A 72,089-nucleotide genomic window follows, 5' to 3' on the forward strand; every position below is an offset into this window, starting at 1 on the left:
GGGGGTGCTTTGTTGGTGACACTGTTGGGGATTTATTCAAAATTGAAGGCATACTGAACCAGCATGGCTACCACAGCATCTTGCAGCGGCATGCTATTCCATCCGGTTTGCGTTTAGTTGGACCATCATTTATTTTGACCATGAAGGAGAGTGATGGGGTGCTGCGCCAGATGACCTGGCCTCCACAGTCACCGGACCTGAACCCAATCAAGATGGTTTGGGGTGAGCTGGACCGCGGAGTGAAGGCAAAAGGGCCAACAAGTGCTAAGCATCTCTGGGAACTCCTTCAAGACTGTTGGAAGACCATTTCAGGTGACTACCTCTTGAAGCTCATCAAGAGAATGCCAAGAGTGTGCAAAGCAGTAATCAAAGCAAAAGGTGGCTCCTTTGAAGAACCTAGAATATGACATATTTTCAGTTGTTTCACACTTTTTTGTTATGTATATAATTCCACATGTGTTAATTCATAGTTTGGATGCCTTCAGTGTGAATCTACAATTTTCATAGTCATAACAATTAAAGAAAACTCTTTGAATGAGAAGGTGTGTCCAAACTTTTGGTCTGTACTGTATATCTGAGGTCTAACTAATAGTTCACTTGCTGAATTTGGTCACAATTTGCAGTATGCAGTTAGCAGTAACTATTTGTAGATTGGTTGAGAATGATCTGGTATGGTTGTATGCAATTTGGATTGCAATATGGAATTTGAATTTGGATTGTTAACTTTGTAGTTTGCAATTGGTGGAACTGTAAGCAAACACACATATAACTGGTTCAGTATACAGTTCTAATCACTATAGTAACAGTAGGAACATTATATATATGTTTTAAATACCTATTTTGGCCTCTCTGCTTCCATAAAACACAGCTCTTAGTGGAGTGAATGTCTGTTCAGCTTATCTCCTCTGGTGTAATGATTTTAGCAGCTACTGCTAGGGGAATTTCCCACACAGGCTGTGTGTGAGGATGGCTGTGATTGGTCAAAACTCCTGCTGTGTGTGAGGCTGGCTGTGATTGGTCAAGACTCCTGCCCAGCAACAACAGTTTAACTCTATGCTTTCTGTTGTTTCTGCTGTGTCATTGAGCTTCCCTTACATTATATAATGAATCTTAAAGGCACACTATCTTTTCTGCTTCTGTGAACACAATATATCTAATAGTTATATGACATCCAAACATGAAGTCACTGTAAATAACTCTGCTTTTGTCTTTAACACACAAACATAGGAACTGTATTAAAGTTATTGGCAGGTTTAGCTGTATAAACATATAAGCTATATTAGCAACCTAGGACAGGTTTTAGCTGTCCAGCTACACCGTACCCCCTGCAGCTCCATCTCGAGTGGCCGCTCAATTCTTTTCTAAGGGAGTTTCGAAAAAAAAAAAAAAAACTTCAGTTTTGTCCCTATTCATTGTCAATGGGGACAAAACTGAACAGAACAGAACAGAATGCTCCAAAATGAATTCCGTTCCGTTAAGTTGCATTCCCATACCAGAGAACAAACAGCAACATGTAATTTGCTTTCCGTCCTGGGATGCGGATCAAGACCGATCCGGCATGACCCCCAACGCAAGTCAATGGGGACAGATCCTTTTTCTCTGACACTTCATGATGGATCTGTCTTGGCTATGTTAAAGGGAACCTGTCATGTGGATATTTGATTATAATCTAACTAATTATATACAATCATTAACTACTAAAAAGTACTTTAGATGTATTCACTTACAGGTGTGACAGATGGTTACCTCATAATATACACACAAAGATGCTGCATGCAAATGAGCTGATTTGAGTCCAGCGTGATGTCATTGAGTCCAGCGTATATTTAATTCAGAGCTATAGCCACTCCCCCGCCCACCCGCTGCTGATTCATATGGAAAAAAACTGTCATTCAGCAGCAGGTGGGCGGGGAGAGTCAGGAGCTCATGAATATTCATGACTTATCATTATCAGCTGGAGCTTTTCAATACAAGATGTTGGCAGATTGACTGGGTCAATTAAAGAAAGTGACCCTGCATTTTGCTAAGAGAATCAGTCACTTATTTATGTTGCCCTTAGTTAGGACACCATAAAACTGGTGACAGGTTTCCTTTAAAGATAATACAACCGGATCCATTCATAACAGATGCAGATGGTTGTATTATCAGTAACGGAAGCGTTTTTGCTGAACCCTGCCGGATCCAGCAAAAGCGCTAGTGTGAAAGTAGCCTTAGCCTGCAATAGAAGCTGATGGCTGAGACGATAAATACCTGAATGCCATGTGCTCAGAGTAAGGCCTCATGCACACAACAGTGTCTGATTCTCAAGAGAGAATGCAGAGTACCTGTAACACCTATACTTTGGCTACAGACTTTGTTGCACCTGGAATCTTCAGTTAGTCCGGCTGAAATCTTGCGCAGGCGCAGTACCGCCTACTGCCTGCGCCTGTGCGATCCGACCGCTCCTGAGGGCAACAGCCTCAAAAGTGTCACTGGGCATGCGTCGAGCCCAGTGACGTCTTCTTATTGCTGTTGCCCTCAGGAGCAGTTGGATCGCACAGGCGCAGGCAGTAGGCGGTACTGCGCCTGCGCAAGATTTGAGCCGGACTATCTGAAGATTCCAGGTGCATTTATTTAAATGAATTAGCTGACATAGCAGAGGGTGCAGCGCCATTAAACTAGGCTGTTGGACGATACTACATAGCGAGGAGCTTGGGCTCTAATTAAAGGCGGGCTAGGCACTGCAGGGGGGCGTTACTGGGCTCAGAGGGTGAAGAATAACGCCTCTGAGCGTTTTTAGCAAAATGAAAGCATGAATATAAGAAAGAAAACCACTGCAGGAGATAAGGTATTTTATTAAACATGGCAATGGTGAGAGCTTAATATGGTCAAGAGACTACTATTTGAACCCCAATACACAGCCTTGGGAAAACTGCCTGCGCACGTGTATTATAGGAACTGTGCCATCACATCTATTTGTGAACTGCTGACATTTCCAGTAAAAGAGTCCTCCGAAACCGGACTCTTTATTGCATGCACCGACATCTGCATTTCGACCATATAGTGTTGTGTGCCCACCATTTGGGACCCCTGCCTTGCACCCAAAACCCACCTATCCCAAGGGAACCCCACCTAACACCTGGCAAGAGCCCCAAAACCAAAGGAAGAATGGATGTTTTCCTCCCATTATTGCACAGCCCAGGGAGCGATAAAGTGAGGACTACCACCTTGAGAGCTACCAACCCCATCATTACTACAACCACTCCCATCCTCCTGCTTTCCCTTACCGGGCTCTCTTTCTTGTGGAGCTCAGTGACTGCTGTAACAACCAGAAACAGCGCTTCCAGCCTGGCCAGGATTGGCGCCAACTTGCACCTCTGATCAGGGAGCAACACCATCTCCTCCTGCAGAGCATCTCCTTCCAGCAAACTCAATGCCAGGTCCACATTGTGCTTATAGGGGAACCTGGGACAAGCGGCAGCAGCCGTCAGATGTTCAGCCCACTTTGACAGCTGGATATCCTTTCCACTGTATTTTGGCACATTCATCATGGCCACCCTCAAGGGGTGAAACAGGGTGAATGGGGGACTGGGGCTGCATCAGAGGCCTTGTCCTCCATCTCGCTCATCCTAAGCCTGATTCTGCCAATTACACCAAGATATAAGGGAGGAGTAGTAGTCATGGGGCCCTTACAGAAAATAGAGGATCTGTTTGGCCCTGAGTGGTATGTGCGGCTCTCCACTCTAGGATGGCAGAAGGAATTCAACTGTAGACACTCACGTACTAAGAATTGAGGACTCCTCTTTTCAAGCAAATGTCAGCTCTTGCTATCTATATATATAAAGGACGTATATATGTTTGGATGTTCCGCGATCACTCAAAAATGCAACCATCGATTTCAACTAAACTTGGTATACACATCCCTTTACTACCTGGAAAGAAATCTTGTGGCGTCACAGCTCTCTAGGATGTACCGTTCCTGGGATATTCCCAAAAAATGAACTGCATTAGCCAATACAAGCCTGCAAGTCTTTCTCTTCATATCCAAACTGCCATACACATGGTCACTTGTCCCTTATCAGCCAATACAAGATCACAGGCCCTTAGCCTCCACATACACACAGTTTTACTCCAGGTTTCGATAACAACCCAGCCATTTTTCTTCACTGCTGTAGGTCGGCTTTAGGCTAGGGCTACACGACGACATGTGTTGAGCCACAATAAGTCAACTACACTGCTACATTTGTTGCGCGACATTGATGTCGCACCAATGTCGCGCGACAATTTTTAAAATGATAGTCTAAGGTGTTGGTGCGATGGATTTTTTGCAACTGTCGTGTCACAGTTGCAGCATGTCACATGTGGCAGTGTGACACCATAGCCTATCATTATAAAAATTGTTGAGACAAAATGTCACACGACACGTCGTCGTGTAGCCCTAGCATGAAAGGGGCAGGGCGCTGTGGAGATCTCTGTTAAAGGGGAGGGCACTGTGGAGGTCACTGTTAAAGAGGCGTTCACTGTAGGTGTTACTGTTAAGGGGGCAGGCCGCTGTGGAGGTCACTGTTAAAGGGGCGGACACTGTGGAGGTCACTTTTAAGGGGGCAGTGGCCACTATTAAAGGTGCAACTGCTGTGGAGGTCACTGTTAGGGGGGTGGGCCCCTGAGGAGGTCACTGTCAAGGGAGTGGGGTACTGTGAAACTCACTGTTAAAGGGGCGGGCTGCTGTGAAGGTCAATGTTAAGGGGATGGGCTGCTGTGGAGGTCCCATTTTAAAGTGGTGGCGCACTGTAGAGGTCACTGTTATGGAGGATACTGTCAATATCTTTTAACGACACACACAAACATTGAATTAAATTATCATTCAAAAGAGTGTTTCTTCAGGGAGGAAGAAAAACACCAAACTTCAAAAAAGCGAAATTTAGCCAACTAAGAGAGGCCATAGGCCTAACTAACTGGGACAAAGTCCTCCAAAAATAAAAATACAGCCAAAAAATTTGATATTTTTAAAAGCATCCTAAATTCTAATTGTGAGAGGTACATACCTTATGGGAATAAAAAGTTAAGGATCAAGAAAAAAAACTGTGGATAAATAGAACTGTAAAGAAAGCAATAAATGACAAAAAGAAAGCAAAACTAACCCTAAAATGTTTTTCAATTATATAAATGGTAAAAGTATAAATCTGAAGGTGTCGGCCCTCTACAGAGTAATGAGGGGGGAGTTGCAGAGAGCGATGAGGAGAAAGCTAGTAAATATTTTTTTCTCCAATGTATTCACTGAAGAAAATAAACTGAAAAGCAGAATGTAAAAGTTAATACCCCATTAAAAGTGCCCTGTCTGACCCAGGAAGAAGTACAGCGGCGTCTTAAAAATATTAAAATAGACAAATCACCAGGACCAGATGACATACACCCCCGTATCATAAGATAATTAAGTAATGTCATAGCCAGACCCCTATTTCTGATATTTGCAGACTCTATACTGACAAGGAATGTTCCACAGGATTGGCGCATAGCAAATGTGGTGCCAATATTCAAAAAGGCCTGAGAAACAGAGCCCGGAAACTATAGACCGGTAAGTTTAATATCTGTCGTGGGTAAACAATTTGAATGTTTTCTAAGAGATGCTATCTTGGAGCACCTCAATGAAAAAAATGCCATATCAGCATGGTTTTATGAGGGATCGGTCATGTAAAACGAATTTAATCCGTTTCTACGAGGAGGAAAGTTCTAGACTTGACAGCGGCGAATCAATGGATGTCATATATCTAGACTTCTCCAAAGCATTTGACACTGTACCACATAAAAAGGTTAGTATATAAAATGAGAATGCTCGGACTGGGAGAAAACGTCTGTATGTGGGTAAGTAACTGGCTCAATGATAGAAAACAGAGAGTGGGTATTAATGGTACACACTCAGATTGGGTCACTGTCACTAGTGGAGTACCTCAGGGGTCAGTATTGGACCCTATTCTCTTTAATATATTTATTAAAGGGGTATTCCCATCTCAGACAATGGGGGCATATCGCTAGGATATGCCCCCATTGTCTGATAGGTGCGGGTCCCACTGCTGGGACCGGCACCTATAACGAGAACACAGCTGTGGCTGGAGGACCCCAGATTTCCCGGGGTCCGTCCACCACCAAGCGCTGCTCCCATAGAAGTGAATGGAGGGCTCGGCTATTTTCGGCAGCCCCATAGAAATGAATGGAGGGAGGCTGCGCATGCGCTGTGCACCTTCCTTTACTTGCGGGGCTCCGTGTGGGTGTGGGTCTCAGCGGTGGGACCCGCACCTATCAGACAATAGGGGCATATCCTAGTGATATTCCCACATTGTCTGAGATGGGACAACCCCTTTAATGATCTTGTAGAAGGCTTGCACAGTAAAATATAAATTTTTGCAGATGACACTAAACTGTATAAAGCAATTGACAGGGAAGAGGACAGTATACTGTATATATACTACAGAGAACAGTATACTACCTCAGAGGGATCTGGATAGATTGGAGGCTTGGGCAGAGAAGTGGCAGAAGGTTTAACACTGACAAATGTAAGGTTATACACATGGGAAGGAATAATGCAAGTCACCGGTACATACTAAATGGTAAAACACTGGGTAACACTGACATGGAAAAGGACCTAGGAATTTTAGTGAACAGCAAACTGAGCTGTAGAAACCAGTGTCAGGCAGCTGCTGCCAAGGCCAATAAGATAATGGGTTGCATCAAAAGGGGCATAGATGCCCGTGATGAGAACATAGTCCTACCACTTTACAAATCATTAGTCAGACCACACATGGAGTAATGTGTACAGTTCTGGGCTCCTGTGAACAAGGCAGACATAGCAGAGCTGGAGAGGGTTCAGAGGAGGGCAACAATAGTAATAATTAGAATAGGTGGACTACAGGTTGTGACGAAACCAACCTCGCCACTGTGTTTTGGAGGGGGCTGTTTGCCAGCCTCCTGCCTCAGGATTATGGCCCATACTAACTTTAAAGAAGACAGGCCGGCCGCACAGCTTAAATCTGTCTTTGGAATTGTATTTTGTTATGTGAGGGTACCCAGATGGCTAGTTTAATTGTATTCGTGTGTTCTGAGTGCCATTCGCCTAATGATATGCACTCAGACTTGAGCTATCTGGGAATATGTTAAATGTCTGTGTTTGCTGGGAGGGTGTGACATTGTGTGTTTAAATGGTGATTTCTGTCCTGTTGTCCCCACATGTGTATTGGCGATTTCCCTTTGTCCTGAGAGATAATTGGATTATTCCTCGGTTGTCTCTGGGGCAGAGAGGAGGAAACCATGATGCATTGTGGGGATGTGTTGTATCTGTTCTGTGTGTCGCAGTCTCCATTCTGGTCCCCTGGGGGCGTGTCCACCAGATGAGGACCTGCATAAATACGGGCGGGTAGCCCTCAATAAAGTGTTCCTGTTTTATCCTTCATCATGTTGAGACTGGTGTTTGGATAACCGATCAAAACTGGGGGATTGTTATACGCTGACGATTTGCTATACTCCCCTGGCATAACTACTAAGCTCTTGTAAGAGCTGTTCCTGCTCTCTGGCGGTAGGAGAGGTTCACCCACTGGAGCCTGGAGCCTTGTCGTAGGTCCAGCGTGGGTGGAGGACGGTGAGACCCCAACCAAGCTGCGGCGGTTCATGTGGGGTCTGCAGTGCGTACGGTGTCAAGTGGAGTGCTTGGAGTCCTCGGAAAGCACTAGGAGCATCTAGCAACGGAGGTACTCAGTCGGGGTGCCAGGTGATCCGTTACACAGGTCCCTCAAAGATGATCAAAATTAGGGTTATTCACTTTAGAAAAAAGACGACTAAGGGGAGATCTAATAACTATGTATAAATATATCAGGGGTCAGTACAGAGATCTCTCCCATGATCTATTTATCCCCAGGACGGTGACTGTGACGAGGGGACAGCCTCTGCGCCTGGAGGAAAGAAGGTTTGTACACAAACATAGAAGAGGATTCTTTACGGTAAGAGCAGTGAGACTATGGAACTCTCTGCCTGAGGAGGTGGTGATGGTGAGTACAATAAAGGAATTCAAGAGGGGCCTGGATGTATTTCTGGAGTGTAATAATATTACAGGCTATAGCTACTAGAGAAGGGTCGCTGATCCAGGGAGTTATTCTGATTGCCTGATTGGAGTCAGGAAGGAATTGTTTTCCCCTTAAAGGGAACTTGTCACCTCCAAAAACCACCCCAAGACCCCAGCAGTACCTGAGAGTAGCCCGCAGTGTGTTTCTAATGATCATTTTCGTTCAGCAGTCAGATGTGGTAAAAGCTCTGAAAACGTTCTTTTATCCCCTGACCGGCGCGCTTCTCTAGTCATGCTTGAAGTCAGGGGGGCAGCGGCCTCCATGCTTCAAGTCAAGCTAACCATGCCCCCTTCCCTGCCCCTTCGCTGTGACTATAAAAAAGAAAAAAGCTGCACACCATTATACATACGAACAATAGAGCTAAGAAATGGGGATCATTCTAAATAAAAGTGGTACAATACCTACTATAAATGAGTCATAGTAGGTATTGTAGGTTATAGTAGGTATTGTACCACTTTTATTTAGAATGACTAGCTTTATTGTTTGTATGTATAATGGTGTGCAGCCATTTTCTTTTTTAAAATCATATAATAAAGGGATACAGCGGCTCACTGCTATTTCGTATGGAAAGGTGCTCACCCTCCGGCCTTACCCTCAAGACCAAAAAATTGATATACCGTAAATAAATAGATGAGGGGGCACTCTCAAAAGGAAAACACTGTTGGATGATGTAAATTTAATTTAATAAAAACAAACCCCTAAAATACACATAAAACATATACATCAAAATGTCTGAATATGAAATATGCAGCAACCAAATGCATGAAAATATAACAAAAACACCAGTGTCCCGCTTGAATTTGTAGATATAAATATAGCGATCACTGCAGTATAGTTGAATATCTACCACATAAGGCAATCTAATTGGAAATTGATGGAAACAGCACTGTGGCCCTTTAAGATTGATGTTAGAAGGCCCGCACTATGCTGCAGCTATAGTGCTGTGATTTTAAACAGTGTTCCAATTAGGAATAGAATGTAGGTGCCTTTTTCCTTGATTATCAGGATTCAGTGTCCTTAGATATATGTATCCACTTAGGCTGCTAGTGGTGGCTCGGATTGAAGATCAAAGTCCGATACTTCGTTTTATACAGAGCTGTGTATATACCCTCCAAGTTACTTACTGGTTCTTGCCGCTGTGACTTCTTATCCTTACCCCTTCTTGCTGCGAGACTGCAGCGCTGGTATCCCAGGTGGCCGTACACGGCCGGCTGTGGCGTCCCACGTGACCTGGTCTCTGGGGTTCCGGGTAGACGCTTGTCTATGACGTCACTGTTTATGCGGCTGTAACTTTGATATTGGAGGTGAACCGATGATGTTTGTAGACCGCTAGTATTTTTCGATGATGTTTGGCGATCTAGCTGATGTTAGGGTTCCTTTCTTTGTTGGTTAGAATCCGCGCTCACTCTGATATGCCAGACGCGTTTCGAGGTATTGCACCTCTTCCTCAGTGGCCACCGAGTGAGTGGATTCTCACTCCTTAAATACCGTATTGTCCCACCCATCAATCAACTCTCGTATGTATAATCTAATGGGTGGGATGGATTTGATTGCTGTTTTTCTTCCATCATGATATAAAATAGCAAAATTTAAATTCACATTGAATAATAACAGTATAAATATAATTTAAAACATATTAAACAATTGTATGAGTGGTCTGCATAATCAAGACCTGATTTTCGAAAAAACCGCATTGAAACCGCATCAGTGTGAATTGTGTCTTACATGCGGTTTTTGTATTTTTATATTCAGCAGGATATAATGGTCCCTTTTAGGGTCAATGGACACAAAAACGCATCCACCAATGTTGTCATTTGGTGCGTCTTTGTGCTTCCTCGTTATCAGTACCTATTTTTGAGGGGTAGCATGTGGGGGAAGCTGCCTGGTGGGGAGGGGAGACCACAGTGTCTGTAACTGACTAATCTGTGGTGTCTCATCCCCACCAAGCAGCCCACCCCCATTCACAGGAATCCGAATACTTCCATCTCCGCATTTAGCCCCCTTGGGACGATGGTATCGTACTCAAAAATTCTGCGGGATTCCTGTCTCGACATGTGAGCAATGTGGTTTCCTCCTCTCCACAATTTTTTGACCCTTTCTATGGCTGTAAATTTGAGGCTGGTTGGATCACAATTGTGTTGGATCTTAAAATGTTTCGATAGGGAGTGTGTTTCTAAACCTTTCTTTATATTTGCCACATGTTCAGCTACCCTCTTTTTGAGTGTCCTTTTAGTTCTCCCTATATATTGTTTTTTACATCCACATTCCAGCAGGTATATCACGTCTGTAGAGTCGCAGGTCAAACATTCTTGTATTTCTACACTGAATGTATTTACTGTGGATGTTACCCTACTTGTTTTTTTGGGGAAGCTGGTGATTTTGCAGTTGGAGCATCTCCCACACTTGAAGAATCCATTGGTTGTCAGCCAATTCTTTTGTTTATGTTGTTGTTGACTATCCATTTTAATTTTGACAGTTGGTGCTACTTTGCCTGCTAGGTTATTCGCTCTTGTATATGTTATTTTTGGCACATCACTTAACAGTGGGCCAATTAATTTATCATTTAGCAGGTGTTCCCAATGTTTTCGGATGCTTCTTTCTATCATTTTATGTTGGGAACTAAACGGGAGAATGATTCTTATTTCTTCATCTCGTATTTGTGATGGACCTATCTCAAAGAAGCTCTTCCTTTCCATCTTTTTTACTTTCTCTAGAGATTTTTCTATAATCTGGATTGGATAGTCTCTTTCCACAAATTGTTGTTTCAAGCCAGTGGCCTCTTCATCAAACTTGCTATCAACCGTGCAGTGCTTGCGATCAACCGTGACACTGAATCCTGATAATCAAGGAAAAAGGCACCTACATTCTATTCCTAATTGGAACACTGTTTAAAATCACAGCACTATAGCTGCAGCATAGTGCGGGCCTTCTAACATCAATCTTAAAGGGCCACAGTGCTGTTTCCATCAATTTCCAATTAGATTGCCTTATGTGGTAGATATTCAACTATACTGCAGTGATCGCTATATTTATATCTACAAATTCAAGCGGGACACTGGTGTTTTTGTTATATTTTCATGCATTTGGTTGCTGCATATTTCATATTCAGACATTTTGATGTATATGTTTTATGTGTATTTTAGGGGTTTGTTTTTATTAAATTAAATTTACATCATCCAACAGTGTTTTCCTTTTGAGAGTGCCCCCTCATCTATTTATTTTTTATAATCATGTTTGATTCATGGATATGCACCTGTGCTTATTTATAATCTCTTACATGTGCATTCCCTCCATATGAAGGACCTACCAGGGGGTACCAACATAAGAAATGAGCAATTCTAGTACCAATATGGATATATAAGAAACAGAATGGAACAGAATAAAAGAAAAAAAAATACTGAGCCTTGTAGCCTCAAATCTAAGCTACAAAACCATAAAAAAGGAAGAACAATTAATTGAAAAATATATAAAAAAAAGTAAAAAAAAAATATTTTAATCACCCCCCTTTCCGTAGAATAAAAAAATAAATACATAAATAACAAAAAATATAAACATAGATAGCATAGACAATAGACCAGCCATATACTGTACGGCATTGTAGCTAGCTAGTTAGTGGAGGTGGAGGGCACTACTGCAGGGCCTAGATAGGGTTGAAGCAGCAGTAACTCCTGCAGCAGTGAAGAGTAGCCTAGAACAGGGGTAGCCGACTCACACTTCTCAGCCTCTGCACTTCTGAGCTTCTGAGCATCAGTGGACATGTGAACAGCTACGGTAGGTTTGGGGCCTCTGTTGCAGATTAAAACTGGGTCCACCTGTTTCCTTTTACCGTCCTTGAGTGGGGAACCACTTATACAACTACCGGGCCAAGATCTGACCCTCTTACATATATGCTTCCATTCTATTGGGGACCCACATCGCAGTCCCCCCTATCCACAAAAAAGGGGATGTGTATGATCAGCAGGGGTTCGCTGTACCTCAGACTTGGGGGTATCTGCAATGTTTTTTTGGATTTGTTTTTATTGTTATGTTACGTACTGTACACCAGCATGTCATGCTATGGTTGGCAAGGACAGGGTTAACCAGCACTCTTGCTTCTGCTTCCTGCCAGGAGGAAACGGAAATACATTACTGGATGGGGAATGGGACATACAGTGGGTGGTACAGTAGGTGGTGTACACCCATCACCACGATGTCATCCATTGTCACACCTTTTGTTGCTGTCCGAATACAGTGACATGTCTACTGCAGTGCAATTACAGCTCCTCGGCCCCATTCACATGAATGGGACCCAGTGTAACGACAACTGCTCGCTCCCATTGAAATGAATGGGACGGCGGAGCTGTAATTAAACTGCTCACCATAAAATGATAAAAGATTGATGGCAGCAAAAGACTACATGGTCTGTCTAGTGAAAAGGGGCGTGCAAATGTATGAAAGGGCCCTAAATTATGGCAACAGGGTCGTGGCCTGACAAAATGGGGATGTCAAGGTCCACTTCATTGGAAAACATGGTATTCTGGAGTGGTACTTATAAAATATATATATATGAGCATATGTATAGCAAAATAAAATAAAAGTAGTGCTGTAGCCTGTTAGCCATAGCAACACAGTACATTGCAGCTTTAATAAGCTCATGTACAGTGTTCAGTACACAGTGTTCACCACAAGGTGGCAGTCACGTCCTATATATGTGACACATCATAATGTCACACTCACGTGACCAGCGTGTGACCAGGTGGCCACGGGAAGAAGTCTCCCTTCTGCCCTTTTCCAACATGGAGGCCGTCTTCTGTCTGTCGCCGCTGGCCATGTGACAAGAAAAGGCAGTGAGTGAGGCGTATGCAGGTCATGTGACCCGGAAGAATGCAGGCAGTGGCTGAGCGGCACTGATAGCGAGTGACAGCCAGGTGAGAGGGGCGAGAAAGTCAGGGCGGCCTGGGGCAGTGGCGACATGGCGGACCTGTATCAGTTCGGTGTATTCACATGCTCAGGGTAATGAGCAGCCATGATGAAATCTGGATAGAAGGGGAGTGTATGCAGGAAAAAAGGCCTCGGTACCTACAACATGGGGATGGACCGACCAATCAGACTAGGGTTTTCATTTCCTAAGCCGCCCGGTACAAATGAGAGCAGCGATCTGATTGGTTTTGGCTGCACTAGGCCCCTTTCTATGCCACTCTTCGCAGAACATCTCCACATTCCCCCTGTTTTTGCTCTCTTGCTGTCCATGTAGTTTAGTGCAGCTTGCTATGTTTCTACCATATTGTATGCACACTGTGGAGAGGGTTTATACGGATTAAAAGTGTTTTACCACTATTAGCATGAGCTGATTACGTATGCCATCCCTGTGTGATGGGTGGGGGTCTTACTGCTGGGACCACCAGCGATGCCCTAGATAAATACACAGCCAGCATTCAAGTTAATGGTCTGTATTGCAATGTCCCTGGGGTAGTACTCCTTTATTTTGGGCATCTTTTGGACCTCAACCAATCAGACCAATCCCTTTTTTTTTTTGAATGGAGCGGTGGTCGCGCGTGCGCGCTGACTGTCCATTCAGCACTACGGCACTAGCACGCCGCCATCTTCAATAGTCCCATAGAGTTCTATGGAGTGGCAACATGCACGTGTAACTGTCACTCCATTTAGATGGCTTGTTCTTGTGATCGGCAGGGGCCCCAGCAATCGGACCTCGCCAATTAAGACGCTTATCCAGCTATCCTGTGAAAGGGACAACCTCTTGAAAGGTTATGGATCCCACCAGGTACAACCCCTGTCCATATGCTCCCATTTCTACACCGGGTCCCATGCTGGTCTTTTCATCTTGGTCCCATCTCAATACACAGAAAATGCCTTGAGGAGCCGGCTCAGCCCTTCACTGCTGAGGCGGTCACTGCAGACTGACATGGAAAATGATTTGTACCTATGAAACTAGGTGCGCTTGGCAGCTGAAGGCATCTGTGTTGGTCCCATGTTCACATGTGCCTGCATTGCTGAGAAAATTATGTTTTAATGAGCCTCTAGGAGCAACTGGAGGAGTTGCCGTTGCACCTACAGGCTCTACTTTCTCTACAACTGCCTCGCCCCCTGCACTTTGACAGCGCCAGGTGTGATGACATGTTCACTGCCTGGCTCTGCCAATCAAAGTGCAGAGGGCACAGCAGTTGTAGAGAGAGCAGAGCCTCTAAGTGTAATGGTAACGCCCCCGTTGCTCCTAGAGGCTCATTTGTATATAATAAAACATAATTTTTCTCTGCAATGCGGGCAAATATGAAAATGAGATTCTATTAGCTGCCAAGCGCACATGTAACAGGTCAGCCAGTGTCATAGGTAAATATCTGCTGACAGATGCCCTTTAAGGGTCCATTCACACGTCCGCAACTGTTTTGCTGTCCGCAAATTGCATATCCGCAAAACACGGACACCGGCCATGTGCGTCCCGTATTTTACGGACGCACATGGCCGGCACTATAATAGAAATGCCTTTTCTTGTCTGTGGCTGCGGACAAGAGTAGTACATGTTCTATTTTTTTTTGCGGGGCTGTGAAATGGAAGTCCGGATGCAGACAGAACACTGTGTGCTGCGGAACGGATGCGGACCCATTTTGCGGACGTGTGAATAGACGGATTTACACCACACAAGTTGTCTCTGATCTCATTGCTGGCTTTATTTCCTGGCGCCTTAGGCTGAGAGATCCCCCTTATCCCCTATATTAGGTGGCTGCTCATCACTGCACACATACCCCATGATACACACTTGCTCTTTGTCCTGGACTGATCGGCAGCTTGTACGGGGTTACATTGTGGATCATGTGAAGTTCCTAACACGAGATATACTGAGGACGAGCTTCCCCGATGTAACGAGCGGTGGTGCTCTATACAAGACGTTTTACATAATTCTATTAATTCTAATAGGATTATCTCTATAAAGGATGTTGTGTCCAGGAGTCAGTGGGACAGTTGTGGAAAGCCACACGCTTGTCCTGATGGGAGACGTCAATCACAGATCCCTCCTGCCCGGCAGATTTCTGGCTGCAGAGATTGGCACAAGACCAGATAACTACATGCAAATGGCTGCCCCATAGCAGAGTAGGGAGCAGCCCGTTGTTTTATGGGGGCCCTGCAGCTGGCACATTTAGATGGGTAGCCATTTATGGGACAATCTTTGAATATGAATGTACCTTACATGTCTAGGATGAGACTACCCCTTAAAGAGGACCCTTCACCCCTCCTGACATGCCTGTCTTAATATCTTCATGCATTCCCCATGTAATAACAATTCTGGATAATCTATTCTTATATGACTCTATGTTGTGTCATTCCTTTATTATTTCTACTAGAAGTTATGAATGAATTGCTAGCAGTCTGCAGTAAGGGCACAGAGGGGAGGTAACCAGTTGGGGGGGGGGGGGTGCCTGCACAGTCTCACTCTATCCAACCAGTGCTGCCATTTTCAGACTGTGCAGTAACAACCCCCCCCCCCAAAAAAAAAAAGAATTGTTACCACCCCTCTGTACCCTTACTGCAGACTGCTAGCAATTCATTCATAACTTCTAGTACAAATAATAAAGGAACGGCACAACATAGAGCCATAAGAACTGTTATTACACGGGGAATGCTATTAACAAAGGCGTGTCAGGAGAGGTGACAGGTCCTCTTTAATACTGACGTGGCACTACTACTTATACATTACTGAATGGGCACTGCAGTGTGAACTACATGCACAGTGGCACCACTTTTTAGGATCTATGTGAGCACTGCCATTTGTGTTACTTGGTCTTGGCACCCGGAGAAGATGGCATTGTCTTGAGATGACAACCAGGAATATTTGGCGGAGCAGCAGGCGTTATATGGGGTGAGGCTTGGAAGGGGTTTACATGTATGACGATGTTGCATGTACCTCGGTGCAGTCCCAGGAGGGCTTCTAAAGCTGACTTACTGGCAATCAGCTGATTGTCATACGTACGGCAGAGAACTCCCCGGTATTATTACTGGGGGGCGCTGTCTTGTGTCAGGCTACATAATACTTGTGAGAGGTCCGACGCTCTATACAGAGTAGGAATCTCCTCCTTCCTTAGTAGCAGTGAGAGTCCTAACTACAAAACCATCATTAATAATATTTTAATAACTCTCAAAACATAAAGAAAAACAGCTTTAGGCCTCATGCACACGACCGTTGTGTGCATCCGTGGCCGTTGTGCCGTTTTCCGTTTTTTTTCGCGGACCCATTGACTTTCAATGGGTCCGTGGAAAAATCGGAAAATGCACCGTTTTGCAGCCGAGGCCGTGATCCGTGTATCCTGTCCGTCAAAAAAATATGACCTGTCCTATTTTTTTGACGGACAACGGTTCACGGACCCATTCAAGTCAATGGGTCCGTGAAAGAACACGGATGCACACAAGATTGGCATCCGTGGCCGTAGGTTGCTTTCATACAGACGGATCCGAAGATCCGTCTGCATAAAAGCTTTTTCTGATCTAAGTTTTCACTTCGTGAAAACTCATTTCCGACAGTATATTCTAACACAGAAGCGTTCCCATGGTGATGGGGACGCTTCAGGTTAGAATACACTGCAAACTTGGTACAAGACTGCCCCCTGCTGCCTGGCACCACCCGATCTCTTACAGGGGGATATGATAGCACAATTAACCTCTTCAGGTGGGGCACCTAAAGGGGTTAATTGTACTATCATATTCTCCTGTAAGAGATCAGGGCTGCCAGGCAGCAGGGGGCAGACCCCCCCCTCCCCAGTTTGAATATCGTTGGTGGCACAGTGTGTGCCCATCGCCCCCCCCCCCTTCCTCCCTCTATAGTTAAAAATCGTTGGGGGCACAGTGTGTGCCCATGGCCCCCCCCCCTTCCTCCCTCTATAGTTAAAAATCGTTGGTGGCACAGTGTGTGCCCATCGCCCCCCCCCCTTCCTCCCTCTATAGTTAAAAATCGTTGGGGGCACAGTGTGTGCCCATGGCCCCCCCCCCCCCTTCCTCCCTCTATAGTTAAAAATCGTTGGTGGCACAGTGTGTGCCCATCGCCCCCCCCCCCTTCCTCCCTCTATAGTTAAAAATCATACTTACCTGCTTGCTGCTGCGATGTCTGTGACCGGCCGGGAGCTCCTCCTACTGGTAAGTGACAGTTCTTTAGCAATGCACCGCACAGACCTTTCACTTGCCAGTAGGTGGAGCTCCCGGCCGGTCACAGACATCGCAGCAGCAGGCAGGTAAGTATGAATCTTCTACAATTGTACTATTGCTAAGTAACCATGGCAACCAGGGATGCAGTAGCTTCCTGGTTGCCATGGTTACCGATCGGAGCCCCAGCGATTAAACTGGGACTCCGATCGGAACTCCGCTGCCACCAATGATGGGGGGGGGGGGGGAAGATGGAGGGGGTCGATGGGCACACACTGTGCCACCAACGATTTTTAACTATAGAGGGAGGAAGGGGGGGGCGATGGGCACACACTGTGCCACCAACGAATTTTAACTATAGAGGGAGGAAGGGGGGGGGCGATGGGCACACACTGTGCCACCAACGATATTCAAACTGGGGAGGGGGGGTCTGCCCCCTGCTGCCTGGCAGCCCTGATCTCTTACAGGAGAATATGATAGTACAATTAACCCCTTTAGGTGCCCCACCTGAAGAGGTTAATTGTGCTATCATATCCCCCTGTAAGAGATCGGGTGGTGCCAGGCAGCAGGGGGCAGTCTTGTACCAAGTTTGCAGTGTATTCTAACCTGAAGCGTCCCCATCACCATGGGAACGCCTCTGTGTTAGAATATACTGTCGGAAATGAGTTTCACGAAGTAGCTCATATCCGACAGTATATTCTAACGTAGAGGCGTTCCCATGGTGATGGGGACGCTTCAAGTTATGTTCGGGTGTCCGCCTGGCCGTGCGGAGGCAAGCGGATCCGTCCAGACTTATAATGTAAGTCAATGGGGACGGATCCGTTTGAAGATGACACACTGTGGCTCAATTTTCAAACGGATCCGTCCCCATTGACTTGCATTGTAATTCAGGACGGATCCGTTTGGCTCCGCACGGCCAGGCGGACGCCAAAACGACTTTTTTTTCATGTCCGTGGATCCTCCAAAAATCAAGGAAGACCCACGGACGAAAAAACGGTCACGGATCACGGACCCACGGACCCCGTTTTTTCGGACCGTGAAAAAAAACTGTCGTGTGCATGAGGCCTTAGGCCTCATTCACACGTCAGTGTTCGGTCAGTGATTTCCATCAGTGATTGTGAGCCACAACTGTAAACACAGAACAGGTGCAGATCTTTCCTTATACCTTATGTCTGTGGAGGCTTCAATCCTGTTTTTGGTTTTGCAATCACTGACCAAACACTGACGTGTTAATAAGGCCTTAGGCCTCTTTCACACGAGCGTGTCCGTATAAGGTCCGGATGCGTTGCGGCAAACCCGCACGAGTAGGTACCCAATTGCAGTCAGTTTTGACTGCGATTACGTTCCGTTGTTCAGTCTTTAGCCCGCGGGTGCAATGTGTTTTGCACGCGCGTAATAAAAAACTGAATGTGGTACCCAGACCCGAACTTCTTCACAGATGTTCAGGTTTGGGTTCGGTGTTGTGTAGATTGTATTATTTCCCCTTATAACATGGTTATAAGGGAAAATAATAGAATTCTGAATACAGAATGCATAGTACAATAAGGCTGGAGGGGTTAAAATTATATATTTTTAAACTCCCCTTAATTCACTTGTTTGCGCAGCCGGTATCTCTTCTGTCTTCTTTTTTGAAGAATAGGACCTTTTGATGACGTCACTGCACTCATCACATGATCCATCACCATGGTGATGGATCATGTGATGAGCGTAGTGATGTCATCAAAGGTCCTTTTCCTCACAGAAGAAGACAGAAGAGATATCGACTGCGCAAACAAGTGAATTAAGGTGAGTTAAATACATTTTTATTTATTTTTTAACCCCTCCAGCCCTATTTCACTTAGCATTCTGTATTCAGAATGCTATTATTTTCCCTTATAACCATGTTATAAGGGAAAATAATAATGATAGGGTCTCCATCCCAATTGTCTCCTAGCAACCGTGCGTGAAAATCGCACCGCATCCGCACTTGCTTGCGATTTTCACTCAGCCCCATTCATTTCTATGGCTGCGTTGCATGAAAAACGCACAAAGAGAAACGAGCTGCAAATTTCACGCAACGCACAAGTGATGCGTGAAAATCACCGCTCATGTGCACAGACACAAAGAAATGAATGGGTCCGGATCCAGTGCGGGTGCAATGCGTTCAACTCACGCATTGCACCCGCGCGGAAAACTTGCCCGTGTGAAAGGGGCCGTAAGGTGTTTTGTGGGACCCCACCCATGATCTGGGGCCACGAGCACTATATATTTTGTAGTTGCTGTGCTCATTAGTGCTTAGCCCAATTCAAGTCAATCAGATTATGCATGATGGGGTACCAGAAGTCAGACCCCCACCGATCTGATATTGATTAAAGGCCCACTACTATTTCTGGTAGTTTCCTATTAAAGGGGTTGTCTCACCCCCTCGTTTGCCTGGTATAAGGTTGTGTAATCCGCATTGTTCTTTCTTATAGGTTGTCTACTGCCTAGCACCATGCCGGAGCACAGTGACCCCAGCCTCCCTCCAGAGGAGAGGATACGAGCTCTGGTATTGAAGGGGACGTCTTTAGAAGTGAAAGACGATATACCTCCTAAGCGTTATTACCGATCCGGCGTGGAGATAATTCGTATGGCCAATGTATATGCCGGGGAGGGAAATACAGAGAGTGCTTTTATCTTGTACAACAAGTATATCACGTAAGTAGAAAGGCGCTAGCCACTTGCCTGCAATAAAAGATCAGGGGGGACATTTATTAAGACCGACGCTTTCCTCGTCAGTCTTAAGACCCTCTTCCCTGCCAGCGGAAGAACCAAATTTATGTCTCTTGGGACCCTGGACGATTAGCTGTTTGAAGGGGTAATGGTGCCTGTTCAAGCGATGCACCCTCTTCAGTGTATACCTGCACACCATCTATATAGCAGCAGTGGTACAGAGTAAGGGCTCATGCACACAAACGTGTGCTGCCCGTTCCGTGCATTGGGGACCACAAATTACGGTCCCCAATGCACGGAAGGCCAGCACACGGTCGTGTGCATGAGCCCTAACGCAGGTTTATTTATCCATGGTGTCCCATAATATATCTGTCTGTTCAAATGAGCGGACTATAGTGCAGCCCAACACATGTCACAGAGCTCCTGATTGGTGATCATGGACGTTTTCCAATGAGTATTCTTTTCGTATGATTGGGTTGTTTTAACTAATTCTATCATGTATATTTCCATAGACTTTTTGTTGAAAAGCTTCCTAAACATCGAGATTATAAAACTGCTAATGCTCTTGAGAAGAGGGAAACTTTGAAGGTAAGACGGGTCTATTGCAGGCACAGATCTTGTATCAGGTCTTGTATGAAGATGTGATTTTTGTGTTTGTAGAAACTGAAAGAAGTGGCCTTCCCAAAAGCCGAAGAGTTAAAGAAAGAACTGCAGAAGAGGTACAGTAAAGAGTTTGATGAGTTCCTGGACAAAAGGGTAAGTCAGTGGTGAGGAAGTCCTGTATGAGGCCCAGGGTTATATGATTGGCAGTGACATTTACTGTTCACGTAGCGATGTGAGGAAGAAGAGTGCGCTCGCCGCCTGGCTGTTCTGCAGCAGCTTGAAGAAGAGAAGCAGCGCGTGGCACGCATGAAGCAGCAGCAAGAGCAGCAGGAGCAGTTCCAGGCCTTTGAAGATATGATTCGTAGGAAAGAACTGGAGAGCGACCGACTACGGATCCTCCACCAGTTCTCTACTGACAACTCTAACAACCAGATACCTGAGGGACCTCTTATCCCAGGTGTCAAGGAGCCCCCTGTTGTTCCACAGCTACCCGCCAATGACGCCATCCTTCCACGACCACCTGCGGTTGATAGGACTCTGAAGCCAGCATCCATCAGCCTTCATGAAGTCTGTAAGTAGACACTGAGGTTTTCAAGTGCTTTTAGTTATGTGAAATACTGTGATATAATAATAACAATAATGAAACTCCTAATAATCACCTTTGGAGCCATTTAAAAAAAAAAAAAAAAAAAAAGACTATTTTTGATTTAATTGTATTTTGGGCTAAATATTTTTTTTATTAACAATTTTGCACAATTTAGCTTCTGCGTTTCACGGTACATAGCAGCTGCAGAAAGCTGGTCTGTGATAAGTCCGTCAGCCTGGCTCATCCTCGCTGCTGAGCAAACTTGTAGGCTGATTTATGCCCAAATCAAACCTTATGAGAATGCTGGGCCAGCGGTAGGGCCTCTAATTCATCACTCACAGGGTGTGTTCACCTTTGCAGCAGAGGTTATTTTCAGAGTCTTGTCTCAGATCGTGTCACGTTTGACAGGATGATTAGCGCTGCATTCAGTGCTGATCTTCCTGTCAGATTAACATACATAGGTCCCAAGTCAAAGCGATCCATCAGGGACTTCTGGTATCTGTCTTCCAACAGAATATACACTGCATCGCTGTCTCCATTATAAAGAACAACACAGATGTCATCCCATAAGCGGCTTAAGCTGAATGTAAAATAGGAACGCGATTTACGTTGGAGGCGTTTCCTTGCTACGTAGGTCACCCTATAACTGGAAACTGACAACCACTGCACACGAGATGAAATGTGGTCAGCGCTGCAGGTGGCACTGATGGATGTGGAATGCACTCAATGTTTTTGCTCATCTGTGTTACCTCTTGCTTGCTTCCAGCTGTGTCCACGGATGGACTTCGCCATGTAAGGATTCCTCAGGAAGTGGTTGTGAAGTTTCTAAAACTTGCCGAGGCGAATACACAGCGAGGAGTGGAGACCTGCGGGATCTTGTGTGGGAAGCTGGTAAGAGTGACGGTGGTGATGTGCCACAACTGAATCCCATATCTTGCTGTACAGTATATATTGACCTAAGCTTTTACATAACATATTCTCATTCTTTGTCCTCCATGTCTTTATCTGATTCTCTTATTATCATTTTATAGATGCAGAATGAGTTTACTATCACGCACGTCATTGTGCCCAAACAGTGTGGTGGGCCAGATTACTGTAACACTGAGAACGAGGAGGACCTGTTCTTGATCCAGGACCAGCATGGGCTTATCACACTGGGCTGGATACATGTATGTATGAACAGTAGCTTTATATTAGTGCTGTACTCTTTCTATTGCACATTAACTTAAAGGTGTGTCCCAGTTATAACAAGTTACCCCCTGTCCACAGGATAGGGGGTAACTATCAGATTGGTGGGGGTCCTACCAATCACGACAAATATACAAGGTGATCAACATTCACATGGATGATATGGCCATGAGCCTGGATTAAAAAAAATGTTTCTTAACAAAAAAAATATTATATATATATATATATATCTCTTATACACAGTTGGGTCACATTTGACCACGTCCTACTTTCGGTAGTGTCTAGCTCATTAAGGCGGTCACGTGTGCTGAGCTGGCTCGGTGGGTATATAAGTTGGGTAATAGGCTGTCTGCACACATATCCCTCGTTGCTGTCATGGGTAAAAGGAGCGATTTATCAGAGTTACAAAAGGGATATAATATTGGCTTTCGGGCACAGGGTGGCAGTATTTCTGAAACTGCGCTGTGTGAACTGTTCTCAGGCTGCTGTGGTGAAAGTGTATGGTGAGCAGATAAATGGCACCATTGTGAATAAGCAACGTGGGAACTGCAAAGCACCATGTACCAATGATGTGCGAGGTGAACATCGGCTACAAAGGTGCTTGAAGGTGGACTGACACTCTACAGGGGAGCAGCTCACAGCCAAAATGAACCAGGAGGCTACCAGACATGTGTCTAAGGCCTCGTGCACATGACCGTATAGCTTTTTCAGTATTTTGCGGTTCGCAAAAAAAAAAAAACGGATCTGCAAAAATACGGATGACGTCCGTGTGTATTGCGTTTTTTACGGAACGGCTTGCCCCTGATAGAACCGTCCTATCCTTGTCCATTATACAGACAATATTAGGACATGTTCTATTTTTGAACAGAACGGAAACAGAAGGCATATGGAGTACCTTCAGTTTTTTTTTTTTTGTTTTTTTTTTGCGGACCCATTGAAATTAATGGTTCCGTATATGGAACGCAAAAAATGTTAAGTAAGCGGGGGAAAAAAAAGTTTGTGTGCAAGAGGCCTAACACAACAGTTCACTGTTTCTAGGCTTATGAAGTTGCATTGACAGAAAAATCTTCAGTTTTATCGGCAGTATGATTGGTAAAGGGTCGCCTTCTCTGATGAGTCACATTTTCTGCTTCATTGAACGGATGGATGTTGGCATGTTATTTGAGAAACATCAGAGAACATACACCCTGCAGCTATTACTGGAAGAACACAAGCTGGTGGTGGCCGCTTTATGGTCTGGGGAATATTTAGAATTTTTGGGGGGCCAAAAGTACACCCATACATGCTTATTGTCTTTCCTGGGAAGAATGGGATCTTCCAGCAAAACAATGCGACATGCCACATGGCTAGAAATATCTGACATTGGTTGGAAGACCATGACCAAGACTTCCGGGTACTACCCTGGCCCATAATTCCCCAGACTTAAACCCAATTCCTCTTCTGTAGGACCACCTCGATCGTCGCGTTCGCCATATGGATCCTTCCCCCCCCCCCCCCCACACACCCTCCAGCAGCTGTGGGATGCTCTGCAGTCAGCATGGCTCCAGATACCTGGAACAACCCACCACGACCTTAATGGGTCACTCCCAGCCAGTCTAGCTGCTGTCCGCGCTGCACACGGCAGTTGCTCTAGATAGTAGATGGTGGTCAGAATAATGCGGCTTGACTGTGTAGTATGCCTAGTTTAAAAATAGTTAAAGGGGTTCTCCACGTTGTACAGTCAATACTTGTTAGAAGGGTCTAATGACAAGAAACTGATCACAAAATGTATCCCTGAGGGTCCATTCACACGGACACTGGCAACGTGCGTTCCGCATTTTGCGGACTGCACATCGCCGCCACTATAATAGAAAATGCCTCTTCTTTTCTGCATTTGCAGACAAGAATAGTACATGTACTATATATTTTTTTTTTCGGGAACGGATTTGCGGATCTACAAATGCGGACAGCACATAGCATCCGTTCCGGTCCCATTGAAAATGAATGGGTCCGCAAAATCCAGAATGGATCCGGAAAAAAATTGCGGACGTGTGAATGGACCCTGAGGATCAGTTGTAATTTGTGATGGAAATCTGGTAATACAAATTCTGTTAACTATTACACAGTGACCATTCAAGTGAATAGGTCTGTGTAATACAGGACAAGGCAGGTCCTCCACAGTGGGAGGTGTACTTTGTAACTGTTCTCAACTGAAGATCCTGATTTCGTGGCCAGAGGATCCTTCTCTGTTAAAGGGATTGTCCGGTTTTATGTGTTTGATGACTTATCCTAGTGTCAGTGCAGTGTAATTAAAGGGGTTGTCTCTCTTTAGCAAATAGCATTTATCATGTAGAGAAAATTAATACCAGGCACTTACTAATGTATTGTGATTGTCCATATTGCCTCTTTTGCTGCCTGGATTTATTTATTTTTTAATCACATTATACACTGCTCATATCCACGGGGTAAGAACCACCGCTGCAGAGCAGATTTGCATGTGTGCCTATGTGTGCTCCTACAGTCCTGGCCACCAGAGAAGCCTGCGCTTTTTTCTATAGTGTGCAACCACGAACACCGGTGCCGGGTTCGTAACCCTTGGAAATGAGCCATGTATAATAGGACTGAAAAATTAATCCATGAGACTCAAAACACATTAGTAAGTGTCTTGTATTAACTTTCTCTACGTGATGAATGCCCATTTGATCAAGTAAGACAAACCCTTTAAGGTAAGTCCACACTTGCGGCAAGTATTCTGTCGTGGCAGAGGAACAGAATACCGGAATTGCCTTATCTGATATAGCTGGACACCGGTGGGATCTGCTGGATCCCATTTACCCCATCCCATTATAGTCAATATTCCGATATTCACTATAATGGGGTGTGAAACAGAATACAGTAATACAGTACCTGCCGCAGATGTGGACTTACCCTAAGGGTCCGTTCACACGTCCGTAGTGTATTGCAGATCCGCAAATTGCACCCCCATAGCAATTTCGGACAAGAATAGGACATGTATTTTTTTCCAGAGCCACGGACCGTAAGTTTGGTGCCGCTCTCCGGAAATGCGGATGCGGACAGCACACTGTGTGCTGTCTGCATCCATTCCTGCCCTATAGAGAATGAATGGGTCCGCACCCGTTCTGGATAATTGCGGAACGGGTGCGGACACATTCTACGGACGTGTGAATGGACCCTTAAAGCTTAATTTCCCATTCAAGTGAACAGAACAAAATACTAATTACAGTGCACCGCCGCTACAAAGTAGGAGTACAGATAAAGTATGGAGCGGACACAGCGCTCACACGAGTACTCCACCTGCCTCAAGTGGATCATCAGTGGGGGTGCCAGGAGTTGTCTCCTGCCCATCTGATATTGACAAACTATCCTGATAATAGGTCATCAGTATTATGAATCCCCTTTAATGAAGAATTCCATAATAGTAGGGTAGGGGAAATATTCATGACCCATCATTAGGACAGGTCATTAATATCTGATCTTTAGGGGGTCCTCTGCTGATAATCTTGTGGCAGTTTGTCTGCAGCAGCACAGGCTGCCGGAGAGGCGCTTAATTTATGACGAGGCCTGCACTTCTTCCGGCCGTGCAGGGGACATCAATGACCGGTGTAAAACTCTGACCTTTGATAAATCTCCCCCAGAGTGCTTGTCCCAGTGCCACAGCCTCCTCAGACAGCTGTAGTGGAGTCGGACCCCCTCAGATCTGATATTGATGACAGATCATTAATATTTAGGGGAACTCTGAGCCCTTTTAAAGTGTGAGGAGTAGGATATAGCTTTATTTTTTATTTTACAGACACATCCCACTCAGACGGCCTTCCTTTCCAGCGTTGACTTACACACTCACTGCTCATACCAGATGATGCTCCCAGAATCCATCGCCATTGTCTGCTCCCCGAAATTCCAGGAGTAAGTATCTCTTTATTTCCATATATTCCCTCTCCGAGTTGAAAGGTGCTTGCTTGTGGGTAACGAGAAAGAAATGGCTGCACGTGACATGAACTGGAGCTCCCTTTTGGAGATACCTGGGATAATATATTGGGGAATTACATTATATATGAACCCTGCTGTATTGTCCCTGTTCCTTATAATCGTAAGGCGGCCATACGGCATAGAAGAACACGTGGTGCATCTACGTTATATGCACAAACTACTCATATTACTAAGTGCATGAGAAGGTAAATATGGATATGATTCTGTTACCATAATCTGTCGGGTCCTTTTTTTTTTTTTTTTTTTTTTTTTTTTCTCTCCCCAGAACAGGAATTTTTAGATTGACCGACTATGGCATGAAAGAAATTGGTGACTGTCGAGAGAAGGGTTTTCACCCACACTGCAGAGACCCTCCCCTGTTCTGTGTAAGTGTAATGCTACAGAAACTGAAATACTAAAGTGATGGGGGTTTTTCTAAAAGGGATTGTGCCATGATTGGTGTAAAGAATGAAAATCTTACATCATATAGTACATGATGACCTCATTCTAACAAAGCTAGAACCGGCCCTGTACCTCACATGGGTCCAGAGATCTCCACATTCACTGCTCCAATTACTCTGCTAGTTTTATTTTAGGCTGGCAGCTCGGGGGCGGGTGTCCTTATAGCGGCAGCTCGGGGGCGGGTGTCCTTATAGCGGCAGTTCGGGGGCGGGTGTCCTTATAGCGGCAGCTCGGGGGCGTGTAATTTCTGCTGCAGCTCTCTCCCTGTAACTGTCACAGTTTCTAACAGAACATATGGCTGGTGGCGGTTGACAATTTAAACTGAGCACGTGCGACCACCTCAGTGAGGTGGATTAAGAAATAAGGAAACATTTTACGGATTAACTCGGTAGCTATACTACATTTTTAATTACCTGCAATCACAAAAGTATTCAGATCCAATTGATGTTTTTTTTTTAAATTCTGTTTATTTGAAAGCAGAATCACAAGAAAAATAACACAAAAGTCATGTATCCAGACAACATACATTGTACATACTTTCCCCCCCATGACCTTCAGGGAAAGCCAGGGAGCCAAATACAGTATCACATGGAACATGAGTACAGTACTTACAAATCCGACTGCATTTTTTATTTTAACTAAACGAGTAGGTGAAAACAAAAGTAATAGAGAAAAGAAGAAAAAAGGGAAAGAAATGGGAGGGGAGAGACAGGAGGGGGAGGGGGGGGGGCAGAACTATACTGCCAGGGGTCCCAAGGTATTACCCAGAGATGCTTTAAGATACCACGAGGTATACTGAAATGGTTTGACCAATTCCCCAATCTCTGTCGGGCTAAGATGCACCGCAATAAAAGCACGCCATTTATTGAAGAATTTGGAAGCCGAACCTTCCTTGTGTCTAGATGCTTCAATCCTCTCAAACCCCAATAGAACCCTCAGTTCAGAAACCACCGCTGGAATGTCTGGCATGGCATCCGTGAGCCATCTCTGGAGCAGTACTCTTTTAGCTACCAATAAAACAGAGTGTACTATAATCGGTATCTTAGTCGGGTTCTCTGGACGTATATAATGGAAAATCAGGGTCTGGGATTCCGCAGGCAATTCCACCGACCAGGTAGTCTTGACATACGCAATCACCGCAACCCAAAACTTCACAACCTCAGGACAGGTCCATATGCCATGCCAGAAATCCGTGGCCGCCAATTTGCAATTTGGACAATGCGTGATGCGGTCCGGAAACTGAGGCGAGACTGGGAAGTTAAAACCATAGATCGCTCGATGCATCATTCTAAAAAAAGTTTCACGCCAAGTCTCACTGATCACGCACTGACGTACCTTATTCCAATCTTCCAGGATTTTCACCCCAATCTCATCATCCAAGGTGACAAGCTCCCACTTCCTAAAAAGTGTAGACACTTTGGCTTTCGTGAAATTGCCCGAAAGGGCCCTATACAACCTAGAGAGAGAAACAGTTTGGGGGGAGAAACTAAGAATCTCGTCAAAGGAATTTGAGGCCGCCTCCTTTGACAAATCACGCAGTCTACATGAGCAAAAACCCAAAATCTGCATTATTTGCAGGAAATGGGAGTCCGGTAGGGTGAATCTCTCCTTCAATTCTTTTGGAGTCAGCCAGCGCTTTTCCCCCGGGTGCATCAGATGCTCCGCCCTGGTCAAGCCTCTAGATACCCACTCCAGTTGATGGTTTGAAAAATGAAGAATATTTTTTGTGGCACAATCCCTTTTATTGTGGAAAAAAAAGGCATTGCATTGATAGAGACCTGTCTGTTTTAACCCCTTTGTGACCAGAGTATTTTAATCCTAAATGACCAGACACATTTCAGCAGTTTTGTGCATGCAATGGTTAAACGGTCCTAACTTTTTTGCTAACAGAATAATTGTTTTCAGCAGTTTTTTTTTTTTTCACAACACATAGGGCTGTTTTTAATAAATTTATGGTAGTCATAAAGTTGACTCCTAAAATGCTCATTTTAATATAATGTAGTTCATGGATTTTTAGAGTAAGTAAATTAGCCTCTGGTAATGCATCCTAGTTAACCCCTTCCTGACAGCCCACTGTAGACTTGTGTTAAAAGTCGGGTATTTAAATGTGGTGCCCAATCGTAGGCACCATAGCCGCCTGGTGCCTACTTTTGGGGCTAATGTATGCCATCGTCAGTAGCGTAGATCACACACATTTAACCCCTCAGATGCTGTGGTTGAATGTGAACACCGCATCTGAGAGACAACTGCTCCCACTGGCAGGGATCTAGGGAGATAGATGGTGTTTGCAGCAGCCTTGGTCCTCCTGAATGATCCAGGGCTGCTGCAGATAGTTTTCCTAAGGAGACCCTGTGGCAGGGCTCCATAAGAACATAGTGAAATTCTCATGGACTCCAATGCTAATGCATTGGAGTCTAAGAGAGTAGCGGTCTAATGACTGCTTTTTTATAGTTACCTTTTAAAAAGTGGGAAAAAAAAAAAAAAAGTTTAAAAAATTAAATAAAAGTTCAAATCGCCCCCCTTCCCCAAAATTAAATTAATAAAAAAAAATAAACATTTAGCGCGCATGCACACGACTGTATGTATTTTGCGGTCCGCAAAAAATACGGATGACATCCGTGTGTATTCCGTATTTTGAAGAACAGAACAGATAGCCCCTAATAGAACAGTCCTATCCTTGTCCGTAATGCGGACAATAATAGTACATGTTGAATTTTTGGGTGGAACAGACATACGGAAACAGAATGCACACAGGAGTAACTTCCATTTTTTTTAATTTTGCGGACTCATTGAAATGAATGGTTCTGTATACAGTCCGCAAAAAAGAAAAAACTGAGACGAAAATACGTTCATGTACATGAGCCCTTATAGGGATTGCCGCAGGAGAAAACACCCTTACTGGTAAAATCTAAAAATATTTATCATACTCAGAATGGCATAATGGGGAAAAAAAAGATCAAAACTGCTGATTCGCCATTTTTTGTCACTTCACCTCCCTCGAAAATTTTAACAAAAAGTGATCAAAAAGTTGTACACACTCCAAAATGGTATCAAATGCTGGAAAAACAAGGGGTTAAGTATATAAATGATGATGTGTTTTTAACCCCTTTTAGGCTACTTTCACACTTGCGGCAGGACGGATCAGACAGGCTGTTCACCATGTCGGATCCGTCCTGCGGCTATTTCGCCGTGCCCGCGGACCGCCGCTCCGTCCCCATTGACTATAATGGGGACGGGGGCGGAGCTCCGGAGCAGCATGGCGGTGCACAGAGAAAGCCGCCGGACTAAAAAGCCTGACATGCAGTAATTTTAGTTGAAAGAAAATCCCAGCAGACGTGACTTCAATGCTCATGAAGTTTTATTTGCACATAGCAATATGTCCCATAGAAAAGGACGCGTTTCGGCTAAGTTGCCTTTTTCAACAGGTAGATGTACATAGTCAGTAGCTCATATATATATATATATATATACACACATCAATGATTAAAGAAAGGAACCTCCCTATGACGTCAACGCCCAAGAGGGGCGGTACATGCATGGTAACATGATAACATAATCAAGATAATCGATCAAAAGGCGGAGTAGGTATCAGAACACATGTCAATAATTATTAAATACCAGTACAGCAGAGATACTCCATTATGTAGTCGATGTCTAGAAAATAATGATATAAAAATTGATGTTTGATCAAACATTAATTTTTATTAATTTTATTAATTTTTGTATCATTATTTTGGGACATATTGCTATGTGCAAATAAAACTTCATGAGCATTGAAGTCACGTCTGCTGGGATTTTCTTTCAACTACACGTGGAATTAATCCTATCCCGTGCGGCGTGCATCTCAGCGTGTGCCGGCCGACTTCTCCATGCAGTAATTTTAGTCCGGCGGCTTTCTCCGTGCTGCACCGGAACTCCGCCCCCGTCCCCATTATAGTCAATGGGGACGGAGCGGCGGTCCGCGGGCACGGCGAAATAGCCGCAGGACGGATCCGACATGGTGAACAGCCTGTCGGATCCGTCCTGCCGCAAGTGTGAAAGTAGCCTAAAGATGGTGCTTGCTCCGGAGCTGAGTGAGCGTCATAGCAACCGGGTGCCTGCTGTTTCACACAGCAGACACCGGGGGCTAATGTCAGTGATCAGCGGTAATGCTGATCGTGGACATTTAACTTGGCCAAAACTTGGAAGCGTGTGCTTGCCAGGCAGGAACACCTCCCCCGGGCAGAGATCGGGGAAGGTGTTTCAAGTAATAAGCCAGAACCTGTATTAGGCTTCTAGCTTGGCTTATTACTTATACATTACAATTCAGGCCAGCAGGTGGCAGCACTGTAATATTCCGATCTTTGTATATGGCACTGGTTAAAATTCCATTAACTTTATAGAAATTGCAAACTAATAATTGCATGTTGGCGTCCCATTGCGGGCCTAAAAACGTTTTGCAAAAGTATAAAAATTTGAATCTCCTCTTTTTCCCCTAAAATAAAAATAAACAATCACAAAAATAAACCTCATACACCGTGTTCAAAAACGTATCCCATATACAATAAAACATTTAATATGCCAATTTGCATTTTTTTTTCATCTCTTCACCTTCCCCCAAAAAATTGAATAAAAAGTGATCAAAAAGTCATACACATTTTAAAATGGTATAAAAAAAAAAATACAGATTGTCCTACTAAAAAGGAGCCCTCACACAGCTCTGTAGTATTAACTCTAAACAGTTATGGGGGACAGAATAAATGAAAAGAAAACACAACAAAAACTATACAAATGTGGTATAACTGTAGTAAAGTGTTGAACTTGTCCCGCAAAAAACAAACCCTTATACAGCTGTGTGAACAGAAAAATAATCATAAAAAAAAAAAAAAAAAAAGCTATGGCTCTGGAAAGACTGGGAGAAAAAAACGAAAATGCTCCGTGATTCCCATCTCGGACAATGGGGGCATATAGTTAGCGATATGCCCCTAATATTGAATAGGTGCAGGTCCCACCTCTGCTAGCCCCATAGGAATGAATAGAGGGTGGCCGCGCTTGCACAGTGCACCCTCTGGCACTTTGCAGGCTCTGTTCCAAGTATAGGTGCCCACACCTATCGGACATTGGGGTCATATCCTAGAGATATACCCCCATTGTCTGAGATATGGGACAATCCCTTTTAATATTGTAGCTGTTTATTTGAAAAACCTTCCATTGGGGCCATATTTGCTGCCTGTGGTGTGTGCATGCTTTATGGTAGCTGAGATGCATGTGAGTATTTTCACATGCTGCAGGAGGTGATGGACTACAGAGTACAGACCCCCGACCCCAGACAACAAGGAAGCTGCGTACACAGCCTTATCTGTGTATATGGTGTTAAAAGGGTTGTCCGGCCCTGGATCAGACAACCCCTGGGATCCTAACTTGTATCCCTTAATGTCAAAAACACCACTCGCCTGCCCACAGTCCCGCTGCTGCTCCATTCTTGATGTATTGTTCAAGCGGATGTGACCGCTGATGCCTGCGATTGGCCATAGTGGTCACAGGACCAAGCCACTTACTGGAAGAGAAGCAGCAGCGGGGCCACGGACAGGTGCACAGCCGCCTCTCAGCTTGGACAGCCGTGTCGTCTTGGAAGGTTAGATTGTAGTTACCTGTTGGTTGGACAGGTTTGAAGACATTCACCCATACAAGCATTTTATTTGATTGCTATTGCTCCGTGGAGGACCCAAGAAATATCTGCTCCTTGTGACTGCTCTAGTGGCTGGTGTGAAAACTGCTATGTGGATGTTCAATGTAAATATTCACATAAAATATAAATGTGTGTGTATAATAATAATAACCTGATTTAAATAATATGTTATTGCCTGGTGCTACCTTCCAAGCTCCTGGAAGACAGTACTAATGAACAGTCCTGAGGGCCTTTGTACACATTAGATGAATGTTGGCCAAACCTGCTGATTGCTCGGGAATGACCGGCCATCTGATGTGTGTCCCCCCTCAGATGTCAGGGCGAAAAAAGAAGGATTAGGCATGTTGGGTTTGTTCTGAAGGTGGATAAACCATCTTCAAAGCTGTCTGGCAGGTGCTTATACTCCCAGTTGTTGTGCATGGGCGGGTTGATAAGAATACCTGTTGGCCAGTATAAAGCCACCTTTATTTTCCCCTCACCCACGACAGCACCACGAGAGAGAGGCTCCGCCCCATAGACAGGAAATTTGAAGTACAAAAAGGTGGAGGCTCTCCTCCCACTTCAGCATGGTTTCCTGTCTCTGGAGGGAAGCCTGGAGCACTGTGCAGCTTCTCCCTTGGGTGCCTCCTCCATTACCTGCGGTCTCGGTACTTTGAATTGGCGGCATGTTGTTATGCGCTGATGGACTGGCAGAGGCGAGTAGCTGTGTAGAGGGCTCTGGAGCGCTGTGGGGGCATGGTGCTTGGTGGCGTGGATGCGCACCTTAGGCTTCCGGAAGCAACTGCTCCTCCTCTGGGCCGCGTCACAGATTGCCTAAGTGGCGTAACAGGAAGCGGAGACGTCTGGAACGCAAGCGCCGGATGTGACAGGACGCGTGGCGCAATGACGTCATGGGAGGCGCATAGAAGAGCGCGTAACCCGAATGTAGCTGCCGGCAGGTTGAATGGGAATTAAAAGCCACTGCATGTGAAGAGTCTCCTGGCGGGTTTACAGTTAGTACGACCCGGATTAGGAGATTGGGCCCTCTGGTAGGCTACGATGGAAGAAGACAAGAAGGATATGCCGGATGATCCTCCTTCCAGCTCTGGTACCTGGAAAAGGGTGGGGTGAGCGGCCTTGGCCATTGTTTCTTTCATAAAGCCTGTGTGGATTTTTTAAAATAAAAAAATATATATATTATACTGTTGCAGGGAAAAGCTAAGAAAGCATTAACTAAAAGGAGGAATAAGGAATGTGTGCTATGTAGATGCCCTTTATCTTCTGAATATACGAAGAAGCTGTGTCAGCCCTGCATTGACAAGACAGTAGCAGGGGAATCACCATCTTTTTATTAGAATCTTCAGTCTTTAGTTAAGTCTGAGGTCAGCTCTTCCATGGCCACGAGAAAGGCGGGGGTACAGAGGGAACAGAAGTCTAGACAGGTTCAGCAACTGGATATTGCATACTCCTCAGACTCAGAACAGGAGCAGGATTTTCCTTCCTTTTGAAAACCCATGTTCTGACATCTTGTCTTATTCTTCTGGAGAAGAGGAAAAAGAAATACCGTAGAGAGGCCCTTTTTTCTGGTAGAAGATATTGACAGTTTATTAAAAGCAGTTAAATCAACCATGATATTAAGGAATCTAAGGAGCCTAAATCTGTGCAGGATGTGATGTTTGGTGGGCTTGAAATTAGGCATCAGAGATGTTTTCCTGTCCATAAGAATGTATGTATCTGTAAAAAATAAATCAAGGCAACTGGACATACTGTAGATTTCTTGAAAACGTTTCACTCGTTCTTCCAAAAAGCTTTCTCAATTCTAAATGATAATGTACGGTAACATCTTTAATTAAGGGCGAGTGGTATAAGCCTATATTTGCAAGAATTTAAAGAGAAAATGCCCATTTTCAGAAGCAGATTGTGCCCCATGGAACAAAGCACCTAAAATAGATGTAGCTATTTAAAAAGTGACAAAGAGGTCGTGTCTTCCTTTGAAGACATGGGGTCTCATAGGGACCCCTTAGATAAAATAAAAAAAAGGAGTGTGTTTTTTTTTTTTTTTTTAAAAGGTGCCTGGGAAGCTTCTAGATCCTCCTTTAGACCCTCTATTGCCTCAACTTGTACAGCCCGTTCCTTAGTTGTTTGGCTTTCTGAGCTAGAAGATATGATAAAAAACAAATGCCCTAGGGAGGAAATCCTGGCAGGGCTTCCCACCATTAAGAAGGCAGCAGATTTTTTAGCAGACGCTTCGGCAGATTCTATTAGGCTGGTGGCTAGATCTGCTCTCGCTAACTCTGCTCGTAGGGCTTTATGGCTAAAGGGCTGGAGTGGGGATTTGCTTTCTAAGAAAAGGTTGTGTGCCATTCCATGCGAGGGAGAGTATCTTTTCGGTTCAGCATTAGATGAGCTTTTAGAAAAAGCAGCTGATAAAAAGAAAACATTTCCAGTCCAAAATGTTTCTGCTAGGGGGAGATCTGACTGTTGCTTTCGTTCCTTTCAAGGGTAAGAAGGAGAAAAAGACATAGAAAAGGTCACAAAGGAGAGTCGAAAGAGGTTTTTTCTTCAGTCAATCCTTGAGTGATAAGAAAAAGTCTAGCAAACAAAAATGACGCCAGATTTGCCTGTAGGAGGAAGACTAGCCACTTTTCTTCCTGCGTGGCAACGGGTCTCCAGCAGTTCTTGGGTATTAGATACCATAGGTCAGGGTTTGAAGCTAGAGTTTCGTTCTCCTCCTCCGGTAAGGTTTGTGGTCACAAAGACTACAGGAGAAGGAAGCAACGCTATACAGCAGGAGGTCTTTGAATTGTTAAAAATACATTTCTGATTCCAGTTCCAGAGGGACAAGAGGGGAGAAGGTTTTTACTCTCCTCTCTTTCTGGTGAAAAAAACCCCAGAAAGTTCCTACAGAACGATTTATAAATTTAAAAAAACTAAATCTATTCTCGCTCTTGAGAAAATTCAAAATGGAGACCATAAAATCAGCTATAAATCTACTCTTTCCAGATTGCTTCATGGCCGTACTGGACTTAAAAGATGCCTATTTTTATGTCCCTATTCATGAATATTATCAAAAGTTTCTCCGAGTGGCGGTAGAACTAGGGGGAGTTGTCAGACATCTGCAGTTTCAGGCCCTTCCCTTTGGGCTTTCAATGGCACCAAGACTATTCACAAAGGTGGTTTCAGAAATGGGGGCTCGTATCAGAGAGAAGGGCATTCTTTTTATCCCTTATCTGGATGACTTTTTGATAGTAGGAGAAACACGGGAGTCCTGCAGGAAAGCAGTACAGGTGTTGCAGATCCTGGAGAAGATGGGATGGATCCTGAACAAAGAAAAACCGAGACCAGTACCCTCAGAGTCAGCATTTTTTTGGGGTTACACCTGGATTCGAAGGTACAGAAGTGTTTTCCGATGGAAGAGAAGATTTGGAGAGTAAGAAGAAAAATACAGGGTTTGACCCAAGATCCAAGAATATCTTTGAGGAAAGGTATGTCGATTCTAGGAAGCCTAACGTGTATTGTATTCCAGCCGTTGTATGGGCCCAATTCCATTCCAGGCTTCTACAGTGGGACTTGTTGACAGCTTGGGAAGGGAAGGGGGGGGGGGACTTAGAGACGAGCTTGGTAATATCAGATCGGACCCTAGAGGACCTAGGGTGGTGGTTAATAAGGGACAACCTGACCCAGGGGGCGCCTTGGAAGAATAATCTTTTTATGCTTGACCACAGACGCAAGCCCTTGGGGTTGGGGGGCTCATATTCTGGACCAACCCATTCAGGGAGTATGGAGTGGCAGTCTGAAGTTAGCCTCCTCAAATATGAAGGAACTTATGACGGTGAAATTTGCTATGTCAGAAATCCTCCCGTTACTATCAAACAGACATAAAACCTAAAAGTAATCAAAACCACACATAGATAAATACAAAAATAACTACTTTATTAGTCAATACAACAATGAGTAAAAAAAATGCATGGAGTGTTAAATAGTAGAGAAAAAAGGCAAACCCCAAAGCAGAGGTAATGTCGTAATAAATATTTCATAGGTTATATAACCATAACTTGAGACATATTGTATCACCAGTTAATCCAACACAGAAAGTATTGGTCAGTGAGGTAAAATATAGTAGCAGTAGCGTGGGGATACCAAGTATTGAAAGGTTCCTGCTAACCAAGAGGAGTTTTTCTTCAGACTTAGTTAATACCCTCTTAAAATGAAGGAAGAACGTTCTCTAGTTATACCAGGGTCTGGAAGAAATTCCTGAGTTTTGCTGATTTTTGTATTTTAAGAGAATCCCCTCTCAGGCTCTGGTCTGCCACACTCTGGAATTTCTTCAGAAGGGTTTACAATTAGGATTGTCACCTAGCATCTTGAAAGTTCAGATTTCGTTCCTCTCAGCACTGTTTAACAAAAATCTGTCTTCAGATCCAGTCTTCAGATCCATGGGTTTCTAGATTTTTTTTGATCGATTTCTAGATCCTCCCTGAATTTTTCTCCCAGGGTAGCTCCTTGGGATTTAAATTTGGAGCTGAACGCTTTAACAAAACCTCCTTTTGAGCCTATTGAAGAGGTTTCTATCAGATGTTTATCTTTTAAGCTATGCTTATTGGTAGCCTTAACTTCGGCCCGTAGGATTAGCGAACTACACTGTATTTCTATCAATCCCCCTTATACTGCCATATTAGAGGATAAGGTGATCATCCAACATGACCCAGCTTTCCTTGCAAGTTTCACAGGTCTCAAATTATTGTGCTTCCAACCTTTTGATGAGTCACCATCTACGGAGGAGGAAGAGTCTTATCATTGCCTTGATGTTAGGAGGTGTTTGATACAATACTTGTCCAGAACTAAAGACTGGAGGAAATCTTCCTTGGTTTGTTGCCTTTCAGGGGGAAAAAAGGGGCTAAGCAGCATCAAAAAATACTTTGGCCAGATGGATTATGTCAGCAGTGTCGTTGGCTTATTCATCTTCAGGGAAGTCTCCTCCAGAAGGCCTTAAGGCCCACTCTACTAGGCCTATTTCCACTTCTTGGGCTGAGAGGGCTTCTGTCTCTATTGAGGATATCTGTAAGGCGTCAGGCTGGTCTTCTCCGACCACCTTTTTTAAACATTACAGTTTACAGTTAAAGTTGTCTTCCAATTTAAACTTTGCCACTAAGGTGCTTTCGGCTGTCAACCCACCCTAAGGCCCCTTTCACACGAGCGAGTTTTCCGCGCGGGTGCAATGCGTGATGCGATCGCACGGAATCGGGACCCATTCATTTCAATGGGGCTGTGTACATGAGCGTCGTTGTTTTTCACACATCACTTGTGCGTTGCGTGAAAGTCGCAGCATGTTCTATAGTCAGCGTTTTTCATGCAACGCAGGCCCCATAGAAGTGAATGGGGCTGCGTGAAAAACGCATTACACCCAGAAGCAAGTGCGGACGAGATGAGTTTTTTTTCACTGATGGTTGCTAAGAGGTGTTGTTTGTAAATATATTTTTTTTTTATCACACGCGTGAAAAATGCATTAATGCGCATTTCGCCCGCGCAATAAAAACTGAACGCAATCGCAGACAAAACTGTCTGCAATTGCTTGCAAAATGGTGTGAGTTTTCCTGAACGCATCCAGACCTAATCCGCTCATGCTCGTCTGCAAGGGGCCTAAGTGTCTCCTTGGTTATTCACTCTCGTGGTGCTGTCGTGGGTGAAGGGAAAAAGACTGGATTTTCCTAAACCCACGACAGCACCCTTATTTCCCATCCCTGTTATGTTGGTGGTTGGAGCACATTTCATGGGTGTTTACAAAAAAAAAGGAAAGATATATTCTGGATTTGAAGATTTGCTTCTAATAGCTGTGGGTAGAGTACCTCTCATCCATGTAAAGATATACTGAAGTGGGAGGAGAGCCTCCGTGTTTTTGTAATTCAGGTTTCCTGTCTATGGGGGTGGAGCCTCTCTCTCGTGGTGCTGTCGTGGGTTTAGGAAAATCCAATTACCGGCCACACAAAACCGTTGTGTGGCCGGATTGCGGTCCGCAATACACGGGCACTGGCCCGTGTGCACTCCACATCTCAGAAGCGGAATCATTCACTTGAATGGGTCTGCAATTGCGGAGATGCAGAACGAAAGCATGGATCGGTACCCCGCGGAAGCACTAAAGGGTGCTTCTGTAGTGTGTCTCTGTGCCTTCACAACGCAAAGAAATATAACTTGTTCTATTTTTTTGCGGTGCGGAAGGATCACAGACCCATTCAAGTTGAATGGGTCTCGATCCTTCCCGGCCGCGGCACGGACGTTGCTCGTGCATTGGAGACTGCAAATTGCGGTCCCCAATGCACGAAATGGATGCACAACGTTCGTGTCCAAAAGACCTAAGAGTAATCTTCATTTTTCTTGCCTGCTCTTTGTGTTTATAGTCTTCTTTGCTAGTTTTCTTTTTGTATCTGTCCTTCGCTATGTTTACTTTTCCCATAGGCTTGTCATTCTGTATTTATCTCAGTTTGCCATCTATATGACACCCGTCTCCTTTTCTCTTCCCAAAGGCCAGCAACCACACCGCCATATGTCAGCAGGGTGTCACTGTCATGGACCTGCGATAATTTCTACAAAGTGTCTACCATCTTCCAGACTCTGCGTTTGCAGCCCTCTGACTTGCCATTAAAGTCCCTGCAAAGACATGGACTATACAGTGACGGAGTATGGGGAGACTCTCCAAGTTCTCAAGGTTGTGGCTCCTCTTGCCTGCCAATATTGCCTGGTATTAACTAGAGAACACCTCACAACTCGTGTCCCTGGTCCTACAGGACGGTTTGATGCCATTAAGCATTTAATTGGTTGATGCGTTTCTCTCTGCAAAATTAACAGTTTGTAACACTTTTGGTGCTAAAATTTCCTTCTGTGAAAGGTTTATGGGTCTGTAAATCTGAGCTCCATATATATTCCCTTTTTTTAGTAATACATCAGAGTATTAGTTAATCCTTTATCAACATTTTTGCCATTAAGTAAGCTTTCTTCGTTCAGATGTTATTTTTAGTAATAGAAAATTTGTATATAATTTAATTTAATTTATTTGATCATTTTTCCTAAAAAAAAACAGATGCCAGAAAAAATATCACTGTTTGATAAAAGAGGATAATACTGTATAATGTTTATTTTCTAGCAGCATTAAATATTTTCAATGCTTCCTGAAGGTGACCGATGCTGTGCTGTGCTGTTATTATTAATGTCTATTATTTTACTTTAAAAAAAAGGGGTCATTCGATTTTAAGGGGAAACCGGACAAACCAGGGGGTTGACTTGTAATAAAGAATAGATGATTACTTTATTTTTTGCCCTATTTGACACACCGGGCCATAAAACACACCAAGGTTTTAAAGGAGGACAATAAGAATTTTATTTTTTTATTAGACCTCAGGTCAGTCCATCAATCAGACCCCCAATGTTAATCAGACCTCAGCAGACAGCCCCAATCAGACCTCAACTCTGACCCCAATGTGAATAACCCACAATCAGACCTCATATAAGAGCCCCAAAATAAATAAGACACCTCAGATAAGCCCACATGCCTCTTATTATCAGCCTCACGCCGCCGCTCCTCACCGCCAGCTCTCTTCTTTCTCCTGCTGTGCTGTGACCTGTCGTACAGAGCGCCCTCACGCTGTGCGCAGCCACAGCATAGCCAAGGGCCAGGAAGCGGTGAGTACAGAGCTTTCCTGGCTTCCCGGTCCTAATGAGCGCTAAACTAGAGGTCAGAGTCCTTTATGTGAATTAAGTGGTGGTGCGCATGCATGACCATCACTCTACTCACTTATATGGTACTGTTGCAAATATAGCTTAGTGGACAGGGGGAGGGGGTCACGTGCTGCTTTTGGGAAGTGTCACAGCTGCAGCCAGTTGTTTACTGCAGCGGCGCACATGACCCCCGTCCGTGCTGGAAGTTTATATGCGGCAACTAGAGCACAGTGAACTGATCGGTGAACAGAAGGAGCTGGAATCGAGCGGCACGGAGCAGGTACAATGCGTTCGGAAAGTCTTCAGTCTTTTTTTTTCTTCTTCAAATTTAGGTATGTTGTGGCCTTGTGCTAAAATAAAAATCACGTTTTCCCCCTTCAGTTTGCACTTAATACCCCATAATAAAAATCTTAGAAATGTTTACAAATTTATTAAAAAAGGAAAAAAAACCTAATTTCGAATGGACATACAGTCAGGTCCATAAATATTGGGACATCAACACAATTCTAACATTTTTGGCTCTATACACCACCACAATGGATTTGAAATGAAACAAACAAGATGTGCTTTACCTGCAGACTGTCAGCTTTAATTTGAGGGGATTTACATCCAAATCAGGTGAACGGTGTAGGAATTACAACAGTTTGCAATCTGTACCACAGTATAACAGAAAATAAAAATAAAACAAATACTTATAAAACCTTCCTTGGTGGTTTAATGAAGTGGAAGGGTCAAGGTCATTAAGCCATTTGCAGTCTAATATTTGTTTAGTTCATTTACCAATGCTTCCAGTGCTCGTCCAGCACCAGCCAACAAGTCAAAATGACAGATTCAGATGAAGTGCCAGCTTGATACGTTTATGCGTAAAACTTTCCCAGTGCAAAGCTCACCCATGGTTGCCCCTGATGGTTGTATAGAAGTAGGTGACTTATCAATGTGCCTAATGACTGCCCAGTGCCAGCTCACTCATCAAGGTGCCCAGAATCGGTTCCTTCAAAAGCTCCTGTTGAATGTCCAATGCCACCTCGCCTGCTAATCGTTTATTCATCAATTCATCTATTGCATGCCCTTCACCAGCTCATCAGTATGCCAGACTAATATTCTCCAACATACCACATGTATCTCTTGTACAGTAACAGGCTTGGAGGATACATGTAAACAGCAACCTACAGTGACAGGATCTCCCACACCCCATTCAAACTCCCCCCCCCCCCCCCCTCCAGTGACTGGAACCTGCCAAATACAGGCACCCAACCCATATATGGCCCACACCAAGCCCCACTTACAGTTTCTAAAGTCTGAGATGTTAGTCCTCATCTCCTCTTAACGTGGCCGGCATGTTTCCTAGTAGCCGAGGTTACCAGACCTACTGCACGGTGGAGGAGGAAGGTGGAAGTTGTGACAGTGGCTTATTCAGTCTGTGACATCGGGCGGTTCATTCCAGAACATGGAAGCTGCACAGCTGGCACTGGAGCAGATGAACTCTGTCATATTAGGTGGAAGAAACATAAAGGTGGGCAGACCCAATATATTTGGCTCACTAATACAGAGAAGGAATAGAAGTGCTCAGGCTGAGGGAAAAGCAGGGAAATAGCAGGAAATCTGGCACTGCTGGGCCACCCTGACTATCGACTATAAGATGCAGGCACTTTTTAGCATAAATTTTTCCTTCCTAAAAAGGGCATCTCATAGTCCAAAAAATATGGTAAGTAATCTGGAGAGAAGGGCCTTGGTAAGGGTCCATTCACTATTGCGGATCCGCAATACACCGGGCCACACATGGCCGGCACTAAACAGAGAAGTCCTATTCTTGTCTGCAGCTGCTGCAGACAAGAATTCGGACATGCTCCATTTTCTTGCGGAGCTGCGGACTGGAAGTTCGGAGCCGCGCTCCGGAAATGCGGATGCGGTGAGCACATAGTGTGTTCTCCGCATCCATTCCGTCCCCATAGGGAATGAATGGGTCCGCACCCGTTCCGCACAATTGCGGAACGGGTGCGGACCACACTTGTGGACCTGTGAATGGACACTGAGGTGACCAAGAACCCAATAGTCACTCTGGCTGAGCTTCAAAGTTCCTGTGTGCAGATGAAAAAAACTTTTTGAAAATTAACCATCATGGCAGCACTCCACCAATTTTAACTTTATGGCAGAGTGGCCATAAAGAAGCCTCTCCTTAGTAAAAGACGCATGAAAGACCACCTAAAGTTTGTAAAAAAGCACCTAAAGAACTCCCAGAATGTGAGAAACAAGATTCACTTTTCTGATGAAACAAAGACTGAACTTTTTGGCCTTATTTCTAAGCGTCATGTCTGGAGAAAACCCAATACCGTCCTTACAGTGAAGCACGGTGGTGGCAGCATCATGCTGTGTATTTCAGCGGCTGGGACAGAGACTGGTCAGAGTTGAGGGAAAGCTAAATGGAGTTAAGTACAGAGATATTATTAATGAAAATCTGATCCAGAATGCTCTGGGCCTCAGACTGGGCTGACGGTTCCCTTCCAACAAGACCCTAAGCCAGTGATGGTGAACCTTTGAGACCGAGTGACCAAACTGCAACCCAAAGCCCACCTAATGTATTTATCACCAAGTGCCAACACGGCGATTTAACCTGAATACCAATATAGTATATTTACCATGTACTTTATCATTTAGCTATAATAGCCTGCCTACATCAGTGAGCTGCCTGTGCTGTTCATAGTACGCCCTGCCAGGGATGTTGCTAGGGTCCTAAAACATCAGGGGCACAAGCCCAAGGCATATGTCTACCCCAACCCCCCCCCCCCCCACCTCCCCTTAAAACTGAGTGCCCCCACCCAGTATATATGCACAGCTCCTCCACTCACAGCTTATATGCACAGCACCTCCACCCACAGTCTATATGCACCGCTTCTCCACCCACAGTATGCACTATTTGCACAGCTCCTACACCCACAGGATATATGCACCGCTCCTCCACCCACAGTATACGCACAGCTCCTCCACCCACAGTATATGCACAGCTCCTCCCCCCACAGTATACAACATATGCACAGCTCCTTCACCCACAGTATAAATGCACAGCTCCTTCACCCACAGTATACAGCATATGCACAGCTCCTTCACCCACAGTCTATATGCACCGCTCCTCCACCCACAGTCTGTGCACAACACCTTCACCCACAGTCTATATGCACCGTTCCTCCACCCACAGTATATATGCACAGCTCCTCCACCCACAGTCTATATGCACAGCTCCTCCACCCACAGTCTATATGCACCGCTCCTCCACCCACAGTCTATGTGCACAACACCTCCACCCACAGTCTATATCCACTGCTTCTTCACTCACAGTCTATATGCACCTCTCCTACACCCACAGTCTATATGCACCGCTCCTACACCCACAGTCTATATGCACCGCTCCTCCACCCACAGTATACAGTATTTGCACAGCTCCTACACCCACAGTATAAAGTCTATATGCACAGCTCCTCCACCCACAGTCTATATGCACCGCTCCTCCACCCACAGAATACAGTATTTGCACAGCTCCTACACCCACAGTATAAAGTCTATATGCACAGCTCCTCCACCCACAGTCTATATGCACCGCTCCTCCACCCACAGTCTATATGCACCGCTCCTCCACCCACAGTCTATATGCACCGCTCCTCTACTCACAGTCTATATGCACCGCTCCTCCACTCACATTCTATATTGTCGGGTGTAATAATTCAATTAAGAATGATTAATTATGGTCATAAAAATAATTAACCATAAAAAAATAAAATTTATAAAATATTTGTCATAAATTCTTAAAATCATGACCTGGTGAATTGTAGACAACCTAATTGATACAATTCACATATGAGGCCGACTATTTCCTCAGATAAATAAGTTCTTTTTGACGTGAGATGACGTTAATGATAAACATGTAGTTCTGCATTATACAATAATACAAAGGTTTTATAAAAATATGCAGATTTATTGGATACAAGGTTACAAACATATATAAGTAAATAAACACAATGATACATGCAAATGAATATATATAGCGTTAATATAAAGCATTACAAGCTTAACAATACATGTGAGTGGAAATAACTTGTCACATTATAACCAAGCTATTATTAGGTTAGGATATCCAAATAAGAACATAAGTTATATACATTACTTCTGTTCAGAGAAAACCTCATGATATCAGGACGGGCATGTCTAATCCTAGACATCAATATGGAATGCTAAATACATTCTGCCCCCCTCTAACCAACTACACATCACATGACTTCAGGCATGGGCAAATCCATTCAAGGATATATCTTAGAAGAGATAACTGTATCCTTCCGCCCCATCCTGGACTATTTTCACACATATAACTTTGGTAAGACTATTAAGACAAATAACAGGGATCTAGGATCTTTGCTAGACCATATCTTAAATGGGAAGGACTTGAAATAAGTCTTTCCTGTGGGAATCCATCACTTAGCTTGGCGAAGAATGTTCTATCAATATATATAAAAGCAATTATTTAATGCTTTGCTAAATTATGAGTCATGATTCTTCTGCAGGTAGAATGAAGCCTCACAATATCCTAAGACTACATCTCAATATGGAGATGATCAATTAATTTAATTATTTATTTATTCGCCAATCTAGATGGTATAATTTCACCCACACTATCAAATTAGTCTTAATAAAATGAAATATAATTTTCTGTGTCTCTTACCAAGTCCTAGTAGAAATCTCACTTCTGCTCCTAGGAAAGCTGGGTGGTCCATCATAGCGCATCTCATTATGGCTTTCATCTTGATAGACCCCTCTAAAGAGCTTAAAGGGAACCTGTCACCGGGATTTTGGGTATAGAGCTGATGACATGGGTTGCTAGATGGCCGCTAGCACATCCGCAATACCCAGTCCCCATAGCTCTCTGCGCTTTTATTGTGGAAAAAAGACGATTTGATACATATGCAAATTACCCTGAGATGAGTCCTGTCCCTGACTCATCTCATGTACAGGACTCATCTCAGGTTAATTTGCATATGTATCAAATTCTTTTTTTTCCACAATAAAAGCACACAGAGCTATGGGGACTGGGTATTGCGGATGTGCTAGCGGCCATCTAGCAACCCATGTCCTCAGCTCTTTACCCAAAATACTGGTGACGGGTTCCCTTTAACTTCTCTTTCCTCTCTTTCTTGTGTGTGTGTGTTTTCTCCCCCCTGTGTATGGTTTATGATCACAAACGTATCAATTAGACACACCTTCCTTGTTTGGATCTTTCCAATCATTGTCGGATGGGTGTGACTATTGATAAGAAATGACATCATAACCTTACCCAGAATGCACTTTTGCTACTGTTGTAATGTCACCTACTCATATCTAGGTGGCACTGCTGTGTAAGCTATTTGCATCATAGTATAAAGGGTTAACTTCTGTAAGTCTGAATAAAGGTATAATCTACATTTGACCTTAAAAGCTTTAATTCAAAGCTATAGGGATTAATTCTGACACTTGTAGCAATTAGAGACAGACCTCTAGGCGTCTCTCTGAATGTTTCTCCCACTGTTTATTTGTGCATCATAAATAACTTGAATCTCCTTGTTTTCTCACAGAGATATCAGTACCTCCTCTTGACACACCAAAAGATGTGATTCATGGTTACAAAACACACATCTTCACAGACACTCTTTTAGAGACAAAGATTCTCCTAATGAGAAATATATATAATATACTGGATACATGTTGTCTTCATAACATATAACAATATAATATATAGTAATATATATATATGTCCTACTGATTGTCTTATGCTAAGGCTCATTAAATGAATACATGAATATTATATATTTGTTTCATTGATAAATGCCTAATTGTCTAGGTAATTATCACCAGCTGCATAGAGCTTATCTTTATCTTCCGTCATAAATTTAAAAGTAGACAAGGAGGCCTCTTCTCAGACTGGTACATTCATGAGAAGAATAACACTAAAGAGTGGAACCTTTGTGCGACCTTACTTTGGCCTCCTCAAGACATACAAAATTGTAACTTTAGTCGAGCATGGCTCTTAAAGGGAATGAACATTCATCTTGACTAAAATAATTGGATATCAATGCATTTACCTATGAAAAGCTCCTCCACCCACAGTCTATATGCACCTCTCCTCCAACCACAGTTTATATGCACAGATCCTCAACCCACAGTATACAGTATTTGCACAGCTCCTCCACCCACAGTATACAGTATTTGCACAGCTCCTCCACCCACGGTATACAGTATATGCACAGCTCCTCCACCCACAGTATACAGTATTTGCACAGCTCCTCCTCCCACAGTCTATATGCACCGCTCCTCCACCCACAGTATATGCACCGCTCTTCCACCCATAGTATACAGTATATGCACAGCTCCTCCACCCACAGTATACAGCATATGCACAGCTCCTCCACTCACAGTCTATATGCACCTCTCCTCCACCCACAGTCTATATGCACAGCTCCTGCACCCACAGTCTATATGCACCTCTCCTCCAACCACAGTTTATATGCACAGATCCTCAACCCACAGTATACAGTATTTGCACAGCTCCTCCACGCACGGTATACAGTATATGCACAGCTCCTCCACCCACAGTATACAGCATATGCACAGCTCCTCCACCCACAATCTATATGCACAGCTCCTGCACCCACAGTCTATATGCACAGCTGCTCCACCCACAGTCTATAATCACCTAAAGAATTATTAGGAACACCTGTTCTATTTCTCATTAATGCGATTATCTAGTCAACCAATCACATGGCAGTTGCTTCAATGCATGTAGGGTTGTGGTCCTGGTCAAGACAATCTCCTGAACTCCAAACTGAATGTCAGAATGGGAAAGAAAGGTGGGCTACAACAGCAGAAGACCCCACCGGGTACCACTCATCTCCACTACAAATAGGAAAAAGAGGCTACAATTTGCACGAGCTCACCAAAATTGGACTGTTGAAGACTGGAAAAATGTTGCCTGGTCTGATGAGTCTCGATTTCTGTTGAGACATTCAAATGGTAGAGTCCGAATTTGGCGTAAACAGAATGAGAACATGTATCCATCATGCCTTGTTACCACTGTGCAGGCTGGTGGTGGTGGTGTAATGGTGTGGGGGATGTTTTCTGGGCACACTTTAGGCCCCTTAGTGCCAATTGGCCATCGTTTAAATGCCACAGGCTACCTGAGCATTGTTTCTGACCATGTCCATCCCTTCATGACCACCATGTACCCATCCTCTGATGGCTACTTCCAGCAGGATAATGCACCATGTCACAAAGCTCAAATCATTTCAAATTGGTTTCTTGAACATGACAATGAGTTTACTGTACTAAAATGGCCCCCACAGTCACCAGATCTCAACCCAATAGAGCATCTTTGGGATGTGGTGGAACGGGAGCTTTGTGCCCTGGATGTGCATCCCTCAAATCTCCATCAATGCAAGATGCTATCCTATCAATATGGGCCAACATTTCTAAAGAATGCTATCAGCACCTTGTTGAATCAATGCCACGTAGAATTAAGGCAGTTCTGAAGGCAAAAGGGGGTCCAACACCGTATTAGTATGGTGTTCCTAATAATTCTTTAGGTGAGTGTATATGCACCGCTCCTCTCTCCACAGTCTATGTGCACCGCTCCTCCACCCACAGTCTATATGCACAGCTCCTCCACCCACAGGCTATATGCACAGCTCCTCCACCCACAGTATATGCACCGCTCTTCCACCCACAGTCTATATGCACAGCTCCTCCACCCACAGTCTATATGCACAGCTCCTCCACCCACAGTCTATATGCACAGCTCCTCCACCCACAGTCTATATGCACAGCTCCTCCACCCACAGGCTATATGCACAGCTCCTCCACCCACAGTATATGCACCGCTCTTCCACCCACAGTATATATGCACAGCTCCTCCACACACAGTATATATGCACAGCTCCTCCACCCACAGTCTATATGCACCGCTCCTCCACCCACAGTCTATGTGCACCGCTCCTCCACCCACAGTCTATGTGCACCGCTCCTCCACCCACAGTCTATATGCACAGCTCCTCCACCCACAGTATATGCACCGCTCTTCCACCATAGTATACAGTATATACACCGCTCCTCTACCCACAGTATACAGCATATGCACAGCTCCTCCACCCACAGTAAACAGTATATGCACAGCTCCTCCACCCACAGTATACAGTATATATGCACAGCTCCTCCACCCACAGTATACAACATATGCACAGCTCCCCCACCCACAGTATAAATGCACAGCTTCTCCACCCACAGTCTATAAGCGCTGCTCCTCCACCCACAGTCTATATGCACCTCTCCTCCAACCACAGTCTATATGCACCGCTACTCCACCCACAGTATATATGCACAGCTACTCCACCCACCGTATATATGCACCGCTCCTCCACCCACAGTCTATATGCACCTCTCCTCCAACCACAGTCTATATGCACAGCTCCTCCACCCACAGTATATATGCACAGCTCCTCCACCCACAGTAAACAGTATATGCACAGCTCCTCCACCCACAGTAAACAGTATATGCACAGCTACTCCACCCACAGTCTATATGCACAGCTCCTCCACCACAGTCTATATGCACCGCTCCGGCACCCACAGTTTATATGCACTTCTCCTCCAACCACAGTCTTTATGTGTAACATCCCAGAGTTATGTTACGAAACTCTTTTACCCCGCTACAACCTGTTAAGGGCTTCAACTTTGTAATCTTGTGTAATTTCATGTAATTTCCTCACAGATGTGCATTCTAAGCCTTGTAAATGTATATTGCTGTAATTTATATGTTCACCAGCAGGTGGCAGCAATGTGTTTAACAGGGACTTAGCTACAGTTTAGTGTTTCTAGACTGAAATAGTACATTCCAGTTCAGCTCCCCCTCTCTGAGCAGAAGTGGGCTGGCCGATATCCTGCCTCATAGGGAGGGAAGGAAGTTAGTGTTAGTGTGCCAGCCACCCCTGCTTGGGGAGGGCTGTGCTTATAGGAGCTCCCAGATTTAGGGATCCAAAGCCAGGATCTTGTCTTGGCTGAGACAACTGATCATCATCCCCAGCCTGGGCCTTGCAGCCTCAGCTAGTAGAAGCAAGCAGCCACCTCCAGTATTTCAGGAAGAAGCATACCCTGGGAGCACAACTGTGAATAGCGTCCAGAGACCAGGAGAAGCCATAATCCTCCTCAGCTAGTCAGTCCCCAAGACAGCAGAAGATAGTAAGCGCAGAAGATATAAATTCCTGCCACATTACAGAGCCACAAGCAGACGACTTAGGCTGCTTTCACACTAGCGTTCGGGTGTCCGCTCGTGAGCTCCGTTTGAAGGGGCTCACGAGCGGACCCGAACGCAGCCGTCCAGCCCTGATGCAGTCTGAATGGAGCGGATCCGCTCAGACTGCATCAGTCTGGCGGCGTTCAGCCTCCGCTCCGCTCGCCTCCGCACGGACAGGCGGACAGCTGAACGCTGCTTGCAGCGTTCGGGTGTCCGCCTGGCCGTGCGGAGGCGTGCGGATCCGTGCAGATCCGTCCAGACTTACAATGTAAGTCAATGGGGACGGATCCGTTTGAAGATGCCACAATATGGCTCAATCTTCAGGCGGATCCGTCCCCCATTGACTTTACATTGAAAGTCTGGACGGATCCGTCCGAGGCTATTTTCACACTTAGCTTTTATATGCTAAAATAATGCAGACGGATCCGTTCTGAACGGAGCCTCCGTCTGCATTATTATGATCGGATCCGTTCAGAACGGAGCCTCCGTCTGCATTATTATGATCGGATCCGTTCAGAACGGATCCGATCGAACGCTAGTGTGAAAGTAGCCTTATCCTGCAAAGAGCTTCAGGCACATGATGGAGCAGAAGATAGATTCCTGCCACACATTGCCAATACCTGCTGGGACCCAAGACTACTGCTGTATCTCACTTGGATGAAAGCTGTATATAGTAAAGACAAGTTTGAAATTTATTCAAAGTCTGGATCTCAATTATTGCTGCAAATCCCTCAATTACTCCTACTAGCAACACATTCATTTTATTGCAAGTGAGTCCAGCCGTACCCAGGTAGGAGACACCGTTGACACCATTACTGTTACATTAGTCCAGCCGTACCCAGGTAGGAGACACCATACAGAGACATTACACCACTCTGGCATTCCTACCTGGTACGTGAGTTTCAACACCCTAAAGGGCCCTGCGTTAGTACCCTGCGCACGCTGCAATTGGCGTCATGAACAAACCATAGACTATTATACCCATATCCTGACCCACTGCATAATTGGCATCCGTGTAACCGTACCACGGTCCGGCTCATTGCATATGCACAGCTCCTCCACCCACAGTATACAGTGTATATGCACAGCTCCTGCACCCACAGTCTATATGCACAGCTCCTCCAACCACAGTCTATATGCACAGCTCCTCCACCCACAGTCTATATGCACCGCTCCTCCACCCACAGTCTATATGCACAGCTCCTCCACCCACAGTCTATATACACTGCTCCTCCACCCACAGTCTATATGCACCGCTCCTCCACCCACAGTATATGTGCACCGCTCCTCCACCCACAGTCTATATGCACAGCTCCTCCAACCACAGTCTATATGCACAGCTCCTCCACCCACAGTCTATATGCACCGCTCCTCCACCCACAGTCTATATGCACAGCTCCTCCAACCACAGTCTATATGCACTTCTCCTCCAACCACAGTCTTTATGCACCGCTCCTCCACCCACAGTATATGTGCACCGCTCCTCCACCCACAGTCTATATGCACAGCTCCTCCAACCACAGTCTATATGCACAGCTCCTCCACCCACAGTCTATATGCACCGCTCCTCCACCCACAGTCTATATGCACAGCTCCTCCAACCACAGTCTATATGCACTTCTCCTCCAACCACAGTCTTTATGCACAGCTCCTGCACCCACAGTATATGTGCACCGCTCCTCCACCCACAGTCTATATGCACCGCTCCTCCACCCACAGTATATGTGCACCGCTCCTCCACCCACAGTCTTTATGCACCGCTCCTCCACCCACAGTCTTTATGCACCGCTCCTCCACCCACAGTATATGTGCACCGCTCCTCCACCCACAGTCTTTATGCACCGCTCCTCCACCCACAGTATATGTGCACCGCTCCTCCACCCACAGTATATATGCACAGCTCCTCCACCCACAGTCTATATGCACCTCTCCTCCACTCACAGTATATATGCACAGCTCCTCCACCCACAGTCTATATGCACCTCTCCTCCACTCACAGTATATGTGCACCGCTCCTCCACCCACAGTATATGTGCACCGCTCCTCCACCCACAGTCTATATGCACCTCTCCTCCACTCACAGTATACAGTATTGTTGCACAGCTCCTCCGCCCACAGTATATATGCACAGCTCCTCCACCCACAGTATACAGTATACAGGGAGTGCAGAATTATTAGGCAAATGAGTATTTTGACCACATCATCCTCTTTATGCATGTTGTCTTACTCCAAGCTGTATAGGCTCCAAAGCCTACTACCAATTAAGCATATTAGGTGATGTGCATCTCTGTAATGAGAAGGGGTGTGGTCTAATGACATCAACACCCTATATCAGGTGTGCATAATTATTAGGCAACTTCCTTTCCTTTGGCAAAATGGGTCAAAAGAAGGACTTGACAGGCTCAGAAAAGTCAAAAATAGTGAGATATCTTGCAGAGGGATGCAGCACTCATAAAATTGCAAAGCTTCTGAAGCGTGATCATCGAACAATCAAGCGTTTCATTCAAAATAGTCAACAGGGTCGCAAGAAGCGTGTGGAAAAACCAAGGCGCAAAATAACTGCCCATGAACTGAGAAAAGTCAAGCGTGCAGCTGCCAAGATGCCACTTGCCACCAGTTTGGCCATATTTCAGAGCTGCAACATCACTGGAGTGCCCAAAAGCACAAGGTGTGCAATACTCAGAGACATGGCCAAGGTAAGAAAGGCTGAAAGACGACCACCACTGAACAAGACACACAAGCTGAAACGTCAAGACTGGGCCAAGAAATATCTCAAGACTGATTTTTCTAAGGTTTTATGGACTGATGAAATGAGAGTGAGTCTTGATGGGCCAGATGGATGGGCCCGTGGCTGGATTGGTAAAGGGCAGAGAGCTCCAGTCCGACTCAGACGCCAGCAAGGTGGAGTACTGGTTTGGGCTGGTATCATCAAAGATGAGCTTGTGGGGCCTTTTCGGGTTGAGGATGGAGTCAAGCTCAACTCCCAGTCCTACTGCCAGTTTCTGGAAGACACCTTCTTCAAGCAGTGGTACAGGAAGAAGTCTGCATCCTTCAAGAAAAACATGATTTTCATGCAGGACAATGCTCCATCACACGCGTCCAAGTACTCCACAGCGTGGCTGGCAAGAAAGGGTATAAAAGAAGAAAATCTAATGACATGGCCTCCTTGTTCACCTGATCTGAACCCCATTGAGAACCTGTGGTCCATCATCAAATGTGAGATTTACAAGGAGGGAAAACAGTCCACCTCTCTGAACAGTGTCTGGGAGGCTGTGGTTGCTGCTGCACGCAATGTTGATGGTGAACAGATCAAAACACTGACAGAATCCATGGATGGCAGGCTTTTTAGTGTCCTTGCAAAGAAAGGTGGCTATATTGGTCACTGATTTGTTTTTGTTTTGTTTTTGAATGTCAGAAATGTATATTTGTGAATGTTGAGATGTTATATTGGTTTCACTGGTAAAAATAAATAATTGAAATGGGTATATATTTGTTTTTTGTTAAGTTGCCTAATAATTATGCACAGTAATAGTCACCTGCACACACAGATATCCCCCTAAAATAGCTAAAACTAAAAACAAACTAAAAACTACTTCCAAAAATATTCAGCTTTGATATTAATGAGTTTTTTGGGTTCATTGAGAACATGGTTGTTGTTCAATAATAAAATTAATCCTCAAAAATACAACTTGCCTAATAATTCTGCACTTCCTATATATGCACAGCTCCTCCACCCAGAGTATATATGCAAAGCTCCTCTACCCACAGTATACAGTATATATGCAATGCTCCTCCTCCCACAGTATACAGTATATGCACAGCTCCTCCTCCCACAGTATATATGCACAGCTCCTCCACCCACAGTATACAGTATATATGCAATGCTCCTCCTCCCACAGTATATGCACAGCTCCTCCTCCTACAGTATATATGCACAGCTCCTCCACCCACAGTATATAGTATATATGCACAGTTCCTCCACCCACAGTATATGCACAGCTCCCCCACCCACAGTATACAGTCTATATGCACATCTCCTCCACCCACAGTATATATGCACAGCTCTTCCACCCACAGTTCCCCTGACGTCCTCGGGAGCACATGAAGGGTTAACAGAGTCCTATTCTCGCCCCAGGACCGCCCACCTAGATAACAAACAAGATAATTGATTAATTAGTGACCCTGTAGGTTCCTATATAACACCCCCTCTGACAGACCTCAAATGTGTTTTTTTTATGTCCTCATTCTGGACAGGTCCTTTGCCCACCTCTCCTGTAAGCCCTCATGCCTGGGGGGTGTCCCAGGCTCCTGGCTGAGAGTCCAGCTAGCCATGGGGGTGCCTTGGCGCTGCTCTGTATAATCCCTCCCTTCTACCTGGATGGCCGCTCTGCTGGGAGGTTCGCTGGTACTTGCATGTCGCTCCAGCACTGTTTCTTCTCTGGGCGGCGCTTGTGGAACGCACGGTGGAACGCAGCGTTCGGCGGCGTCTGACGTCATCAGTGGGCGCCGCCCCCAAGAGTTTCTGGCGGCAAATTCAAATGTTTTCCTTTATTTAAGGTGGTATTTTCCTGGCTCTTGCTGCCCTGGTACTTTGGCAGCCGAGATCTTTTATCTTTGAGATGTCCAGCCTAGGAGGAAAGAGGTCCAGGAAGCACAGGCACAGGCTGTGCCTATCCTGCGACCAGCCTCTCCCTGATGACCACCAGGAGGATTATTGTGGAAGCTGTGGACTGGAGGCTTTTTCCCATACCCCAGAATCCTCACCCAGGCGTGTGAAGAGACAAAAGAAAAAGCAGCCCTTATGTATCACTTGTATTAAACCTCTTCCTGAGGGTTACACATCTAGCATTTGCGCAGCCTGTACCCAGCCGGAGGTCATCTCTGAAGACAATACGAAAAAATTGATTTCTCTACTTGAATCTTTTCTGTCTCAATCGAAGAGACAGAAGACGCATAAGAGGAAGCGGGTTGACCCTAGCCCTTCTACGTCTGCCGAGAGGTCTTCTCACTCGGAAGGGGAGGTGTCTTCTGGCTCTAGCTCAGATCCAGAACCGGCCACAGAGGAGAATTTTCTGTTTAGGAAAGAAGACATTAACTGTCTCATCAAGGATGTCAAACATATAATTGAATCCAAGACAGAGACGCGCACCGACCAAGATGAGGGAAGCCTGTTTTACTTTCCTAAGAAGAAAGCGCGGGTCTTTCCCAGTCATCCGGTGCTTGAATCCATCATCCAGAAGGAATGGAAATATCCTTTAAGGAAAATGGATTCAGGAAGAAGAGCCAAGACTATGTATAGAATAGACCCTGCTGAATGTGAAAAGTGGGGGGCTCCTTCCAAGGTCGATCCTGCAGTGGCCAGATTAGCGAAGAGGTCCTTTTTTCCGTCTGATGACTCCACATTGTTGAAAGATCCTATGGATAAGAAGGCAGATAATCTCCTGAAGCGGCTTCATGCTTATATAGCCTCCCTGAAGAAGGCGTCTATGGCGGCAGTGCCTGTAGCCCGTGCCCTGAGAGTATGGTTGAGTCAACTGGGAAGGGATATTGAAGATGGTTTAATAGAGAGGATCTACTTCAGCAGCTTTCTTCCTTGAAGATCGCGGCAGAGTTCCTGTGTTACTTTCCAGTAGATACCCTGAAAGGCCTGGCCAAAAATATGGCCCTCTCCAACTCTATCAGGAGGGCAATCTGGTTGAAGTTGTGGTCGGGTGACGTCCCCTCCAAGAACAACCTTTGTTCTCTGCCGTTTGAACCTGGGCGTCTGTTCGGCTCGCAGTTAGACACTCTTTTGGAAACTAGTAAAGAGGATAAAGCTCTGGAATTTCCTCCTTCTAGGCGCAGATTTCAATCCAGAAGTTTTCGGCCCTTTCGAAGACAACGCTTTCAGAGATCCGATTTTCGCAGGCGTTCGGACAGGAAAGGATCTGACCGAAGATTTTTTGCCAGGACATCGGATAAGAGTAGGAAGAGACCAGATGATAAATCTTCCAAAGAGGGTTTCTGACGCCAGAAGCCAGAGGGTAGGAGGACGGCTTAGAAATTTCCTCAGACAGTTGGGCCTTGAGGATCGTAAAAGAAGGCTACTCTCTGGAGTTTATCCGACGTCCAAGAGACCGTTTTCTCTTGAATCAAAGAGAAGATCTTCGGGTCATAAACCTCGTAAAATAATTCATTCTAAAGGGTGCTCTGGAACCTGTTCCAAGACAGCAAGAAGGAACAGGAGTGTATTCCAGAGTGTTTCCAGTCCCCAAGCCAGAGGGAAAGTGCCGTCTAGTTATAGACCTCCGCTACGTGAACCAATTTATCAAAAAAATTCATTTCAAGATGGAAAACATAAGATCGATCACGTCTTTGCTTCAGGAAGGTCACTTCTTGGCTTCCATCGACCTGAGAGATGCTTATCTCCATGTCCCAATAAAGAACTCGTCCAGACGCTTTCTGAGGATTGCAATTGTCATGGGAGGAAAGATAAAACATCTTCAATTCAAAGCCCTGCCCTTCGGTCTCTCATCAGCACCCAGAATCTTCACGAAGTTGGCCATGATCGCCGTTGCAAGTTTACGCCTACAGGCCCTGCAGGTGTTTCCGTACCTGGACGACTGGCTTGTAGTGGCACCCACCAGGGACTCACTGAATTCTCATCTCCTGAAAGTCATCAAGCTGCTTCAGTCTCTGGGTTTTTGGATCAATTGGGACAAATCCGACATCCAGCCAGCAACATCCAAAACGTTTCTAGGCTTCAGGATAGACACTTGCACCATGACCCTGTATCTCCCAGTCTCCAGGATGAAATCTGTCACATCATCAATAAGGGCCTTAATTACGGGCCGAAGACCTACAGTGCACAAGGTGATGAAGACCCTGGGTCATATGACATCAGTAATAGATGCAGTTCCATGGGCTCAGGCCCACATAAGGGAATTACAACAGGACTTGCTTCAGGTTTGGAAGCACAACCACAATCTTTCAGCCCGTGTCAGGTTGAGGCCTTCTACAATCGCGGAGCTGAAATGGTGGTTAAGAGGAAGGAATTTATCCAGGGGCAGACCCTTCCAGTTAGCACCTACAGTGACTGTTACAACGGACGCTTCCTCTCGGGGCTGGGGAGCCCATCTTGGAAGCAGTTGGGTTCAAGGTTCTTGGTCCTGCACAGAACAACAGCTGTCCTCGAACTTCAGGGAGTTGAAGGCCATCAAGCTGGCGATAGAACACTTTCGGACAGATTTGGAAGACCAGTCAGTCCTAATTCAGATGGACAATCTCCCTGCAGTTTTTTATATAAACAAACAGGGGGGCACCCGGAGCCGTTTACTCCTTGTGTTATGCATGAAGATCTTTGCATGGGCAGAGAGACACGTACGAAGTCTAAGGGCGGTACACATCAAAGGCTCGTTGAATACTCATGCAGATCTTCTGAGTCGGAGGAAGATCAGACAAACCGAGTGGGAGCTGAACCAGAAATATTTCCTGCAGATTACAGCCAGATGGGGTACTCCGTCTATAGATCTGATGGCATCCAAGGAAAACAGCAAACTTCCCAAGTTCTGTTCTCTGAACAGATTCCAGAATCCGGCAGCGGTGGATGCTTTTTCTATAACTTGGAAAGACCAATATGTTTATATCTTCCCTCCGGTGCCTCTCATCTTAAGAGTCCTGCAGAAGATTCTACTAGAGAAACCTCGAGCGATATTGATTACTCCTCTTTGGCCGCACAGGCCATGGTTACCACTTCTACTCCAGTTATCCAAGGGAGTCTACTGGAAGCTTCCATCTCATCCCGACTTACTAGTTCAGAACGGCCTCTTTCATCAGCATCTGAGCAAACTTCATCTCACAGCTTGGAGACTGAGAGGTCCAGACTAGAAGGAAAAGGTCTGTCCGTCCCTGTCATCAATACCCTACTCTCCTCCCGAAAAGCTTCTACAAATACCAAGTATGAAAAGATATGGAGAAAATTTTCATCCTGGATGTCAGAGAACGAGTGTTCAGATATTACAGTCCCTGTTATCCTCCAGTTCTTGCAAGATGGGTTCCAGAAAGGTCTTACCCCAAACACCTTGAAAGTACACATGACAGCCATTAATGCGATGACAGAGGGCAAGTTCGTACATCATCTCTTAGTTAATCGCTTCTTCAAAGCCATTAGAAAACTTAGGCCGGTCCTGAGACACCCTATGCCTATTTGGGATCTGTCATTGGTCCTCAGAAGGTTGACTGAACCCCCCTTCGAGCCCTTGGTAGACGCAGATCTTAAATGGCTTTCCTGCAAAGTTCTCTTTCTTATTGCCATCACTTCAGCTAAGAGACTCAGAGAATTACAAGCACTTTCGGTCAAGACACCGTATTTAAGAATCCTGCCGGATGGAGTTTTGCTACGTGCTCTACCTTCCTTTATGCATAAGGTTCCTTCTTCTGCTAACGTCAACCGAGAAGCGTTTCTACCAGTTTTTTTCCCAGACCCCTCTGATGAAGAACAAGCCCGCTGGCACACCTTAGATGTCAAGAGAGCAGTAGAGATCTACCTTCAGAAAACAGAGAATTTTAGACTAGATGAAAATCTGTTTTTACTATACTCCGGTCCTAATAAAGGTCACAAGGCATCTAAGGCTTCCCTGGCAAGATGGATCAAGTCTATGATTTTGGAGGCGTACACCATAGAGGGCATTTCTCCTCCTTCTCCGATTAGAGCCCACTCAACTAGGGCCACAGCAACATCTTGGGCTGAACAAGCGCATGTCTCCCTAGAAGAGATCTGTAGAGCTGCATCATGGTCGACGCCATCTACCTTCATGAAGCACTACCGGATGGACATAGATAATAAGAGCTCAGCCTTTGGCACCGCGGTGTTGAGTGCAGCCGTTCAGTAATTCCCTCCCTTCAGTATCTATGCATATCCCTTCATGTGCTGCCGAGGACGTCAGGGGAAAGTGAAAATGTATTACCTGGAATTTTGCTTTCCATGAGTCCGAAGACAGCACATACATACCCTCCCAAATAAATCCTTTTGTTTCGCATTTTGCCTGAATCAATTTTTTTTATATACACATTTGAGGTCTGTCAGAGGGGGTGTTATATAGGAACCTACAGGGTCACTAATTAATCAATTATCTTGTTTGTTATCTAGGTGGGCGGTCCTGGGGCGAGAATAGGACTCCGTTAACCCTTCATGTGCTGCCTTCGGACTCATGGAAAGCAAAATTCCAGGTAATAAATTTTCACTATATATGCAATGCTCCTCCAACCACAGTATATATGCACAGCTCCTCCACACACAGTATATATGCACAGCTCCTCCACACACAGTATATATGCACAGCTCCTCCACACACAGTATATATGCACAGTTCCTCCACCCACAGTATATATGCAATGCTCCTCCACCCACAGTATACAGTATATGCACAGCTCCTCCTCCCACAGTATATATGCACAGCTCCTCCACCCACAGTATACAGTATATATGCAATGCTCCTCCTCCCACAGTATATATGCACAGCTCCTCCACCCACAGTATACAGTATATATGCACAGTTCCTCCACCCACAGTATATGCACAGCTCCCCCACCCACAGTATACAGTCTATATGCAATGCTCCTCCACCCACAGTATATATGCACAGCTCTTCCACCCACAGTATATATGCAATGCTCCTCCAACCACAGTATATATGCACAGCTCCTCCACACACAGTATATATGCACAGCTCCTCCACCCACAGTCTATATGCACAGCTCCTCCACACACAGTATATATGCACAGCTCCTCCACCCACAGTATATATGCACAGCTCTTCCACCCACAGTATATATGCAATGCTCCTCCAACCACAGTATATATGCACAGCTCCTCCACACACAGTATATATGCAATGCTCCTCCAACCACAGTATATATGCACAGCTCCTCCACACACAGTATATATGCAATGCTCCTCCAACCACAGTATATATGCACAGCTCCTCCACACACAGTATATATGCACAGCTCCTCCACACACAGTATACAGTCTATATGCACATCTCCTCCACCCACAGTATATATGCACAGCTCTTCCACCCACAGTATATATGCAATGCTCCTCCAACCACAGTATATATGCACAGCTCCTCCACACACAGTATACAGTCTATATGCACATCTCCTCCACCCACAGTATATATGCACAGCTCTTCCACCCACAGTATATATGCAATGCTCCTCCAACCACAGTATATATGCACAGCTCCTCCACACACAGTATATATGCACAGCTCCTCCACACACAGTATATATGCACAGCTCCTCCACACACAGTATATATGCACAGCTCCTCCACCCACAGTATATATGCACAGGTCCTCCACCCACAGTATATATGCAATGCTCCTTCACCCACAGTATACAGTATATGCACAGCTCCCTCACCCACAGTATATAGTCTATATGCATAGCTCCTAGAAGCAGCTTATAGTGTAACACACTGATGGGCCCAACAGACATGGATGAAAGTGGACTTACATTTAGCTTTCCTGCATTGCTTGCATTTCTCTGTGCTGCTTCAGTTTGGCACTGGTTTCTGCTGGGCTGGAAGACGCAATTCACACATCCCTTTTACTGGTACCAGCACTGGTGAGGACAGGACACAGAAGCTCTGTAATCTGCTTGTCCTGTCTGGGATGCGGTGCTCAGCTGCTAGGCCTGCTTAAAGGGGTTGTCCCGGTTCAGAGCTGAACCCGAACATATCCTCATTTTCATCCAGGCAGCCCCCCTGACTTGAGCATCGGAGCAGTTCATGCTCTGATGCTCTTCTTTGCCCTGCGCTAAATCGCGCAGGGCAAAGGCATTTTTATGAGTTCTGGTGACCTACCGGGGCTCTCCATGGGGCTGCCAGGAAGCCCGGTGACGTCACCGGCACTGATGGGCGGACTTTAGCGCCCCTCCAAGTCCGGACCTATCGTTGAGGCAAGAGACTTGGAGGGTGGGCAAAGGCAGAGACCGGGGAGGAGTAAAGTGAGAAGAAGGCAGAGCAGCCTGGGCACCTACACACTGAACGCCACCCCTGGGCACTTGCAAGTGCTAATTTTTTTGCATATGAATTAAACTTTGTTTTTCCTGCTGGTGCAAGTCTAAAGAAAAGAACAAAGGTACCGTTACAATCCTGTATAGGTGTGCTACAGAGCCATGTAAGCACTGTATATGGCTATATGGAGGTGACAGACTCCCTATAAGGGCCCGTGATAACTACAGGATGTTCTTCATAGATTCATACTGAGCCACCAGTGTGGGACTGCTGGCTCCTTTCCCTACACTTTAGACTGGCATCAAATGGAGCTGCTAATTATATTTTAAGTGTGCCTCTTGCTAAACTCATACGGAGCTGCCCAGCATCTCCACACTGGTGGCTCAAAACAGAGCAATGGAGAAAGTACTGGGCAGCGGTTCGGGACCAAATGCTTGTAATCCGGGGCCTAGTCTAGGTGCCTAGCGATGCCCCCACGCTGATGAATGGCAGGAAAGGTCTAAGGTATATTGGTACACCAAAGACTTTTTCCAGGGTGCAGGTGCCCACAGAAAGGGCTCTGAGTGCTGCCTCTGGCACCCGTGCCATAGGTTCTCCACCACTGCCCTAAGCGCACAGCCAAGACATCACAGGTGTAGTTTAGGGACAACTCTGTGAATGTCCTTGAGTGGCCCAGAACCCTGACCTTAAACCAATGAAACATCTCTGTAGAGACCTGGAAATGGCTGCCCCATCTAACCTGACTGAGACTTATCAGTAAGATGAGAACTGAGCTATAATGAGTGTTTATAGTGTCAGAGAGCAGAGATAATGAGCCCGTCTGCTCCCCAAACAAAGGAAAACACAGAAAATCCATAGGCTGCTACTAGAACATCTCAGCTATTTACACCAAAAATTATTCCATATTGAAAAAAATATTTTTAGCTCAAAATAAGTACAATGCAATAATTTAAAAAAAAATGGCCGCAAAGGTGTACATAGCCTTTAAAGCACTTTAACACAGCAGGCACCCAGCGGCTATGGCTAGGTCATCATAAAAAAAAATCCCAGAAAACCCTTTTAACCCCTTAAGGACTCGGCCCTTTTTCACCTTAAGGACTTGGCCATTTTTTACAAATCTGACCAGTGTCACTTTAAGTGCTGATAACTTTAAAATGCTTTGACTTATCCAGGCCATTCTGAGAGTGTTTTTTTCGTCACATATTGTACTTCATGACACTGGTAAAATGAAGTAAAAACAAAATTCTTTTTTTATTAATAAAAAAATACCAAATTTGCCAAAAATTTGTAAAAAATTGCAAATTTCCAAGTTTCAATTTCTCTACTTCTATAATGCATAGTAATACCTCAAAAAAAAGTTATTACTTTACATTCCCCATATGTCTACTTCATGTTTGGATCATTTTGGGAATGATATTTTATTTTTTGGGGATGTTACAAGGCCTAGAAGTTTAGAAGCAAATCTTGAAATTTTTCTGAAATTTTCAAAAACCCAATTTTTAGGGACCAGTTCAGGTCTGAAGTCACTTTGCTAGGCTTACATTATAGAAACTACCCAAAAATGACCCCATTCTATAAACTACACAAGGTATTCAAAACTGATTTTTACAAACTTTGTTAACCCTTTAGGTGTTCCACAATAATTAATGGAAAATAGAAATACAATTTAAAAATGTCCCTTTTTTGGCATATTTTCCATTTTAATAATTATTTTCCAGTTACAAAGCAAGGGTTAACAGCCAAACCAAACTCAATATTTATGGCCCTGATTCTGTAGTTTACAGAAACACCCCATATGTGGTCGTAAACTACTGTACGGGCACACGACAGGACGCAGAAGGAAAGGAATGCCATACGGTTTTTGGAAGGCAGATTTTGCTGGACTGGTATTTTTGACACCATGTCCCATTTGAAGCCCCCTGATGCACCCCTAGAGTAGAAACTCCATAAAAGTGACCCCATCTAAGAAACTACACCCCTCAAGGTATTCTAAACAGATTTTACAAACGTCGTTAACCCTTTTGGTGTTCCACAAGAGCTATTAGCAAATGGGGATGAAATTTCAGAATTTCAATTTTTTGGCAAATTTTCCATTGTAATCTATTTTTCCCAGTAACAAAGCAAGGGTTAACAGCCAAACAAAACTTCATATTTATGGCCCTGATCTGTAGTTTACAGAAACACGCCATATGTGGTAGTAAACCACTGTACAGGCACACGGCAGAGCGCAGAAGAAAAGGAATGCCATGCGGTTTTTGGAAGGCAGATTTTGCTGGACTGGTTTTTTTGACACCATGTCCCATTTGAAGCCCCCCTGATGCACCCCTAGAGTAGAAACTCCAAAAAAGTGGCCCCATTTTAGAAACTACGGGATAGGGTGGCAGTATTGTTGGTATTAGTTTAGGGTACATATGATTTTTGGTTGCTCTATATTACAGTTTTTGTGAGGCAAAATAACAAGAAATAGCTGTTTTGGCACCGTTTTTTTTTTGTTATTTACAACATTCATCTGACAGGTTAGATCATGTGATATTTTTATAGACCAGGTTGTCATGGATGCGGCGATACCTAATATGTATACTTATTTTTTATTTATGTAAGTTTTACACAATGATTTCTTTTTTGAAGCAAAAAAAAACATGTTTTAGTGTTTCCATAGTCTGAGAGCCAGAATTTTTTCAGTTTTTGGGCGATTGCCTTGGGTAGGGTATGATTTTTTCGGGATGAGATGACGGTTTTATTGGCACTATTTTGGGGTGCGTGTGACTTTTTGATCGCTTGCTATTGCACTTCTTGTGATGTAAGGTGCCAAAAAATGGTTTATTTAGCACAGTTTTTATTTTAAATTTTTTACGGTGTTCATCTGTGGGGTTAGATCATGTGATAGTTTTATAGAGCCGGTCGATACGGACGCGAAGATACCTAATATGTATACTTTTTTTTTATTTATGTAAGTTTTACACAATAATAGCATTTTTGAAACAAAAAAAAAAAATCATGTTTTAGTGTCTCCATATTCCGAGATCCATAGTTTTTTCAGTTTTTGGGCGATTATCTTAGGTAGGGTCTCATTTTTTGCGGGATGAGATGACGGTTTGATCGGGACTATTTTGGGGTGCATATGACTTTTTGATCTCTTGCTATTACACTTTTTGTGATGTAAGGTGACAAAAAATGGTTTATTTAGCACCGTTTTTATTTTTTACTGTGTTCATCTGAGGGGTTAGGTCATGTGATATGTTTATAGAGCCGGTCGATACGGACGCGGCGATACCTAATATGTATACTTTTTTTCCCCCCTATTTTTTACCAATTTGTTTTACTTTATTTGGGGAAAATTTAGTTTTTGTTTATTTTTACTTAAAACTTTGAATTTTTGGGGGGGAAACTTTATTTTTTGTCCCACTTTGGGACTTGAACTTTGGAGGTCTAATCCTTTACAATGCATTCCAATACTTCTGTATTGGAATGCATTGGCTGTATGAGTAATACTGTGTGTATTACTCATACAGCTTCCGGCTTGTGAGATCCAGGGGGCTGGATCTCACAGGCTCGTCACCGGAAGGCAGTGCCGATACCTAAGGAAGGCATCGCGCTGCCTTCCATGCCATTGGGTCCCCCCTACAGCCCCATGGGGACCCGATGGCACCACCGCTGCCGCCGTACCAGGTAAAAGCCGCAAACCGCAGGTCTGAATTGACCTCTGGTTTGTGGCGATCGCCGACATGGGGGGGTCACGGGACCCCCCCCCCCCCCGGCATTTAGCCGAGGTGCCTGCTCAATGGTTTGAGCAGGCACCGGGTTCCGATCACCGCCCGGCGGGCGGCGGTGATCGGAACTATACATGACGTACCGGTACTTCATGAGTCCTTAAGGGGTTAAAGGGGTTGTCTGGGTTCAGAGCTGAACCCGGAGATACCTCCATTTTCACCCAGGCAGCCCCCCTGATGTTGGCATCGGAGCATCACATGCTCCGATGCGCTCCTTTGCCTAGCACTAGATCGCGTAGGTCAAGGGCTCTTTTGTTTACAACAACACACTGCCAGGCGATAGGCAGTGTGTTCGGTGCTGGTGACATCACCGGGCTTCCTGGCAGCCCCATAGAGAGCCCGGTATGTCACCAGATCTAAAAAAAATGCCTTTGCCCTGCGTGATTTAGCGCATGGCAAAGGAGAGCATCGGAGCATGAACTGCTCCGATGCTCAAGTCAGGGGGGCTGCCTGGATGAAAATGGAGTTATGTCGGGTTCAGCTCTGTACCCGGACAACCCCTTTAAGCTGCTTTCTGCTTTGGATGGGAGACTCTTCTTCCACTCACCAGCTGCTTGCAGAAATGGAGTCATCTTGCCGTTCTAACGGGCCAGAAAGTAATCTGCTTTGTCTTCTGTAGAAGTGTATATCTCTTGTTATCAGAGGAAGAATGTATTTTGTCAGTTCATACTCAAATGTTCCTTAAAGGGGTTCTCCGGGAATTAAGAAAATGAAAATACTTAAATACTACTTTATTATAAATATATTCCCAAATACCTTTCATGAAGTATGGCTTGTTTTGTGTGGGGGAGCAACCATCAGAAGAAACAAAATGGCCGCTGTCCTATTAGTACCCACAAAACCTGTCCTAATCACAAAGGAAGGCAAGTTACTTCACAACACTGAGATAAAGAGCTGCCTCATCCTCCTCTCTGCTTGTCAGGGATTATGATCCTGAATATAGCTGATCTTTAGCTGAATCTCTGTAGGAATGGAGTTTATGAGGAGACATGAAGTAGAGAGAGGACGGACAGGACAGACTGTGGGACTATGGCAATGGAGACTGCAAAGAAGTAGTGCTGCTCATTAGTCACATCCTCAACTCCTCCCTGAACTTCATATCTCCTCATGAACTCCATTCTACAGAGATTCAGCTGACGATCTTATCAACTGTATTCAGGATCACAATCCCTGACAAGCAGAGCAGAGAGGAGGATGATGCAGCTCTTTACCACAGTGTTGTAAAGTAACTTGTCCCGCTGTGGGATTAGGACAGGTTTTGTGTGTACTAATAGGACAGCAGCCATTTTATTTCTCCTCATTATTGCTCCCCAGAGAAAACTAGTCATTATAACTAATGAAAGGTATTTGGGAATATATTCATAATAAAGTAATATTTAAGTACTTTCATTTTCTTAGTTCCCGGGGAACCCCTTTAAGCATGCAATATCCTGTTCAAAAGACAAACTGCATAATTCATTAATGTCAGGTTAAGATACCGGAAATGGACAAGAAGTTGCAGAATAAGCTTGAATGGGAGAGACTGTTCTACTTTGTCCCAAAACCTGATTCCGCAGTCACCACGCCTGAAGGAACCTGTGGATAGGAAGGTGGATTCACTATTGAAAAAAATCTTATACCCATGGGAGTAACTACTAGGGTAGCAAGTATGTTAGCTGCATGTAAGCCTAATTTTGCAAATCTGATATGTCACTTTATGTGGTAATAACTTTGGAACTCTTTTACTTATCCAAGCCATTCTGAGATTTATTTTTTCTCGTAACACATTGTACATCATGTTAATGGTAAATGTGAAAAATTAACTTTTTTCTAAATTTGAATTTTACTGCTTTGACAGTGATATCTCATGAAATACATATTATTTAACATTAACCATATGTCTACTTTGTGTTGGCATCATTTTGGTAATGTAATTTTAATTTAGGACGTTAGAAGGTTAAGAATTTTAGAAGCAATTTTTAACATTTTCAAGAAAATTTCCCAAATCAATTTTTTAGAAAGCCAGTTCAGTTCTGAAGTCACTTTGAGGAGCTAACATAATATTACCCCATTTTAGAAGCTACCATACACGCCTCAATTTTTTTTCCTGTAACACATCAACGATATTTTTATAGATCTGGTTGTTGCGGACGCGGTGATACCAAATATGTTTTTTTTACGTTTTACACAATAGAAAACGGATCCGTCCTCCATTAACTTTCAATGGTGTTCATGACGGATCTGTCATGGCTATAGAAGACATAATACAACCGGATCCATTCATGACGGATGCATGCAGTTGTATTATTGTAATGGAAGCGTTTTTGCAGATCCATGACGGATCCGCAAAAAACGCTAATGTGAAAGTAGCCTAAGATATCCAACTTTGCGCTCTGCATTGCTCTCACCATGTTCTAGCATCAGTCAGTCTATCCATCAGCTGAGAGGAGAAGTTGGTGTATTATATAGCCTCCATTAGTGCCAAGAGTGGCGTGGAGAAGAGTCTGAAGGGGCAGACAAAAGTCATAGCTATTCTTTCATCATGGCCTGGTTCCCGTATCTGTGGTCACTCTCAAAAGACAGTTACTGGCATTTCAGACCTTTTCTTCGAGAAGGGGTGTTTCCTTCTTCATCTCGTGGTGTGAAAACTGTTATACCTAGGATAAACACTGAGGCTGTTTACGCCAGGCTAGCTGCCTGAACGCCATAATATTTTTGTTGAATGTTGCAATTCACCACCATTAAGGCACAGTTGCAAAACAAGGTTTCTAACCACCATCTTGTCTGAGTTTTCTGTCAGAGCCTTAAAGAATCTCAGTCTAGCATTTCATTCCCCGTGGTTGTCTATAGTGTTAGCTGCACTGACTAAACATCAGTTAAAAACATTGGACTGTGGATTCTTCTCTTAGGTTAATCATTTTCCAAATTGTCTTGATAGCTGTCATCACGTCTGCAAGGCGTATTAGTGAACTACCGGACTGGTCATACAAGGGTCCTTATCTCAGAGATCTACTATCCACAAGGCCAGGAACAGGGGGAACAGCATTCCCTTGACGTCAGAAGGACTGTCTTAACATATGTCTAAGGATAAGATACCTTCAGAAACTCTGAGGCCCTGTTTATTGGGCATTAAGGACCCAATAAGGGCCAGAGAACAAGCAATGCCACTAGTGTAGGGGATCAGTGGATTTATTAAGAAGTGCTACCAGTGCTATTAGTCACTCTACCTGCTGAACTGAACGAACTTGAACAAGTTTGCCATGCTGCAGCATGGTCAACGTCACACTTGATGAAGGTTTACAGACTGGACATTCTCACTGCATTAGGCCTCTATTTACCACAGAATATTTGAACGTAGTCTTCTATTTTCTCTTATCTTGGATGACATTTTGGGGCTTTGGAATCAATTGCTCAACTTACAATGGTTTCAACATACAATGGTCGTCCTGGAACCAATTAATATTGTAACTTGAGGGACCACTGTATAAGATTTTTTATTTATTTTTATAACCATATGCAGGCTAGGGACATTGATTGTGCTGGAATACCACTTTAAGGTAGTTAAAGCTGTAAATGTTTTCCATGCTGTTCAGATGAAGGGAATCAAGGGAATATTATTGCATAATTATTTTCCTAAGGCAAATCGCTAGTAGCAAAAATTGTACTGCAATGGGCTCCTCCGCCCAGGGCCCTCTATATATCGCGTCCCAGGTTTGGTAGGAATGCTGAGTGGTGTAGTGCGGCCTAAATGTCTCTTTATGTGTGTCACGGTGCTCCTACCTGGATACGGCTGGACCCCAGGCTTTGGCTCTGAAGCAATAACTAATGGCAATTAATTGGGGGATTTGAAAGAAAAACTTGAGTCCAGAGCTTGAGATGAAGTTCAATAGCAGCTTTACTTGATTAAACTTTTCTTCCAACAGTTTACAAACTTTGTCTTGGTTCCAGCAGGCTTTAGCATGAACTGGCAGGCAAACTCAACTCTGCTATATCTTTTCTCTGCTGTACTGAAAGGCTGGCTGTATAACTCATCTTCTTCTGTATGCTGCACTTCTTCTCTGTAGTCTGACTCTAGGTTATGCCTGGGAACTTTCCTCCTGGCTCCTGAGGCTTCAAGCTTTGGCCTCCATGGCCAGCAGAGCTTAAGGTGCTCTGGCTGGCATGGTCACGTCCAGCGGACACGTGCCCCTGCACACCCTTCCCCTAACAGCAGTTGTTGTAGAAATATTAATAGTAGAAATCCGCTCTCATCAGGCTTTGTGTAAGGACAGGCAAATCCCTCAACCGCAGTCAGAGTCAGACACAGGTTTTACCATTTTGAGTTCTTCTGAGCAACCGCCCTGATCCCGCCCAGTCTGTACACTTTTATTGTTTACTCACAAAAGGTGTAACAATAGAAAAGGGGCTGGCTCATCACCTGACCACTTACTTCATGTAACAAGGATGCAGGAAGTGATGACATACAGGAAGTGATGGCATAGGAAGACAAAACACCATCATTTAGAATAACATAGCCAGCTAACACCCATTACAACTGGAGCGAACTTTATCCAGCCTTGCTCAGTGATCAATGCCAAATAAAGTTACTATGATCCTCATGCATGTTTATTTACAGGACAGCGTCATTATCTCCAGCGGCTGATCAAGCGCACTAGAGACAACAAACGCACGTTCCTTTCATATATTGTTCTCTTAACAAATGCATCCACGCCAAGCCAATAAATCCACGTCTTGCGCGGGGGCCCTAGCCGGCGTCCATACATCAGCCAACAAAACACTGCTCTGCTGAACACATCAGTCTCCCCCGGCCCACAGCCCAGTGATTAGCACATGGACCATTCGCCGACTGAGACCTCTGCATCCAGCAGCTGTGACAGGACATACACAGGAAGATATCCACTCCAATGGTTTACCCTGACACTGAGAGACATGATGACAATACACAATATATTAGAAACACATCCTAATAAAATTTCCACAACACAGTAAACCTAAACTAACTTCTAACTGGTCCCCACCCTTCCTGCAGGAAGTAGGAATAGCCCACTTCTCTCCAGAGGGGGGGGGGGGGGGGGTTAGAATGAAATGGAAAGCTCCATTCTATCTAAGATAGCTCTGCCGTGTTTGCTGCCACCTGCTGGTGAACCAGGCACATTACATTAACACAACAGTTGCATAAAGATTAGGAATGCACAGTGTATAGGACCTGGACAGAAATACATAAGATTACTTTTTGTTAGCCCATTAGAGACAGTAGCAGAGTGCAGGAGTGGTAACACCATTCTGGGGTGTTACAGTACCTTTGGTTCTTTTTTTTCCTACTTAAATAAATACACACATACAGTGCCTTGCAAAAGTATTCACCCCCCTTGACTTTTTTCATGTTTTGTTACATTACAGCCTTAATTTCAATGTTTTGTTAATCTGAATTTTATGTGATGGATCAGAACACAATAGTCTAAGTTGGTGAAGTGAAATTAGAAAAATAAATAAAACTATTGTTTAGAAATAGAAAACAGAAAATTGGCATGTGCGTATGCATTCACCCCCTTTGTTAGGAAGCCCATAAAAAGCTCTGGTGCAACCAATTACCTTCAGAAGTCACATAATTAGTGAAATGATGTCCACCTGTGTGCAATCTAAGTGTCACATGATCTGTCATTACATATACACAACTTTTTTGAAAGGCCCCAGAGGCTGAAACACCTAAGGAAGAGGCATCACTAACCAAACACTGCCATGAAGACCAAGGATCTCTCCAAACAAGTAATGGACAATGTTGTTGAGAAATACAAGTCAGGGTTAGGTTATAAAAAATATCAAAATCTTTGATGATCCACAGGAGCACCATCAAATTTATCGTAACCAAATGGAAAGAACATGGCACAACAGCAAACCTGCCAAGAGACGGCCGCCCACCAAAACTCACTGACCGAGCAAAGTGGGCATTAATCAGAGAGGCAGCACAGAGACCTAAGGTAACCCTGGAGGAGCTGCAGAGTTCCACAGCAGAGACTGGAGTATCTGTACATAGGACAACAATAAGCCGTACGTTCCATAGAGTTGGGTTTTATGGCAGAGTGGCAGAAAGCCATTACTTTCAGCTAAAAACAAAAAGGCACGTTGTGAGTTTACAAAAAGGCATGTAGGTGACTCCCAAAGTGTGTGGAGGAAGGTGTTCTGGTCTGATGAGAGTAAAATTTAACTTTTCGGCCATCAATGAAATGCTATGTCTGGCGCAAACCCAACACATCACATCACCCAAAGAACACCATCCCCACAGTGAAACATGGTGGTGGCAGCATCATGCTGTGGGGATGTTATCCAGCAGCCGGGACTGGGAAACTGGTCAGAGTTGAGGGAAAGATGGATGGTGCTAAATACAGGGATATTCTGGAGCAAAACTTGTACCACTCTGTGCGTGATTTGAGGCTAGGACTGAGGTTCACCTTCCAGCAGGACAATGACCCCAAACAAACTGCTAAAGCAACACTTGAGGGGTTTAAGGGGAAACATGTACATGTGTTGGAACGGCCGAGTCAAAGCCCAGATCTCAGTCCAATAGAAAATCTGTGGTCAGACTTAAAGATTGCTGTTCACAAGCGCAAACCATCCAACTTTATGGAGCTGGAGCAGTATTGCTAGGAGGAATGTGAATAGTTATGCACATTGACTTTTTTCTGTTATTTTGTCCTATTTGTTGTCTCCTTTAAAAAAAAAAAAAAAAATCTTCAAAGTTGTGGACATGTTCTGTAAATTAAATTATGCAAATCCATGTAAATACTTTTGCAAGGCACTGTAGCTATATCTGTGTGTGTGCATCGGCAAATAATAACTTGTGCTCATTGTTTTTTTTTTTTTTTTCATCTTTTCGGTAGCTTAGTAAAATGTTGTTTTCCATATTTGGTATTCACAACTTGGGTCAGAACTTCTGAAGAATCAGTGACGGTGGCTACGTTGTTTATTACTTGGATTTCCAAATAGAGTATACTAGGCTTCCAAATCATGTTGTATTACAGGGGCGTAGCCAGGGGCGTAGCTAGAAATGACTGGGCCCCATAGCAACCCCTCAGATAGGATTAGGTGGACCCCTCAGATAGGATTAGGTGGCTGTGTCTTTGCCAAAATGCCATTAACCATTACCACACCACACTATTAAATAATGCAGCTGCGCCTGCCAGGCTTCAGCAGGTATATGTGTGAATAGGGATTAGGGAAGATGCTTTGATCCGGCTATACCTCACACACACAGATGAAATAACTTTTACTCCAGTCTCCACTTGTCCACTACACTAGTCTCCAGTACTCCACTGACTGACGCTGCTGCTTCGGTCGGACACACACCGATACAGACTACAGTGACAGACTCAGTCAGTCCCACTCCCCAGCCAGACCAGAGCCAGCCCTGAGCCCTCACCTCAGTCCTCAGCCCTCAGCCACTTGAACTGACCGACTCCAGCAGCTCGCCTCGCAGCTTTGCCTTCATTGTACTTCCCGCTCCGAGTCCGCGACTCCGCCTCCTCCACTTCCGGCTAGGACTAGTTAGATGAACCGCCGCCCAGACTGCCTCTCTGCCTCCGGCTCCGACTGCCCCCTATCACAGCGCCACGCCCGGCCCACGCCACACAATAAATTGTATTTATTTTTTTAAACCTCAGTCGGCGGCGGGCCCCCAGTGGCGTAGGGCCCCATAGCCGCTGCTATGGCTGCTATGGCGATCCCTACGCCACTGGGCGTAGCTATAGGGGGTGCAGAGGTAGCAGTCGCTACTGGGCCCAGGAGCCTGAGGGGGCCCAAAGACCAATGTGGTGCATAAGAAGACACCAGTATTATAGAAAGTGCATGCTGGTCAAGTTACACCTCTGGCTCAAGGGGGTGCCGTTTCAATTTTTGACTTGGGCAGCACAAAGGCCTTGTGCTTCCTGCCCCTGGCCACAAAGCACTGAGGGAAGGGGGGCCCCAAGCTGA

At 44.7% G+C, this 72,089-nt stretch overlaps 1 protein-coding gene across 1 annotated transcript; it reads left to right on the forward strand.

Moving 5' to 3' along the window:
- The first annotated feature begins 12,842 nt into the window (after positions 1–12,842).
- On the forward strand, positions 12,843–39,532 carry LOC122927393 (STAM binding protein). Its single transcript, XM_044279196.1, has 10 exons — positions 12,843–12,997; positions 19,670–19,892; positions 20,420–20,495; positions 20,568–20,663; positions 20,739–21,081; positions 21,863–21,987; positions 22,128–22,265; positions 26,075–26,187; positions 26,537–26,636; positions 38,881–39,532. The coding sequence occupies exons 2-10, from the start codon at positions 19,690–19,692 to the stop codon at positions 38,935–38,937; spliced, it is 1,251 nt and encodes a 416-aa protein (XP_044135131.1). The 5' UTR covers positions 12,843–12,997; positions 19,670–19,689; the 3' UTR covers positions 38,938–39,532.
- The last annotated feature ends 32,557 nt before the right edge of the window (positions 39,533–72,089 follow it).

Source organism: Bufo gargarizans, chromosome 2 (genome assembly GCF_014858855.1).
Source record: "Bufo gargarizans isolate SCDJY-AF-19 chromosome 2, ASM1485885v1, whole genome shotgun sequence".
Taxonomy (NCBI): domain Eukaryota; kingdom Metazoa; phylum Chordata; class Amphibia; order Anura; family Bufonidae; genus Bufo; species Bufo gargarizans.

Coding starts and splice junctions, on each gene's coding strand:
- LOC122927393 (XM_044279196.1), top strand. CDS start 19,690: ATGCCGGAGCACAGTGACCCCAGCCTCCCTCCAGAGGAGAGGATACGA. Junction 19,893..20,419: donor TTGTACAACAAGTATATCAC/GTAAGTAGAAAG, acceptor ATATTTCCATAG/ACTTTTTGTTGAAAAGCTTC. Junction 21,988..22,127: donor GGATCTTGTGTGGGAAGCTG/GTAAGAGTGACG, acceptor ATCATTTTATAG/ATGCAGAATGAGTTTACTAT.